Below are 72,089 nucleotides of genomic sequence, written 5' to 3' on the forward strand. Positions count from 1 at the left end.
GTGGCTTTCCAGTTTTCCCAGCACCATTTATTGAAGAGGCTTTCTTTTCTCCATTGTGTGTTGTTGGCCCCTTTATCAAAAATTATTTGACTATATATATGTGGTTTTATTTCTGGACTTTCTATTCTGTTCCATTGGTCTGAGTGTCTATTTTTCTGCCAATACCATGCTGTTTTGATTGTCGTGGCCCTATAATAGAGTTTGAAGTCAGGTATTGTTATGCCCCCAGCTTCATTCTTTTTCTTTAGGATTGCTTTGGCTATTCGGGTTTTTTTATAGTTCCATATAAATCTGATGATTTTTTGCTCTATTTCTTTAAAAAATGTCATTGGAATTTTGATGGGAATTGCATTAAATTTGTATATTGCTTTGTGTAATATAGCCATCTTGATTATATTTATTCTTCCTAGCCAAGAACAAGGTATATTCTTCCATCTCATTATATCTTTTTCGATTTCCCTTAACAATGGTTTATAGTTTTCATTATATAAGTCCTTTACATTCTTTGTTATGTTTATTCCTAAGTATTTTATTTTTGTTGTTGCAATCGTGAAGGGGATTATTCTTTTGAGTTCCTTCTCAGTTGTTTCATTGTTGGCATATAGAAAGGCTATTGACTTCTGTATGTTAATTTTGTATCCTGCGACCTTACTGTATTGGCTTATTGTTTCTAGTAGTCTTTTTGTGGATTCTTTGGGGTTTTCGATGTATAGGATCATATCATCTGCAAAAAGTGATACCTTTACTTCTTCTTTTCCGATATGGATGCCTTTTATTTCTTTGTCTTGTCTGATTGCTCTGGCTAGAACCTCTAGTACCACATTAAATAAGAGTGGAGAGAGTGTTCACTATATTTTAATATATATATTTGGTTTCTTTTTTAGTCTAATATATTTTATTTAAGGCATTTAGAAACAGTTTTCTTCCCTGGCTGGTTAGCTCAGTTGGTTGAGCACAATTCCAATACACCAAGGTTGTGGGTTCAATCCTCAGTCAGGGCACATACAATAATCAACCAATGAATGCATAAATAAGTGGAACAACAAAGTTCAGCAGCACAACAAGGTTATAAGTCCCTGCTATAAAAAGAGCCCAGTCTTTTCTAGGATTCCTCAAATTAGCTTAAAGCAGAATAGATGAATTGATGAAGGAGGGGCAAAAAAAATGGGAAGAAGGTAAAAGGGGAAAGGAAAGTAGGAAAGTGGGAAGCAGGGTAAAAAAATAACAAGTATTATTATGTGAGGTGGGTGGAGAAGTAGAAGAGAAAAGTTTAAAAGATAGAGTGGAAGTATAAAAGACAAGAAAGTAGGAGATGGAAGGAAAGAGAATTTTTAAAAGTGTTTGTTTCATTGCAAATGAGACCCCCTTTAGTGTTCTTAAAATTTTTTTTAGTATGGAGAGATGATGCCAGAGTAATGGCGGGGTAGGAAGCGATACCGATAAATCTCCCCCAAAACTCAACAAGATCTTCAACCAGAAACAGAAAAACCTATCCTTGGAGCCTCCAGATGTTTCGCAATACACCCGAAGGTATGATCGAGCAAAAAATTGGCTAAATATATAACCAAACCCCGAAGGAAATAGGGAGTAAGAAATGCTCCGCCTTCCTCACTAACCTAAACAGGGCGGTTTTCTCTGGGAACTGTGAATATAGAAACTGAGGCGGGCAAAGGGGGTGAATAGATCCAGGCCGCGGCACAAACGGCCGAACCAGGCTGTGGCACGGAGATCCAAGCCGAGGAAAAACTGTTCCTGTGGCAACCAGGGCAATACAAGCTAACACTCGCGCCAAACCCAGACAAAGAAAGACAAGCGGGCAGCCATTTTACCCGATCTCCTGGTCGGTGCGCGCAGATAGTGGGTGAGAGATTTCTTCCAAAGCCCCAGGAGTGGGTGCCTGTGTTACCCCACAGAGAGGCAGAGTCAGAGGCCTTTGTGTGGGCCGAAAGCGGAATCTCTGGGCAGCCCCAGCATCCTGGGAAAGCCGCGCAGGGGAGGAAGCGAGAACTAATTCCAACGGTGGAACTTTTCCGTGCTGGTGGGGGTATCACTCAGCGGCCGGGAAACGCAGCCGGCCTGATATCCTGGTCTGCGCACGCAGATAGCGAGAGATTCCTCTGAGTGCCTTGGCAGTGCACGCCCATGTTATCGCACAGAGGGGCAGAGTCAGGGGCCTTTGTGTGGGCCAAAGCGGAATCTCGGGCCACCACAGCGCCTTGCAAAAGCCGCACACGGGGATGGAGCGAGAGCCAATTCCAACACTGGAACTTTTCCATGCGGTTGGGGGTTTCACTCAGAGTGTGAGACTGCCGGCCAGATATCCTGGTCTGCGCACGCAGATAGTGAGCGAGAGTTTCCTCCAAGCGCCCCAGGAGTGGGAGCCCGCCTGTGTTACCGGACAGAGTGGCAGAGCCAGAGGCCTTTGAGTGGGCGGAAACCCCGCCTGATTATGCTAGCAGCTCTGACTGACTGAGCCTTACCCAGAACCCTGTGCTGAGTAGAAATAGAGTGGGGAGTTGCCAGCTCTTTGAGCCTCTTACTATCCAGGCAGAGGCAGCAGCAACCCCATAGCTGGATTATCAGGCTACTAATTGAGGAAGGAAAGACTAGGAGAAAGGCTCCAGGAACACGGACTCTCTCACTGACGGAGCCTATAAATGCTAATGAGCCTCGACTGCCAACGAGACTAAAGCACAATACATGACATCACCATAGAGACTTATCCACTGCAAACCTCTACCTGAGCATGCCAAAGGGGCAGAACCTGGGGTACAGAGTTACCGACCAGGAAGAGGGAGAAAAAAGAAAAAGCAAGAAGATAACCTCTCAAAATCAAGAATAATCTGCAGACTTTATAACCTATCCCATTTTATTATATTTGTTCGTTTGTTTCTCTTATCTTCATTCTTGATATTTTTTTCCTCCTCCAATTTGGCCCACTAACTCTCTGCCCGTCTTACTCTCTCCTCTCCTTGAACTACACTACCCATAAGTGTTACATCTCCCTTTATCTTTTCTTTCCTCTTCCTTTCTCTCTATGAGGGTTGCACTCCAAAACCCTTAACTCTCTCTCTCTCCTCTTTTTTCTTTTTTCTTCTTTTAGTGGTTCCCTCTTTTTTTCTCTCTCTCTTTATTTTCTCCCTCTATATTAATTTCTTCCTTTCTCCTTTACATCTCCTCTCATTCAAACCTCAATAACAAACAAATTATCTTATCTGGGACTCAAACTTATGTTTGTGGCATTTTGGGGGGTTTTTACTTCACCTTTTTAACTCACTAGCAGTGCTCCCATTCCTGGCTCTCCATTTTATCTAGTTCTTGTTTGACTAAATACAATAGTAATTTTTTAATTTGTCCCCCCATTTTTCTGTTTCCCTCTTATTCCTCTCATCATAACTCTTAGTCAACCAACATCTAAAAGCAAATCATTTTATTCTTGACTCAAATTTTTTCTTTATTTGCTTTTTGTGGGTCCATACCCCCTTCTTTTTTCTTTTTTTTTTTTTGACCCTTTATTACTTTTCCCCAATTCAGGCCCTCCATTACAGGCATTGTTTGTTATAATTCACAGTTCAGCATAAGATTTTCTCAAGAAAGAGGGGAGAAGATAGGAGAGGAAAAAAGGAGGGAGGAATAATTTCCTTTTTTTAAAATTTTTATTTTACTTTTCTTTATTTCATTATTATTTTTCTTTTAAGAAAACAACTCTTTTCAATTTTTAATTTTTTTAACTTTTTATTCTTTATTAAATCTCATTAATACTATCAACAAAACCACCCTCAGATGCCATTAAGGAAGAGAAAATCGAATATCATGGATACAAAAGAAAGAGAGGTAACACAGCTAGATGAGGAAAAATCTATGGAGAAAAAATTAAATTATTGGAAACCTTGGAGCTAAATGACAGAGAATTCAAGATAGAAATCATAAAAATCCTCCGAGATATACAAGAAAACACAAAAAAGCAATTTAGGGAGCTCAAAAAACAACTCAATGAACACAAAGAATATATGTCCAAGGAAATTGAAACTATAAAAACAAATCAAACAGAGATGAAAAACTCAATTCACGAGCTGAAAAATGAAGTAAGAAGCTTAGCTAATAGAACAGGTCAGATAGAGGAGAGGATTAGTGAAATAGAAGACAAGCAACTTGAGGCACAACAGAGAGAAGAAGAAAGAGACTCAAAAATTAAAAAAAAATGAGATAGCCCTACAAGAATTATCAGACTCCATCAAAAAGAATACCATAAGAATAATAGGTATATCTGAGGGAGAAGAGAGAGAAAATGGAATGGAGAACATACTCAAACAAATAATAGATGAGAACTTCCCAAGCCTGTGGAAAGAACTAAAGCCTCAAGTTCAAGAAGCAAACAGAACTCCGAGTTTTCTTAACCCCAACAAACTTACTCCAAGGCATATCAAAATGAAATTGGCACAAACCAAAAGCAAAGAAAAAATTCTCAAGGCAGCCAGGGAAAAGAAGAATACAACATATAAAGGAAGGCCCATTAGATTATCATCAGATTTCTCAGCAGAAACTCTACAAGCTAGAAGAGAGTGGACCCCAATATTTAAAGTCCTGAAAGAGAGGAACTTTCAGCCATGAATACTATACCCATCAAAGCTATCCTTCAAATATGAAGGAGAAATAAAAACATTCACAGATACAGAAAAGATGAGAGAATTTATCATCAGAAAACCCCCACTCTTGGAATTACTAAAGGGGGTTCTCCAATCAGATACAAAGAACAAAAAAAAAAAAAACCAGAGCCACAAGTAAAAGCTCCAAGAAGAACACAATAAAACCAAATTTAAACTGTGACAACAACAAAAAGAAAGAGGGGGAGAAGATGGAGATTAACAGTAGCAAAGGACGATGGAGTGCAAAAGTACTCAAAAAATAGTTCGCTACAATGAACAGGGTAGGAACCCATTTCATTACTTAAAGGTAACCACCATTGAAAAAACCACCACAGAAGCACATGAGATAGAAAAGATAGCAACAGAGGAAAGATGTATGGAATACAATCAAATAAAAACAAAAGATAGAAAAACGAAAGAGAAGGATCAAACAAGACACAAAACTAACAGAAAGCAATCTATAAAATGGCAATAGGGAACTCACAAGTGTCAATAATTACACTAAATGTAAACGGATTAAACTCACCAATAAAAAGGCACAGAGTAGCAGAATGGATTAAAAAAGAAAATCCAACTGTATGCTGACTACAGGAAACTCATCTAAGTAACAAGGATAAAAACAAATTCAAAGTGAAAGGCTGGAAAACAATACTCCAAGCAAATAACATCCAAAAAAAAGCAGGCGTAGCAATACTCATATCTGATAATGCTGACTACAAGACAACAAAAGTACCTAGAGACAAAAATGGCCATTTCATAATGATTAAGGGGACACTGAATCAAGAAGACATAACAATTCTTAATATATAAGCACCAAACCAAGGAGCACCAAAATATATAAGACAGCTCCTTATTGACCTTAAAACAAAAACTGAAAAAAAATACAATCATACTTAGAGACCTCAATACACCGCTGACAGCTCTAGATCGGTCATCCAAACAGAGAATCAACAAAGACATAGTGGCCTTAAACAAAACACTAGAGCACCTGGATATGATAGACATCTACAGGACATTTTATCCCAAAGTGACTGAGTATACATTTTTCTCCAGTATACATGGATCATTCTCAAGAATTGACCATATGTTGGGCCACAAAAACAACATTAGCAAATTCAGAAAAATCGAAGTTGTACCAAGCATATTTTCTGATCATAAAGCCTTGAAACTAGAATTCAACTGCAAAAAAGAGGAAAAATATCCCACAAAAATGTGGAAACTAAACAACATACTTTTAAAAAATGAATGGGTCAAAGAAGAAATAAGTGCAGAGATCAAAAGATATATACAGACTAATGAAAATGACAATACGACATATCAGAATCTATGGGATGCAGCAAAAGCAGTGATAAGAGGGAAGTTCATATCACTCCAGGCATATATGAACAAACAAGAGAGAGGCCAAGTGAACCACTTAACTTCACACCTTAAGGAATTAGAAAAAGAAGAACAAAGACAACCCAAAACCAGCCGAAAAAAGGAGATAATGAAAATCAGAGCAGAAAGAAATGAATTAGAGAACAGAAAAGCTATAGAAAAAATTAATAGAACAAGGAGCTGGTTCTTTGAAAAGATCAACAAAATTGACAAACCCTTGGCAAGACTTACCAAGGAAAAGAGAGAAATAACTCATATAAACAAAATCCAAAATGAAAGAGGAGAAATCACTACAGGCACTGTAGATATACAAAGAATTATTGTAGAATACTATGAAAAACTTTATGCCACTAAATTCAACAACCTGGAAGAAATGGATAAATTCCTAGAACAATACAACCTTCCTAGACTGAGTCAAGAAGAAGCAGAAAGCCTAAACAGACCTATCAGTAGAGAAGAAATAGAAAAAATCATTAAAAACCTCCCCAAAAATAAAAGTCCAGGCCCTGACGGCTATACCAGCGAATTTTATCAAACATTCAAAGAAGACTTGGTTCCTATTCTACTCAAAGTCTTCCAAAAAATTGAAGAAGAAGCAATACTTCCAAACACATTTTATGAGGCCAACATAACCCTCATACCAAAACCAGGCAAGGATGGCACAAAAAAAGAAAACTACAGACCAATATCTCTAATGAATACAGATGCTAAAATACTAAACAAAATACTAGCAAATCGAATACAACAACATATTAAAAAAATAGTATATCATGATCAAGTGGAATCATCCCAGAATCTCAAGGATGGTTCAACATATGTAAAACGGTTAACGTAATACACCATATCAACAAAACAAAAAACAAAAACCACATGATCTTATCAATAGACGCAGAAAAGGCTTTTGAGAAAATACAAGACAATTTTATGTTTAAGACTCTCAACAAAATGGGTATAGAAGGAAAATATCTCAACATGATAAAGGCCATATATGATAAACCATCAGCTAACATCATATTAAATGGCACTAAACTGAAGGTTTTCCCCCTTAAATCAGGAACAAGACAGGGTTGTCCACTCCCTCCACTCTTATTTATTGTGGTACTAGGGGTTCTAGCCAGAGCAATCAGACAAGACAAAGAAATAAAAGGCAACCATATTGGAAAAGAAGAAGTAAAGGTATCACTTTTTGCAGATGATATGATCCTATACATCGAAAACCCCAAAGAATCCACAAAAGACTACTAGAAACAATAAGCCAAATACAGTAAGGTCGCAGGATACAAAATTAACATACAAAAGTCAATAGCTTATATATATGCCAACAGTGACACAATTGAGAACGAACTCAAAAGTATAATCCCCTTCATGATTGTAACAAAAAAAATAAAATATTTAGGAATAAACATAACAAAGAATGTAAAGGACTTATATAATGAAAACTATAAACCATTGTTAAGGGAAATCGAAAAAGATATAATGAGATGGAAGAATATACCTTATTCTTGGTTAGGAAGAATAAATATAATCAAGATTGCTATATTACCCAAAGCAATATACAAATTTAATGCAATTCCCATCAAACTTCCAATGACATTTTTTAAAGAAATAGAGCAAAAATCATCAGATTTATATGAAACTATAAAAAACCCCAAATAGCCAAAGCTAAAGAAAAAGAATGAAGCTGGGGGCATTACAATACCTGACTTCAAACTCTATTATAGGGCCACGACAATTAAAACAGCATGGTATTGGCAGAAAAATAGACACTCAGACCAATGGAACAGAATAGAAAGTCCAGAAATAAAACCACATATATATAGTCAAATAATTTTTGATAAAGGGGCCAACAACACACAATGGAGAAAAGAAAGCCTCTTCAATAAATGGTGCTGGGAAAACTGGAAAGCCACATGCAAAAAAATGAAACTGGACTACAGTCTCTCCCCCTGTACAAAAATTAACTCAAAATGGATCAAAGATCTAAACATAAGACCTGAAACAATTAAGTACATAGAAGAAGACATAGGTACTCAACTCATGGACCTGGGTTTTAAAGAGCATTTTATGAATTTGACTCCAATGGCAAGAGAAGTGAAGGCAAAAATTAATGAATGGGACTACATCAGACTAAGAAGTTTTTGCTCAGCAAGAGAAACTGATAACAAAATAAACAGAAAGCCAACTAAATGGGAAATGATATTTTCAAACAACAGCTCAGATAAGGGCCTAATATCCAAAATATACAAAGAACTCATAAAACTCAACAACAAACAAACAAACAATCCAATAAAAAAATGGGAAGAGGACATGAACAGACACTTCTCCCAGGAAGAAATACAAATGGCCAACAGATATATGAAAAGATGCTCAGTTTCATTAGTTATTAGAGAAATGCAAATCAAAACTACAATGAGATACCACCTCACACCCGTTCGATTAGCTATTATTAGCAAGACAGGTAATAGCAAATGTTGGAGAGGCTGTGGAGAAAAAGGAACCCTCATCCACTGTTGGTGGGAATGTAAAGTAGTACAACCATTATGGAAGAAAGTATGGTGGTTCCTCAAAAAACTGAAAATAGAACTACCTTATGACCCAGTAATCCCTCTACTGGGTATATATCCCCAAAACTCAGAAACATTGATACGTAAAGACACATGCAGCCCCATGTTTATTGCAGCATTGTTCACAGTGGCCAGGACATGGAAACAACCAAAAAGCCCGTCAATAGATGACTGGATAAAGAAGATGTGGCACATATACACTATGGAATACTACTCAGCCATAAGAAATGATGACATCGGATCAATTACAGCAAAATGGTGGGATCTTGATAACATGATACGAAGCAAAATAAGTAAATCAGAAAAAAACAGGAACTGCTTTATTCCATACGTAGGTGGGACATAAAAGTGAAACTAAGAGACATTGATAAGAGTGTGGTGGCTACCGGGGGGCAGGAGGGGGGAAAAGGAGAGGGAAAGGGGGAGGGGGAGGGACACAAAGAAAACTAAATAGAAGTTGACAGAGGACAATCTGACTCTGGGTGATGGGTATGCAACATAATTGAATGACAAGATAACCTGGACGTGTTATCTTTGAATATATGTATCCTGATTTATTGATGTCGCCCCATTAAAAAAATAAAATTATTTAAAAAAAATTTTTTTCAGTATATAAAAATTTAAAAATTAATTAACAATTAATTTAGCTTCTGAATTGCTCTTCTTTAAATATGATTCTATTCAGAACTGTGCTAACAGGGCACTGGAATTTATTTGCATTGCACCTTCAGTTGATTGCCAGTGAAATTTTCAGGGGAAAAAAATCAAATTAATTATCCTGGCATAACAAGCCCCCAAACTATGTCAGCCTTTCAAATTTACATCCCTTCAGTCCCAACATCAGTCCTCTATTTGAGCCAAGCCATATTTTTTACTTTTCCTTCACCATTCTCAGGTATATCTTATAAATATGTCTCTGCTTTTTCTATGTAGATTTTCTGTCTGGAATGTCTTCTTTCCACCCTTACAACATTCTTCCTAATATCCCAGGCCCAGATAGCCCTTCTTCTACCCCTATAAAACCTTCTGCAATAACTACAGTAGTCAGCAACATAATCTGGAAAGATCCAAATAATAAATATTTTAGGCTTTGTGCACTTAAACAAGTTTCTGTTGCAATTACCCAACTCTACCCTTCTAGCATGTACGCGCGTACACGTGCACACACACACACACACATATCTATAGAAAATATGTAAATGGATGAATATCTACAAAAATCAGTCATGGGCCAGATTTAGACAATAGGTGATAGTTGGCTGACCTCAGTTTCAGATCACTGCAATCTCCTCTTTTCTCTGAACTCTACTAACAGCTATTTTCATAACCATCCATTTACTTCTAATTTATAGCCTTACACTATTAGTTATATTTTCTACTATAAGATTCTTCAGGGATGTATTTGAAAGTGCGGACCCTGCTGTTGATGAAATGAGTGAAGTATTAGATGTCCATGAGATAGAATGTTTTCGACCTACACTTGTTTGTATAAAGATCTCTAGTTCCCTATGTCTGTCAATATTGCAGCTTCAGTCAACAGCACTTGCCAATTTAGACAAAGCAGTTCACAAACTGTCAAAAAACAGAGCTTTTCAAAAGCAAATTTTTGACTTGCACTTCAAAGAAGAATTAATAACTTTTTTCCTAAGATAAAATTTTGCCACTTCTTTATATCTGATTTCAAAAACTCATTAAAGTTAAATTATCTGTTTTACTAATAGGTTTTAATGAATTTTACTGGATGGCTTATTATATTTGTCATTCCCCAGAAGGATGGAGTTTGGAATGAAAAAGCACAGGTGTGAGAACCAGCTCCATTAATTAACTCTGTGACACGGGGTAAGCCATTTAATATTTAGGATCTATATTTTACTTTTCTGTAATGACAAGATAATACATGTAGTACTATATTAAAATGAACAATGAATGTGAATGTGCTTTATAATGGGTGAAATAATATAAATGTCTTTTATTTTAGTTGAGGATGCTCTCATTAGATCCTTTCTTGCAGTGTATTTTTTTTAAATAACTGTTTCTAGAATAAAGAGGCATGAGAGTCACATTGATTTGGCATTCTGGCAGCACTTGGTCCCATGCTTCCAGTGGTCCAAGTGAAAGGAAATTATTGGAGGTACATAAAAAATCAAGAAAAAATCAGAACTCTCTCTTTTCTCTTAAAAATTTAAAGAGATTCAAGAAAGGGTAAGAAAACCCAACCCAAGGTTTACGATCATATTTAAGTGGGTCCAGATTGGATCAACTAGGAGGGAAACATATCAATAGAAATACAGAAAGGATATATATACTTAGAGTGTTAGGTAGAGAAATTAAATTGGTTCAAAAGATCATTCTGAGAGCAATCAGAAAGATTGAAACAGGGTTGTACTCTCGTAGGAATAAAAAGGGTGGGGCAAGCCACAGCTGGAAAAAATGAACCATGGAACTGGGCTTCTCTGGAACATCACATTTTCAGAGGCAGAGGACCCTCTGCTATGGGCGGGACCTGGTTAGGAGAAGCCACTTGCTGTCAGAGCTGAGAGGTTTAAAGGTGCTTCACTCCTCATGCTTTCATATTTTGATAGAGCTGGCGTGATTCAAGGAAAGAGTACACCTCTAAATCAGGCAATTTGTTTGAATCTCAGATTTGTCCCTGTACTAATTATGTGACATCAATTTTCCCTAAACTTCATGATCTTTGTGGGATATTGTGAGAACAGTACCTAATGGAAGGCCTAGTAGGTAAACGGTATTGAATAAGTATTAGTTCTCCTCAAGACAATCTGTATCTGGATTTAAGACAGTAAAATATTATTTCCAATGAACTTTTTGGTTTTGTGAAAGTTCCTCAGATTTTCTTAGACCTACATGTTATGTTTGTGTGGAATTCAAGTGGCCAGCTAAATATTGTAGGTACTGGAAGAATTAAATAATAAAGGCATTTAGATTTTAAAAAGCTTTTATTTTTTTATTCTTTATTTTTAATTATAGTTTGAACAAGGCTGAATTCCTGTTTTTAGATAACTACACCTATTGTAAAATGTGTTAATGTATTCATATCAACTGCAATACATCAAATTTCCTTCCCATGCTTCATATAATAGGCTTTGCTGTGGCAACCATTTTCTGGATTTAGTGTAAATCGAATATTTGAAAGCTTAGTGTGTGTATTCTTGCTACACAACAATTTTCCATCTGTTAATTTAGAATTACATACATACATTTTCTTTCTATATTTCCATTCTGTCTCCTACACATTAATTATAAATAGACTTATTAAGATTAGCTTCTAACTTCATTTCCTGCAGTTTTTGAAGTTTATTTCCTTCTATGTGGCATTTTTTTTTACATCCTATGAACTTAATTATTGATTTAAAAATTACACTGGGAAAAAATTTCTTTTTTCATTTTCTGTTGCATGAGGTTTTAGAACTGTTTCTATATATTTCTGCATTGCTGATTCCAAATCTGAAATTCGTTTTTTGGTGCATGCTCTAGTTTTTATGCAATTTTAATTTATTTTTGTTGTAGGAAATGGCATGTATTGGTTTTTAAATTGGAGTTAAAGGTCATTGACTCTTGGATTGAACATAACCACAAGGCAATTAATAATTTACAAACATCACTTTTATATAATTGTAGTTGTTTTTAAATGTAAAAAATTATTATCTGATAAAAATACCCTCTTATTTTGTTTTAAGATTGAATCATGGCTTCTTTGAGTAGGTGTAAATGAAAGAATAGTCCTGGCACCTTCTGTTATATATGTGGCTGTTACACTTCAATGTCAAGGTGCAATATTTCATCATTTGTGACACGTGCATATATTGCCTATTTTCAAGTTTCCCTTGGCTATCAAGACAAGAATTGGGCTCCTCATATTGTGTGTCATAATTGTGAGGAAATGTTTCATGACTGCACAAAAGGAAAATGCAAAGGAATGCCTTTTGGTATTCCCATGGTTTGGCGTGAACCTAAGGACCACAGCAGTGACTGTTATTTCTGTCTGATCCATACGAAGGGCATCAGCAAGAAAAAATGGCATATGATCGTATATCCTAATATTCCTTCAGCAATATGACCTATCCCACACTCTGAAACACTCCCAGTTCCAGTTTTCAATGGTTTTATTTCTTGTAAGGACGAAGAAAGTGAACTGGTGATCAAGTATATTTTGATAAGATGCATGAGGAAATGGTTGTAGAATCTGAAGGGTCTTCTTCTGATGCCAAGCAGTCATTAACCCCTCAGCAGTTTAGTCAACTTGAGTTGAATGACTTAGTAAGAATGACATAAAAATTGTCCTCAACTTTCTGAAGTATGAGGAGCATAACTAGAACATTTGTGTGGATCTTAAAATGGTAAATTTCCTGCTAGGACAACAGAGAGGTTTCATGAAGTATCCTTGCTTTCTGTGTTTGTGGGACAGCCAAGCTCAAGAGAAACACTGGAAACAGAAGGAGTGGCCAAAATGCAAAGTTCTGGAAATAGGGATGCAAAATATTATGAATGAACCTGTAGTTAATCGAGACAGGATCATTTTTCTCCCACTTCACATCAAACTTGGCTTAATGAAGCAGTTTGTTCAGGCTTTGAATAGAGAAAGTGAATGCTTTCAACATATTATTTCTGCTTTTCCTGCCTTGTCTTTTGAGAAGACAAAAGCAGGTGTATTTGATGGACCTCAAATTCGAACCCTTATACGTGACAAAGAATTTTCCAGGAAGATGAATAAGGAGGAGAAAGCAACATGGCAGTCTTTTGTGGCAGTTACAAAGAACTTCTTTGGCAACAAAAAAGCAGAAAACTATGAACTTCTGGTTCTAAGGATGCTGTTAGCTTTTCGTGACATTGGATGTAACATGAGCATTAAGATTCATTTCCTGAACAGTCACCTTGATATGTTTCCTGAAAAACTTGGAGCTGTTAGTGATGAGCAGACTACGGCTGGAGCATCAATCGAGATTGTCCGCAACAAGTACACAAACGCAAAAGCTACAAATGCAAATTTTTGCCTAAATAGAATTTAAATGAGTTTTGCACAAATTTTATGATTAAAATAAGTGTTTTAATATGTTCTATTTATAAATTGTAGAACAAATTCTGATGCAATCATATCTTTTAGTGTACATATTAGTGTATTTACTGTGTTATATAAATTATTATATTTTCACAAAGGTGATGCCCAAGAAGACATTCTACTTTATTATGTTAAACTAAATGTTGAAAATTTTATAATAAGATGTAAACCTAAAATCTTGAATTTCAAAAAATCTGTAGCTTACAGAGAAAAACTAATGTCAGGTTTGAGATTAGCACACTCGAATTAGGTAAGAACAAGTGTTTTTGTGGATGCAACAAAAATTTTGTTCCCCAATGATTAGTTCATTCTCTTAAAAGCATCTCTGTGCTATTTTAACACTATGAAGTAGATATGCCATTGAATGTGTGACAACATATAAGTAGAAATGTTATATCAACATGTTAATATAAAATATTAACTGTCATTGTATTAATCAGACTCTGAATTGTTTTAGTTGAAGACAGTAACTCTCGCTACTTTAAACAAATGGGAGTTACTAGAGAATGTTATACCGCTCAGAGAATCATTAAGAGATCTGGAGAAATAGGCCTTAAGCTTTCACGAACAACAATAGGATGTCACTTCTAATTGCCAAATAGTGATTGCTGCTCTGAATACCAGGTTCAAATGGGTGCCAGCACACCATGCCCTTTCTGTAGCTTATTTCCGAATCAAAGTCTCAGCAGGAACACCTGATTAATAGAATATAAGGCATACATTTGCACTTCAACTGTAAAAGATCTTGAAAATAATTTTTTCTTAAAATGTTAACTTAAAAGAGTAGGATTCAAAATATAGGAACTTGTCAAAATGGGGAGATCTATACACAGTTTTGGAGGAGCCGTGAATGACATCAGTGTGCTGCACTCTACTTGGTCTTCTCAATAATAATGAAGAACATTGTTTAAAAGCTTATTGGAAGGCTATAAAAACTCTTATTAATAGATTTAATTTTAGGGTTCATATACAGTGTGTCCGTAAAGTCATGGTATACTTTTGACCGGTCACAGGAAAGCAACAAAAGATGATAGAAATGTGAAATCTGCACCAAATAAAAGGAAAACCTTCCCAGTTTCTGTAGGATGATATGGCAGCATGTGCGCATGTGCAGATGATGATGTAACACCCTGTATACAGCAGTGCAGCCCACGACCATGCCAGTCGAGATGTGGACGGTACAGAGGAAAGTTTAGTGTGTTCTGTGGCTCGCTAAATTTGAATCTGTGACCAAAGTGCAATGTGAATATTGGCACATTTATAACGAAGTGCCACCACATAAGAATAACATTACTTGGTGGGATAAGCAGTTGAAGGAAACTGGCAGTTTGGTGAAGAAACTCCATTCTGGTAGGCCATCAGTCAGTGACGAGTCTGTAGAGGCTATGAGGGATAGCTACCTAAGGAGCCCTAAAAAATCTGTGCATGAGCCCACATCGAACTGCACTGAATAGGTATGAAAGTGGGAGAGTTTTTCTTTTATTTGGTGCAGATTTCACATTTCTATTGTCTTTTGTTGCTTTCCTGTGACTGGTCAAAAGTGCACCATGACTTTACAAACACACTGTATTTAAAGGCTTTGTAAACCCTCCCCACACTCTTATAAACCTTTCCCACACTGTTACTAATCTTTCCCACACTTATTTTGCTTATTTTAACACAAAAATAATTAAAATAATAAATATATAAAAATACCTATATACCGCAAAATCCCGCAATATAGCAAAAAATCCGTGATACAAAATTAGATATATACAATTAAAAAATTCGGGACACAGTGAGACTGCAAAAAGTGAACAGTGATATGATGAGGCTGTGTTTTTAATATAAACATCTATCTTTAAGGGAGTGATTAGGAAAATAACATTTATTCTGGCAGCACATAGCCTTCATTCTTGAATGAGCCTCCATTGCTACTTAAACTAGAGTTACCTACTTTGGAAATTTTAATCTATTTTTCATTTACATATTAAGTATCTGTTATGTACTAGAAAGGCAATATGTCCAAAGCTAAGGATGCGAAGATGATTTTGAAATCTCAAGTTCCTCACAATATAGTAGGAACAACAACTCTAACAACCCTTTGCGGGATTATATAAAAATAATAATTCATTTCTAATGGTGCGTAAGTACTTGGTAATAGAGTGATTAATTTTGCTGGAAGAATAAAGGCCAGGCAATGCTCAGCTTGAAGGATAGTTATAAACTGGGGAAAATGTTTAAAAAAAGACATTTTAGACAGAAATAAAAGAAAGTGTAAAAGTATAAATGCTCAAGTGAGTGAAGATGGTTGTGTCTTCTAGTGAATAACAGAAAATTAAAAAAACAAAAAACAAAAACCAGATATTCCTTAGGCTAGATAAGGAAGAATGGCTTTACACCATTCTGTATTGAAGTACTATCCTAAAGAGACTCTTCTTTACCCACTGATAATTGTGCTTTGGGTCACTATTTCCATTAGTGTTAATGTAAGGTCGGTGGATAGGGGGATGGTCACGTGGGGAACTCAGATCCACGAACTTTGGCTAGGACCGCCCACAATCAAGTGCGCCAAAAGGAGGCTTCACAGGAACCGTTTGGAAAAAAGCGATTGTCTGCCAGCCAATGGGATTTCACCACGTCATGTTAGCTACACTTCCCTAGAGGGACCCTTTAAATATCTCCCGCAGTTTAATCTGGGCAACTTCTCTGGCCTCCATCTTTCTTCGGGGCCAGGGAACCTTGCCGGGCGGGATGTGTGCTCTGTACTCAATAAAGCCGTTTGCTATTCCACACTTTGTGGCTCTGGCCTCTTCCTTCCTTCTTGGTGGGGAAAAATATTTTACAGTTAGTAGTTTTGTTCTTCCCTGTTTATTCTTGCTAAGACCACTCCCTCTGTGACAGTCTACAAAAATTGTAATATGGTTGACCCAGGAAAAGATGCCAACTGTAGTCATTAAACACAAGTTGTCCCCTTTTAAAGCAATACCATTCCCCTGCTCCCTTCAGAAGGATACATTGGGAGTTTCATTTCTATCAAGGACGGACCAATATGGATGCAGGTTTTAATCCTGTCTCCTTTTCTTCTCAAGCTGATCACTAGCCTTTGTCCTTAGGAGAGACAATGCATGTTTAATCAGATTGACTCAAGTAGAAATTCTGGTTTAGCTACTACAACTTTAGGAATGTTGCTTATCCTCTTTTCAATGATTTCCTCCACCAGAAAATGGAAATGTGAGCATTTTCATACAGAGGTGGCATCATGGTCATAAGAAACAGCATAAACAATGTGCACACAGCTGCCATTGATTTAGGTTCCTTATATTCAGATTTCTCCTTAAGGTTATAGTAACTTCTCTGTAATCTAAGGTATTCATATGGTAAACTACCATATCCAAAAACTATTGCTAGCACCCATTAGATAAAGACAATCTTTTTTTTTCTTAAGAGACAGACTACCACATGTGCCCCAACTGGAATTCACCTGGCAAGCCCCTATGGGGCAATGCTCTGCCCATTAGGGGCCATTGCTCCATTGCTTGGCAATCGAGCTATTTTACTGCCTGAGGTGAGGCCATGGAGCCATCCTCAGTGTCCAGGGCCAACTTGCTCTAACCAAGCCATGGCTGCAGAAGGGAAAGAGAGAGAGAAAAAGGGCAGGGAAGGGATGATAATCAGATGGTCACTTCTTCTGTGTGCCCTGACCATGAATCAAATCCAGGACATCCACACACCTGGCTGATGCTCTACCACTGAGCCAATTGGCCAAGGCCATTAAAAACAATCTTAATGGTCCTTTATTAATTAACATTACCTAAGTATTTTTTAGGTTATCCTGACTCCTGAAATCCAGGATGCTGTGGAGAAGGTCCCACAACAACAGCCTTCAGTCTGAGAAAACCCTGATTTCCTAAGTAGTAATATGAACTCTAAGTATAGAAATGGAGTCAGTTTTGTACTTCTCCACTGGGACACAATTATGTGTTTTATGTGAAATAGATGCTCAGTTTTTGTCATTCAATGACATTTATATGCACACTTTTCTTCTTACCCCTTCTCTAACCCTAAGCAAATACCTTATGCTGTATCTGTAAATTGCTATAATGCATCTATGCATCAATCCTCTGCAGTACAACTGAAATATTAAAAAAAAAAATGTGTCCTCATAGCCTCATCACTAAAGATAAGCAAGTTAATTCCACTTTTTTTCTTCTTTGCACTCTTACTCTCTCCCAGCCTCTCCTTTTGCATTTGTGAGGAATAAAAGCAAGTTCCTGCCTGTTTCTTTTTGAGGTTATTGTTCTGACTGCTAAGCACCTGCTTCCTGTGTTTTATTTTGTATAGAAAACATTCAACCTTTCTTCCATTTGCTTTAAGATGCTTTAAGAGTCATGTCAGTAGGATATAATTAAAAAGAACAGCAGGGAGAATGCCAGACAATTACTAGGAGACACAGTAAAGACAAGGTTGAGACAAACTAGTTTACGTCAAAAGGAATTCTGATTACCACCATAATTATTATTGGTATTTAACATTTACTTAGCACCAACATGGAGTTACACAGTGTACAGGACATAGAATTAGACCCCTTTCTAGCCAAGATATAGATAATATTTAAAGAGCTGCAAGATTCTTCCAAAGCTGCTAGTCTCAGATGATACTCTTCTGTGAGAAGTGTTGGCAGCTTCTGATTGTAGGTAGCGCGTGGCATTTTTATAGCGAAAATCAATGAGATAATGAACTCAAAAATAAGAATTGCTTATAATGAGCACTCAATAGAAATTAGTTACACAGAGGGGGAAGTTATGCGTAGTAATTCATAACAGCATTAGGTACACACGAAGCTGCTGCCTACCTTGTTTTCCCACAGATGAAGCTGAATTCTTCAGATTTTGCTTTACTTTCATGAAGTCCCTGCAAAATACTGTGTTAATTTTTCTTGAGGAAATGTTGAGGCTTTTTCAAAAGCACTCAAACATTATTATCAAATACAAATATTTAATTCCTGGTAGTTCAGATAATATCAGAAGTCCCTTGACTTGTCAAAAGTTGTCTTTTTTTGGCCCTGGCTGGACTGCTCAATGGATAGAGCATTGGCCTGGCATATAGACATCCCGGGTTTGATACCTGGTCAGGGCACAGAAAAGAAGTGACCATCTGCTTCTCTTCTCCTCTCTCTCCCAATTCTCTCTCTCTTCTCCTCTCACAGCCAGTGGCTCAAGCATCAGCCCTGGGTGCTGAGAATAGCTCAGTTGATTTGAGCATCGGCCCCAGACAGAGGGTTGCTGGGATTCCAGTCAGAGCACATGCAGGAGTCTGTGTATCTCCCCTCCTCTCACATAAACAACAAAAAAAGTTTATCTCTTTTTCTTTATCTCTGTAGATCTCATACCTAGGTAAGTGCTTGGTAAGTAATAGGTGGGTAATAGAGTGAGTTAAAGAACAAATGGGTAAAAACAATAAAAAAACATTTCAAAATCAAACTAACAAAAATCTTGGGTTCTTGGTTTTCCATACAGAAAGTTATTTAGGAATTGAAGCCTTTTAGTCATCCACATGAAGCTGTGACCGGGCCATAAAATATAACCACTACACGCTTGTGGCAGTGACGCGACATATGAGAGCCAAGAAATCGTATTTCTGTTAGGCTTGCTATTAGTCCAACCTCTGTTGAAGCCTAGTTAGTTTACACTTATTTGGTTACTTTCAAGCATGCACTGATTTATATAATATAAGAGCATTTTTAGACAAAATATGCTCATTAGTGCTGAAACTATTTTGGATGGACATCTTTCTAAAATATGTATGCATCTCTTGTCTCCCTGAAGCTGAGCATATTCTGTTCAGTTTTCATTTGCACATTCTTGGAGTAATGTTGGAAAATCTGAGCAGGTTTAGAAAATAACTTTCCACAAGCTTCACAGCCCAGGACACAAATCCTGAGCCTGTTGCCTTCACAGCATGCGACTCTGAGACTTGCAAGAATTCAAAATTCCAATCTTGTTTCCTCAGGGTGGGAGGGTGGTGTTGAAGAGCATTTGCCTCTGTTGGCAGATAGAATACATATCTGGTAAACTAAGGTTCTCTCCATGAGCTATCGTCAAGATAACGGAGAAAAGGGGAGTATAATTATCCTTCCATTAACTTCAAGTAACCTCTTTTCACATTTTCTAATGAATCAGAAGTGACTGAAAATGACTGGAGATTAATCTAGCATATAACATTTTTTCCTTGGACATATTTGAACTTATCTGGAACTCTTGAATCCTACCATTTTCTGATTCTGAGAATTATGACTACATAACCTTTGGACAACAATCATTAGGAAAGGCAAGCCTTGGGGGAAAATTTTGCAGAATGAAATCCATATTACTGTAAACCATAAAGATTTTCCTTGGACTATTTGCCAGTCTCCCCTCACCCTGCCCCCCTTTTTTTTTGGAAGACAAACTTGGATATCTATGCTTGCTCTTCACAAGAAAAACAGGATGAAGTGACTAGTTTCTTTTTCTGCTGAGGTATAAAAATGAAAAGGCAGCTCTGATGTTCACAGCTAATTAAGGAGTGAGACTGAGTGCCTATACTGGCATTTATGACATGATTTACCCTGGGCTTCAAAAGCCTCCTCCATTTTCTTCCCGTACTTCCCTGGAGGACTGACTAGGAGTCAGATGTAAACCTAGACTACACTAAGCAGTATATTGCTTCCATTTGATGACTTGCTTTCATGATCTATTCTCTTACTATATCATTCAACTATGATCTACTCAGACCAAGCAATCCACCATTCCAATCAGAAGTTCTTCCCAAAATGATTTTCACCCCAGTGGATGCCTGATTCTCAAGTTTTTTTCTGAAGCTGGGTCATAGCCTGAAGCTCTTTTTTTTTTTTTTTTTTTTTAAATTGGAAACTTTGAAAACCAAGTACTGTTCCAATTTACTTCCTTTACTTTTCAACACCTTCTTGGATTATTATTCCCCAATGACATAACAAGAAAAAATAGAAAACATACTGCTCCGAATACTGTTTGGTGGAGATTAAACAGTTTCTTCTGAACTGTAAACACTTGGAAAGGGAACTGGAAGAACAGTCTTCACATAAAATGAAAATGTGTGAAAATTATTTTTATTACATTAGTTTCCACTGCTGCAGTGTTTTGAATATTTGCTAAACCTGTGTATAATTAGTCTGGTTTAAAAGCCAAATATGTTTATTTGGTTATATGTAAGAAATATGTATATTTATTGTGCATGGCTTATTGTGTCTTACATTCTTACATAAAGTAATCATCGCCCAACAGAATAAAATATTGCTGTGATTTATCGTAAGGCGGTCCCACACACATAAGATCATAGATGATGCTAAGCTTTTTGATCCATAACTAATTAAGAGTTGTGACAAGCTTACATTAGCTACCTTAAAGCAGAGAAGTCTAGCTGGTAAACCTGAAAAAGTCAATTTAATAAACAAACTCTGCATTGGGTTTGAGTAGAACAGGAGTAGATATTTTGTTCCCCCTGCTTTGACAAATACGGAGATAATGTTGATTCCAAATCCACAGCCCTAATTATTTCCAAGATTGTTTAGAAGTTCTAAAGGCTGCTGTTGACGCTCTCATTATTACACTGTGTTCACTTATGAACTGTTTAAATAGTCTTTCCCCCCCTTTTTTTTTACAGAGACAGAGAGAGAGTCAGAGAGAGGGATAGACAGGGACAGACAGACAGGAACAAAGAGATGAGAAGCATCGATCATTAGTTTTTGGTTGCACATTGCAACACCTTAATTGTTCATTGATTGCCTTCTCATACGTGCCTTGACCGCGGACCTTCAGCAGACCGAGTAACCCCTTGCTTGAGCCAGTGACCTTGGGCTCAAGCTGGTGAGTTTTTGCTCAAACCAGATGAGCCCTCGCTCAAGCTGGTGACCTCGGGGTCTTGAACATGGGTCTTCTGCATTCCAGTCCGACGCTCTATCCACTGCGCCACTGTCTGGTCAGGCTGTTTAGTCTTCCTTTGAGTTGAACTACTCATGCAGGGCAGCTGTAAAGCATACTTACTTGCCCACAGTTTGGTTCTCCTTTACGCATGCTGAAGAGAGTAAAATAAACCCCCAGTGCTCCTGTGGAACTTAGGTGCTTGATCTGAGTTTTTACAACTTTGCTTTGCTTGGCCAGAGGTTTCCAATTAGCCATGAAAATGAGCTTTGAGGTGAGGAATTCTATTTCAGGTCAGCCGTAGAATGGTAATCAAGAGATTTCAAAAGGCAAGAATGACCTCACATTTTTATTTTCTCCAGATAATTCTGTGGTTGAAAATAAATTTTAGGAAAACATAAAGCAAATGTGGTATAAGAATGGAACTTGAAAGATGAAAATGATGATTGCATTCTCATCAGCATTAACGTGCTCTGATATAGAGATGGATGTGGAATGTAAGGATCAGTACTGTCTATTAGATATGACATAGTGTTAGAATCAGAACCCTGGCTCTGCTAACTGCTAGCTGACTGAAGGTGGGCAAGTAACTTAACACCTCTGTACCTTAGTGTATGCACAGTAAAATATACATAATAACACCAACCAGGCAGATTTATTGTCAGGATTAAATGAAATGAAGTTCAGCGCTAAGAGGAGACTAGATACACAGCCAGCAGAAGCAATTTTTTCTACTAATATTAACAGTAGACATATAGTGATGAAAATAAGACCCCACCAAAATTTAAATAAATCTGTTCTCCCTAAATCTGAGAAGGGTGTTTGAATTAATGGTGAGCAAAGAATATCTATTCTATTTCTGATGGGAACATATTTCAAAACTTAGACCATTACAGGTAGTCTCATGGGAGGGGAATGCACTCTGGAACTTAGTTTAACCAAAAAGTCATCTCTGAGGATATTTTTATCTTTTATGTTGTTAATCATCTCTATAGACCAGAAGCTTGTTGAAAATTTATTATCTTAATAGATTTATTTTCTTATTCTGGCAATCTGAGGCAGTTTCAGTGAACAATGAATTTTTAGAAATCATGAAAATAATATAGATAGGTTGGGTAACCTTTAAAAATGATCTGAACAATGGCCTGTAAACTACCTTTGAAATCCTGTCAGCGATCAAGGGACATCTTATCCGTCTCTTATTTCCTTTGTGACCTGGCTGAAAGCATTGTCTATGGCTCTCCTTGAGTAAGTGAATCACATGACCTTTACAAGCCACGAATTTGATGGTATCTTTCATATTCACTTTTGTATACTCTAGTGTTTAGGTATCTTCAATGTCTCTCCTCCTTCAGAGTGTTTTCTATCTATAAATAGCCTATACCTTTTCTTCATGCTTCTAGCTTGATCAACTTTTCTCCTCTATTATCTGTGAAAGCTCATATCACTGTGTTATCAGCAAACCCTTGAAGTTGAGGTTTGAGATTGATGATTTCATCGTAATATCACATTTCATTCAGGAATAATCTATTGCATTGAAATATAAAGGGATAGGCCCTGGCTGATTAGCTCAGTTGGTTAAGAGCATCCTCCCCAAATGACAAGATTAAAGGTTCGACCCCTGGTCAGTGCACATACAGATGCTGCTCAATGTTCCAGTTACTCTCTTTCTCCTTTCCTCTCTCTCTCTCAAGAAAAAGAAAAAGAAAAAGAAAGAAAGAAAAAGAAATATAGAAGGAAAAATATTAGTAAATATTTGTATCCTAACCCTCCACAGTATTCTTTATCCTTTGTATCTCAATGTCTTATAAATGCACAGAGAGGACTGGATGATGTTATGATGTTGCCAATACCATATCAAGGAGTTGAAGATTGAAAGGATGGCATAGAAAAATGAAAATACTACTTTAGTAAGTCACAAAAAATCTGCCTGACATTTATTTTCATGCAACATGTTGATAAATATATATCCAAGAAAAGGCAACAGTAAGGGATAGATTATTTTCTGGTCTTGATGAATATTTGTTTTCTTTTTAATTTTGGTTGATAGAAGTATTAGCACAAGAAGCACACACTTTCTAAATTAATTCCTTGTGATCACACAGAACAAGGCAGACGACATTATTAGAAAGAGAACTAAAGACTCTTGATGTTTAGTTTCTTGCACTAATTATTAAGCACATATCCTCTTTATTAGCTGTAAAAAAGGCATATCTGGTGTAGCTAAGTAAATCATATGTTTATCAGGCAGAAAATGTGCAGCAAATCTCTTTCCTTTCATTGACAGTGAATGCAGTGCTTAAGAGTACAGTTTTGGCACAAAAAAGATTCAGAATGCCATGAGGCTTTTGCAGTTACACCAGGCTCAGAGCCCTGGAGGTTGAAGAGAAAAAAATGCTGTAGTTAAATGAGCTTCTATCCTGAGAAAACTGATAATTCATCCCTGGCCTAAGGCTCATCCTATGGAAATAGGATCTATCTGGACATGTTAATAATTTAAAAAATATGTACGTTATTATGATGGATTTTATCATGCTATCTTCTAGCTCCAATTCAACTCATCCTTCTTATTTAAAATAAAATATTATGCAGCAATGAGTCTGTAAGAAGGAGTAATTATAGGGTATATTAACAATAATGCCTTCATTAGAGTCTGGTGGTTTGTTAGAAGAGGGAACACCCTCAGCTTTGCTTTAAGCTATTAATTAACCAACCGGTCATTAACTGCTGCTAACAATTGATTTAGAAGGAATTATTGCTTAAATAGCAGGAGGTGTTTAAGAGGAAAATAAATTAAAACAAAGGACTGCTGGATCCTGAGAAAAAAATAGAAGTTCTTGAAATATAGAGAATAGCTCCAAGGACTCTAATTATCAAGTGATAAACAATCATTGGGAAGCACATTCTTTTACTTTATTTTTCCAGAAATAGTGACAATATCTTATAATCAAGGACCCCACTGTGTTTACTAATTGAATGATCCTAAACAAATGATGTTATTAAAAGCATAACTGAAGGAGTAAATTGTCATTTTAGCAGGTTACCAAAACATTTACATTGATCACAAATATACTGTCTCGGCAATGCGTTCTGAAAGTTTAGTTTACAAAAAAAAATTTTAAACTAAGATTAGTGTATCTATTGCCCATGAAATGAATTGCATACTGCATTTAATGCATTATTTTAGGTATATCATTTTCACTATCTGTTCTTCAGCTAGTTTTCTTTAAAGGCAATAAATAGCCTTTCCTGATGATTCTCCTTTTCCTGTTATTTTGAGAATAGGGTTTGCAGGAGTTTCTGGTCCTGGGGTAAAGCAACAATGAGAAAACTAATAGGGCCCTGGCTGGTTGGCTCAGCGGTAGAGCGTTGGCCTGGCGTGCAGGAGTCCCGGGTTCGATTCCTGGCCAGGGCACACAGGGGAAGTGCCCATCTGCTTCTCCACCCCTCCCCCTCTCCTTCCTCTCTGTCTCTCTCTTCCCCTCCTGCAGCTGAGGCTCCATTGGAGCAAAGATGGCCCGGGTGCTGGGGATGGCTCTGTGGCCACTGCCTCAGGCGCTAGAATGGCTCTGGATGCAACAGAGCGGCGTCCCAGAGGGGCAGGACATCGCCCCCTGGTGGGCATGCCGGGTGGATCCCGGTCGGGCGCATGCAGGAGTCTGTCTGACTGCCTCCCTGTTTCCAGCTTCGGAAAAATGAAGAAAAAAAGAAAAAAAATGAAAAAAAACCTAATAGTAACCAAAAAAACTAAAGAAAACCTATTTTTTTTTTTTAGTGAATTATTTTCCATTTTTTCTAGTCAGCTTTAGGAATTACTATGACAAATAATCTGGTAATATTTTAAAACCAAAACCAAAGTTACCTGTCCTAGATTTCAATCAAGTTTTTTTTTTTAGCATCTACCATATATAAGCAACCGGGGAAGTATTTCCCTTTGAATTAACAATTGACTAAGAGTATGTGTGTGTGTGTGTGTGTGTGTGTGTGTGTGTATACATATACATACAGTAAAGTTGTCTTTTTTGGGTTTGGAGGGTATATAGCAGTATAAGTTTTAGCTCATGTATAGATTCTATGTGACTACCACTACAATCAGGGCATAGAACTTTGCGTGCCCTTACTCCACAAACCTCCCTCAGACTGACATCTTGTGGTCACACCTGCCCCCATGGCAAACCCTTGAGAATGAGTGATCTGTTCTCCATCAAGGTCCGTATACTTTTTGTCTTTTTTAAAAAGTCTTATATAAATTAAACCACACAGTGTGTAGGTAGTGTTTTGATACAGGCTGCTTTTACTCAGAATAATACTTTTGAGATTCAACTAAGTTGTTGCATGTATTAATAGTCTGTTTCTTTTTATTGCTGAGTAGTATTTCATCGTTTGCCTGAGATCTTTTATATACAGGCAATGCAGTTATGTATTTATATGTACTATTTTAAAATAAGAGACATGTTTTCTGTGGTACCTTTTTTTTTAACTATGTAAAGCATGTTATAAGAAGTGAATTATTTTGACTTTGGGGTTATCAGTAAGGTTCATCTTATTTGTGAAAAATATCATACTTCTGCCTTTTCTCCTTTGGACAGGACATAATTTATCTTAGAATATGTAGTTATAGGCATGAATTTCTTTTTCATTAATGTTCTATCAGTCAGCTTGAGCTGAATTATGTTGCAACAGCAACATAACAAAATTATTTCTTACTTATGTTACATGACCATCGTGGGTAAGCTTGATGTCCTATTTTATCTCCATTCTGAGAGCTAGAATGAGAGAGCAGCATTGATTTGGGATATGCTGGTCTTGCAATGGAGAGAAAAGAGCAACAGTGGACCAAATGATGCCTCAAAAACTGTATTGGAAGGTGTTTCATGTTAGTTCCACTCACATTTCATTGACCAAAACAATCATAATCAAGCCTAAAGTATAATCCCCCTATTACGAAAGGTCAGTAAATACTCTTGAATAATCATACAATTTATTATACACAGCTTGTATTAAAATTTTTTTATCACTTTATTTTAATAGTAAATATATATGAAACATCTCATAAGAACATATTGAATGATTACATGTGCTAGGCACTGTTTCAAGTATTTCATATCTTTTCTTTTCTTTAACTTAACCATTAGAATAACCATAAAAAGGCTAATATCTACAGTGATTAAGATTTTGCAATAAAATTAGCTTAATCTTAATAAATTTTATATAATCCTAGACAATAGACTTTCAGTAAACTGTCCAAGTAGCTATTTTTCATGTTTCACTTTTTAATTGTAAGCTTATAAAAGTATCCAGGCAATTTATTAAATACTCTGCAAAAAGAAATCATGCCGTATGCATTTAGGTACTTCATAAAATTTTTTTCTTTTTAATTTCTCTTCAGAGATAGGAATGTTTAGAAGAGAGAAACCCTCTTTTTATCTCTGCTATAGCTAATGATATCATCTTTTTGTCCATATGTTCTCTGCATGCCCACATCAACACTTCCAGTATGGTTGACTATTGGCCTTTGGCTTTCTCTCTGCTAAGTACTACCCTAAGTGCTTTGCATATATTAACTCATTTAATATCACAACAAAACCAGGAACTCAGTATTATTATTTATCATCCAGTTGGTTGATTCAGAAACCCCTAAAAGAAACAACCAAAACAAAATTATTATTTTTTAGATGACATATTTGAATATTTAGAAACCCAAAGGAGTCCATTTTTAAAACAGTCTAATTAATAAATTAATTTAGCAATGAAGTCAGAAAAATATTTTAGTAGGCAAGAGTATCAGATTTATTACCTCCCCTTCTAATTGGCCTTTTAAAAAATCTGTCCAACCAGAACTCTTACCCAATGACTATGAAAACTGGTCCAGAGAAGCACACAGTCTAATGTCAGATATAGAAGTCTATTTTAAGAATTTAAGTCAAGAGACACAGAAGCTGTTATGTCAATTTGTGGCTGGAATGAGAACCATGTCAAGCCAAAGCTGGAACCATGTCAAACTAAATCCTACCCCAAGCTGGACATTCCCAGGATCAGTAGGAACTATGGGGAAGCAGAGGGAGCCAGCTAGTAGAGAGGAGGGAGAACTGAACTGAGCAAACAGTTGGTCTGAGACCTAACTACAAGGACTTATCCATATCAAGAACATGGTGCAAAACATTCTGGAAGCAATGACAGCAAATGTAGAGGACCCTTGGCTGAACTTGGTAGGTATGAGGCACAAAATAAAGGGCAGAGGGTAGGAATGGCATGAGCTCAAGAGAGGCGGCTCCAGATGATGGCAGAGAGGTGGCAGCCAAGCTGAGTGGGGGCTGGAGGGCCGTGGTGAGAGGCTTGGATTCCTTTATTGTGAAGCCCAACTCCACTCTGATCTGCCTCCCTTTGAAGCGGTTCCTGTTGGCTTTGTTGAATAAAATCTCACCTTCTTTAGAACTTTCACAGACATACACCTCTAGCAATTGGCATGTAAAGCCCTGAATTACAGATTATTTTTTTTTACATGTTTTTATCTTTCTAAGAATGTTAGCTCTTAGAACTCAGGAGCCAGGAATCTTTCAATCTTCTACAGAGATTAGTGAGCTATTAAGAACACGATGGGTTTACAGTAAATATATGTTGGCCCAATAAAGGGAAAAATAATGAAATATTCCCCATCAGCAGTCATAGTTTCTTCCTATGCTCTCCTTATAGAGCTACTAAACCCACATTATTTGGCACAAATTAACTGAAGCCTCCCCTTGTACTATTGGCTTCTCTGAGAAACCAATGGTTTATATGTTTGAATACCGAGAAATGGGGAGTCCCATTTTATAAATCCAGGGAAAATCATACAGACACATAAGTGATATTTACTGAGTTCCTTCCATGGGGCAGAGTTGTGTTAAATATTTTACAAGCATTTATTTTGTATTTTTATGAATTGAGAAGTGGGGAGGCAGAAAGACAGACTCCCGCATGCACCCGACAGGTATCCACCCTCCACTTGGCATGCCCACCAGGGGGTGATGCTCTGCCCATCTGGGGCGTTGCTCCATTGCAACAGGAGCCATTCTAGTGTTTGAGGCAGAGGCCATGGAGCCATCCTCAGCACTTGGGCCAGTTTTGTTCCAATGGAGCCTTGGCTGCGGAAAGGGAAGAGAAAGACAGAGAGAAAGGACAGAAGGAAAGGTGGAGAAGCAGATAGGTGCTTCTCCTGTATGCCCTGGTCTGGAAATGAACCCAGACATTCACATGCCAGGCCAATGCTCTACCATTGAGCCAACTAGCCAGGGCCTACAAGCATTTTTTAAATTTAATCTTCAAACAACCCTGTGCAGGCACAACTAGGATGTGAGAAACCAGTTGTACTGTCATTTGGTTAAATCTGAGCCTATGCTCTTAGCCAGAAAGTCAAAGTTGCTCCAGGTGATCTGAGGGAGAGATGGTAATTTTTCATTTACTTTTGTTCTCAAGCCTACTTATGCAACTAACACCTTCTCTGTGGTGCAGGCTACACTTTACATACGATGGCATTTTTCTCTTTCTTTAACATTTGTAAAGCTAAAGGGTTCAGACTTGTAGAAGCAAATTTATCCAGCATTCTGGCTCTTCCTGTATCACCTTCCTGATCTTTTTCTGACATTAACTAAGATATTTTAATGTACTCAGTTGTGCTTAACACTTAAAAGTGGAGTGCACTCTTTGCAAACTAAACTGCTTAATTATACCTGTATTTATAAGAAAATACATGGAGAATATGTGTACATTTTTGTACTGAAGAAGAAAATTATTTATTAAGAGGTCTTCTGAAACCACTCTCTCTCTCTCTCTCTCTTTCTCTTTAAGTGAGAGGAAGGGAGATAGTGAGACAGACTCCTGTATACAACCCAACTGGGATCTACCTGGCAACACCTGTCTAGGGCCAATATTTGAATCAACTGAGCTATTTTTAGTGCCTGAGGCTAATGTTCAGACCAACTGAGCTATATCCTCAACACCTGGGGCCAACACTTGAACCAATGGAGCTGTGTGAGAAGTGGGAGAGAAGGAGGAGAGGGAGGGGAAGATAAGCAGATGGTCACTTTTCATGTGTGCCCTGACTGGGGATCAAACATGGGATTCCATATGCTGGGCCAACACTCTATCCACAAAGCCAACAAGCCAGGGTCTGAAAATTTTGATAATAGCTATTATTTGGTGTTTGCCTCTACAGTGGTATCTAAGGTATAGACCAGATGTAATATTTGGAAAAAAACTGGATTAATAATGTTAATCAAATAAGTTTTTAAAATGTGATTTTTATGTTTGCTCACTTATAGTTTGCATTGGAGGCTGGGCAGTGCCAGGTATACGTGGTCTGTGAAATTGCAAATTACCTTCCTGCTTGGGAAGGGCTATTATTTCGCTAATGTTTGCTGGAGGAGAAGTTTTTGCACCAGAAAGTTTTTAAAAGAGCAGAGAAGAAGGAGAAGAGGTAGAGAGAGAAGCCATGTTTGCAGAGTGAGAGGGAAGAGAATGCAGAGTGCTGAGAAAGAAGCCATGTTTACAGAGAGGAGCAGAAGGAGCAGAAGTGTGTAGGGTGCTGAGGAAGAAGCCATGTTGGCAGGGAAAGGGTGCTGAGGAAGAAGCCATGTTGGCAGGGAAAGAGAAAGTGTGCAGATGGGGAACCAGAGCTGAAGGGCTTTTGTGAGCTCTGCTGAGACTGGTGAGGGATTTGATTCTAGGAGAAACCAGAGAATATTCTCCTGGTTATGGAACCAGAGAATATGTTAGGGCTTTGTGAGCTCTGAATGAAAGGGAAGTATTTCCCTGTGTGTTCCTTGTTGGCTGGTGTGAGGCTTTAATAAAAAATTGGCCCACCATTCTTTGGCTCGACTGTTTCTTTACTGTCTGACTGAATTCGATGAAAACTTGCCTGTGAATGGCACAACAGTTGCAACTACTGGCCCTACAAATAATAACTAAAATTTTATCCAAAACGATGACATTAGATTGTGTCAACTTACTTTTTTTCATTGAAAACTGTAGGTAAAGCCAGTAGCCGCGACTACCATCACAGCTGCCTTGCCCGTGCAGGTTCTCATTTGATTCGGACAGATGGTAATAAAACAGTGGAGCCAAGAACTGGTGGGCCATTACATTTAACCCTAGCTTGCACCTGGCAGGTAAGAAATACACACAGTGGGAAAACACTTCTCTTTTCGTCCAGGGCTCCCAAAGCCACTGACTTATTCGAGTTCCTAGAATCAAAGCTTTCTACCTCACCAGCCTTATTCACCTCTGTTCCCCATCTCTTTCTCTCTGCACAAACTCTGCACAAGCTGGCTTCTGCTTCAGCACTCCACCATCTTGGCTGCTTCTCCTTTCCTCCACATGGCCTTTCTCTACTCTCCTCCAGCATGGGCTACTCTGTCCCATTTTATAGTATAGAAATCAAACACTTTAATCCAATATACAAACAAGGAAGTCTCTGTTACAAAGTCACTTATCTGAGGCATAAATGGGATTCCTCATAAGAGTGCATCACCCCCTATCATGCAACAGTCAATGGTGTGGGGAAAACCTTAGTCTTCAAACTATGCCTTAGGCTATGATGACCCTGCCTGCATACGGCCTGTCCCCCACACCCAATGCAAACTATAAGTGAGCAAACATATATATCATATTTACAAACTTATTTGATCAACATTTCACCCCTTTTGCTTGCTTTATAATTTAAAGCACAAGTATTCCTGCACATTATACAAATTACAATAACATGACAAATTATACAATTTCAATAATTACAAAGGTACATTTTACCAGAGCACTTTGCCAAAAGTGCAAAATGTCCTCGGACTTAGCCGTATGAAAAGCTTCCCAGGACAGGAGGAGGGCCTCCAGCAAAGCCACCCCCCACCCCCATCAAGGTATTTCACATTGTCCAAAATCTGTAAATCCATCCAACAAAGGAGCCAGTGCCCACTCCAGTCATAGTCCAGGAATCAGTCCATGCACATGGGGCCTCAGCCACCCCCCTCATCTCTGCCATCTTGGCAAGTCTTACACTGTCCCAAAGAGGAGCAGGTGGCAATGGTGGTCAGCATTTCCATCTCTGCTCCAGAGAGCATGATGGCATCTACCCCTATGTTCCAAAATCACAGACCTACCAGGGGCATAGTAGGTGTTCCTTGCTGCTGGGCTCTCACCTTCTGGAGACTTCGGATCACAACTCCAGACTGATTCTCCTCATCCTTCAAAGAGGAACTGAAAACACCAGCTCCTGCTGCTGGGCTTGAGCCCTGAGCCTCCATCACCTGCTCCATGGGCCTTGCAGCCACAGCCTCAGCCTCAGCCCTGGCCACCAGTAGCTGCTGGCTCTCCACAATGTCCAGGGCAATCTGCAGCTCATAAACCTATGATTCCTTCCAGTGCTGCTCCATTTCCAAGTAAATTTTACGAACCTGGTCGGCCTTCTCCAGTGCTTGCTTCAGCTCCAGGGTCGGCATCTGTTTCTCCCATGTTTGCTCCAGCTCCTTCCACTGCTAAGTTTGCAGGTACCAGGCAGCCTCTTCCACACAGCTCTCGGTTTCCTCACTCATGGCTGTAAAAGGCAGCCAGCCTACAACCCCCAAAAGGATAGCCATGGGGAACGATAACAGCAGCCAGTCCTCTACTCCACTAGTCAAAGGTGGTGGTGGCTCCAAACCAATCTGTATTGAATCCTGCCAACTACACCAAATGTAAAGCCAGTAGCCATGACCACTATCACAGCCACCTGGCCCATGCAGGTTCACATTTGATTTGGACAGACGGTAATGAAATAATGGAGCCAAGAACTGGTGGGCCATTACATTTAATCTTAGCTTGCACCCAGCAGGCAAGAAATACACACAGTGGGAAAACTCTTCTCTTTTCATCCAGGGCTCCCAAAGCCACTGACTTATTCGAGTTCCTAGAATCAAAGCTTTCTACCTCACCAGCCTTATTCACCTCTGTTCCCCATCTCTTTCTCTCTGCACAAACTCTGCACAAGCTGGCTTCTCCTTCAGCACTCCACCATCTTGGCTGCTTCTCCTTTCCTCCACATGGCCTTTTTCTGCTCTCCTCCAGCATGGGCTACTCTGCCCCATTTTATAGTATAGAAATCAAAACCTTTAATCCAATATACAAACAAGGACGTCTCTGTTACAAAGTCACTTATCTGAGGCATAAATGGGATTCCTCATAAGAGTGCATCACCCCCTATCATGCAACAGTCAATGGTGTGGGGAAAACCTTAGTCTTAAAATGAAGCCTTAGGCCAGGCATGGCCAACATATATATGGTCCGTGGGCCGGATCCAGCCTGCGAAATGAGTTTATGCGGCCCACGATTAAATTTTTAATATTCTCTGCATGACGCACTGTGGAAATGAAATATTATAAGTGGTACTTTTAAATCATTATACATAAGCTACGATATCCTCAGTAATCTTTTTTTAAATAAATTTTTATTAATGTTAATGGGATGACATTAATAAATCAGGGTACATATATTCAAAGAAAACATGTCCAGGTTATCTTGTCATTAAATTATGTTGCATACCCCTCGCCCAGAGACAGATTGTCCTCCGTCACCCTCTATCTAGTTTTCTCTGTGCCCCTCCCCCTCCCCCTAACTCTCTCCCTCCCCACCTCCTGTGTCCTCCCTTCCCCCACCCCTGGTAACCACCACACTCTTGTCCATGTCTCTTAGTCTCGTTTTTATGTTCCACCAATGTATGGAATCATGTAGTTCCTGTTTTTTTCTGATTTACTTATTTCACTCCGTATAATGTTATCAAGATCCCACCATTTTGCTGTAAATGATCTGATGTCATCATTTCTTATGGCTGAGTAGTATTCCATAGTGTATATGTGCCACATCTTCTTTATCCAGTCTTCTATTGAAGGGCTTTTTGGTTGTTTCCATGTCTTGGCCACTGTGAACAATGCTGCAATGAACATGGGGCTACATGTGTCTTTACGTATCAATGTTTCTGAGGTTTTGGGGTATATACCCAGTAGAGGGATTGCTGGGTCATAAGGTAGTTCTATTTTCAGTTTTTTGAGGAACCACCATACTTTCCTCCATAATGGTTGTACTACTTTACAGTTACACCAACAGTGGATGAGAGTTCCCTTTTCTCCGCAGCCTCTCCAACATTTGCTATTACCCGTCTTGTTGATAATAGCTAATCTAACAGGGGTGAGGTGGTATCTCATTGTAGTTTTGATTTGCATTTCTCTAATAACTAATGAAGCTGAGCATCTTTTCATATATCTGTTGGCCATTTGTATTTCTTCCTGGGAGAAGTGTCTGTTCATGTCCTCTTCCCATTTTTTTATTGGATTGTTTGTTTGTTTGTTGTTGAGTTTTATGAGTTCTTTGTAAATTTTGGATATTAGGCCCTTATCTGAGCTGTTGTTTGAAAATATCATTTCCCATTTAGTTGGCTGTCTGTTTATTTTGATATCAGTTTCTCTTGCTGAGCAAAAACTTTTTATTCTGATGTAGTCCCATTCATTTATCTTTGCCTTCACTTCTCTTGCCATTGGAGTCAGGTTCATAAAATGTTCTTTAAAACCCAGGTCCATGAGTTCAGTACCTATGTCTTCTTCTATGTACTTTATTGTTTCAGGTCTTATATTTAGATCTTTGATCCATTTTGAATTAATTTTAGTACAGGGGGACATGCTGTAGTCGAGTTTCATTCTTTTGCATGTGGCTTTCAAGTTTTCCCAACACCATTTGTTGAAGAGGCTTTCTTTTCTCCATTGTGTGTTGTTGGCCCCTTTATCAAAGATTATTTGACCATATATATGTGGTTTTATTTCTGGGCTTTCTATTCTATTCCATTGGTCTGAGTGTCTATTTTTCTGTCAATACCATGCTGTTTTGATTATGGTGGCCCTATAATATAGTTTAAAGTCAGGTATTGTAATGCCCCCAGCTTCATTTTTTTTCTTTAGGATTGTTTTGGCGATTTGGGATTTTTTATAGTTCCATATAAATCTGATGATTTTTTTGCTCCATTTCTTTAAAAAATGTCATAGGAATTTTGATGGAAATTGCATTAAATTTATATATTGCTTTGGGTAATATGGCCATTTTAATTATATTTATTCTTCCTATCCAAGAACAAGGAATATTTTTCCATCTCATTGTGTCTTTTTCTATTTCTCTTACCAATGCCTTGTAGTTTTCATTATATAGGTCCTTTACATTCTTTGTTATGTTTATTTCTAGGTATTTTATTTTTTTGGTTGCAATCATGAAGGGGATTATTTTTTTGAGTTCGTTTTCTAATATTTCATTGTTGGCATATAGAAAGGCTATGGACTTTTGTATGTTAATTTTGTATCCTGCCACCTTACTGTATTGGTTTATTGTTTCTAGTAATCTTTTTGTGGAGTCCTTCGGGTTTTCGATTTATAGGATCATATCATCAGCAAAAAGTGATACCTTTACTTCTTCTTTTCCGATATGGATGCCTTTTATTTCTTTGTCTTGTCTGATTGCTCTGGCTAGAACCTCTAGTACCACATTAAATAAGAGTGGAGAGAGTGGACAACCCTGTCTTGTTCCTGATTTAAGGTGGAAAGTCCTCAGTTTTATGCCATTTAATATGATGTTGGCTGATGGTTTATCATATATGGCCTTTATCATGTTGAGATATTTTCCTTCTATACCCATTTTGTTGAGAGTCTTAAACATAAAATTGTGTTGTATTTTATCGAAAGCCTTTTCTGCGTCTATTGATAAGATCATGTGGTTTTTGTTTTGTTGATATGGTGTATTACGTTAACCGTTTTACATATGTTGAACCATCCTTGAGATTCTGGGATGAATCCCACTTGATCATGATGTATTATTTTTTTAATATGTTGTTGTATTCGATTTGCCAGTATTTTGTTTAGTATTTTAGCATCTGTATTCATTAGAGATATTGGTCTCTATTTTTCTTTTTTTGTGCCATCCTTGCCAGGTTTTGGGATGAGGGTTAAGTTGGCCTCATAAAATGTGTTTGGAAGTATTGCTTCTTCTTCAATTTTTTGGAAGACTTTGAGTAGAATAGGAACCAAGTCTTCTTTGAATGTTTGGTAGAATTCACTAGTATAACCGTCTGGGCCTGAACTTTTATTTTTTGGGAGGTTTTTAATAGGTTTTTCTATTTCCTCCCTGCTGATTGGTCTGTTTAGGCTTTCTGCTTCTTCATGACTCAGTCTGGGAAGGTTGTATTGTTCTAGGAATTTATCCATTTCTTCTAGATTGTTGTATTTGGTGGCATATAGTTTTTCATAGTATTCTACAATAATTCTTTGTATATCTACGGTGTCCGTGGTGATCTCTCCTCTTTCATTTTGAATTTTATTTATTTGAGTCTTGTGCCTTTTTTCCTTAGTGAGTCTTGCCAAGGGTTTGTCAATTTTGTTGATCTTTTCAAAGAACCAGCTCCTTGTTTTATTGATTTTTTCTATAGTTTTTCTGTTCTCTATTTCATTTATTTCTGCTCTGATTTTTATTATCTCCTTTTTTTGGCTGGTTTTGGGTTGTCTTTGTTCTTCTTTTTCTAGTTCCTTAAGGTGTGAAGTTAAGTGGTGTACTTGGGCTCTCTCTTGTTTGTTCATATAGGCCTGAAGTGATATGAACTTTCCTCTTATTACTGCTTTTGCTGCATCCCAGAGATTCTGCTATGTCGTATTTTCATTTTCATTTGTCTGTATATATCTTTTGATCTCTGCGCTTATTTCTTCTTTGACCCATTCATTTTTTAGAAGTATGTTGTTTAGTTTCCACAATTTTGTGGGTTTTCCCCCTCTTTTTTACAGTTGAATTCTAGTTTCAAGGCTTTATGATCAGAGAATATGCTTGGTACAATTTCAATTTTTCTAAATTTGCTGATATTGTCTTTGTGGCCCAATATATGGTCAATTCTTGTGAATGTTCCATGTACACTAGAGAAAAATGTATACTCTGTCGCTTTGGGATGAAGTGTCCTGTAGATGTCTATCATATCCAGTTGTTCTAGTATTTCATTTAAGGCCACTATATCTTTATTGATTCTCTGTTTGGATGACCGATCTAGAGTCGTCAGCGGTGTATTGAGGTCTCCAAGTATGATTGTATTTTTGTCAGTTTTTGTTTTAAGGTCAATAAGTAGCTGTCTTATGTATTTTGGTGCTCCTTGGTTTGGTGCATATATATTAAGGATTGTTATGTCTTCTTGATTCAGTGTCCCCTTAATCATTATGAAATGACCATTTTTGTCTCTGAGTACTTTTTCTGTCTTATAGTCAGCATTATTAGATATGGGTATTGCTACACCTGCTTTTTTTTGGGTGTTGTTTGCTTGGAGTATTGTTTTCCAGCCTTTCACTTTGAATTTGTTTTTATCCTTGTTGTTTAGATATGTTTCTAGTAGGTTGCATACAGTTGGATTTTCTTTTTTAATCCATTCTGCTACTGTGTGTCTTTTTATTGGTAAGTTTAATCCATTTACATTTAGTGTAATTATTGACACTTGTGGGTTCCCTATTGCCATTTTATAAATTGCTTTCTGTTAGTCTTGTATCTTGTTTGATTCTTCTCTTTTGTTTTTCTATCATTTGTTTTTGTTTGTTTGTATTCCATACTTCTTTCCTCTGTTGCTACCTTTTTTAAGTCAAGTGTTTTTGTGGTGGTTTTTTCAAGGGTGGTTACCATTAAGTAGTGAAAAGGGTACCTACCATATTCATTGTAGTACCCTATCTTATGAGTATTTCTGCGCTTCATCATCCTTTGCTACTGTTAATCTTCATCCTTTCCCCCCCTTTTTTTTTTTTTGTTGTCACAGTTTAAGTTTGGTTTTATTGTTTTCTTGGTGGAGCTGTTACTTGTGGTTTTGTTTTCTTTTGTTCTTTGAATCTGGTTGGAAAACCCCCTTTAGTATTTCCTGGAGTGGGGCTTTCTGATGATAAATTCCCTCATCTTTTCTGTATTTGTGAATGTTTTTATATCTCCTTCATACTTGAAGGATAGCTTTGATGGGTATAGTATTCTTGGCTGAAAGTTCCTCTCTTTCAGGGCTTTAAATATTGGGGTCCACTCTCTTCTAGCTTGTAGAGTTTCTGCTGAGAATTCTGATGATAATCTAATTGGCCTTCCTTTATATGTTGTACTCTTCTTTTCCCTGGCTGCCTTGAGAATTTTTTCTTTGTCATTGGTTTGTGTCATCTTTATTATGATGTGCCTTGGAGTGGGTTTGTTGGGGTTAAGAAAACTTGGTGTTCTGTTTGCTTCTTGAATTTGAGGCTTTAGTTCTTTCCACAGGCTTGGAAAGTTCTCATCTATTATTTGTTTGAGTATATTCTCCATTCTATTTTCTTTCTCTTCTCCCTCTGATATACCTATTATTCTTATGTTATTCTTTCTGATGGAGTCAGACAATTCCTGTAGGGCTTTCTCGTTTTTTATTATTTTTGAGTCTCTTTCTTCTTCTCTCTGTTGTGCCTCAAGTTGCTTGACTTCTATTTCACTAATCCTATCTTCTATCTGGGCTGTTCTGTTAGCTAAGCTTGTTACCTCATTTTTCAGCTCATGAATTGAGTTTTTCATTTCTGTTTGATTTGTTTTTATAGTTTCAATTTCCTTGGTAATATATTCTTTGTGATTGTTGAGTTGTTTTCTGATCTCCCTAAATTGCCATTCTGTGTTTTCTTGTATATCTCTGAGTATTTTTAAGATTTCTATTTTAAATTCTCTGTCATTTGGCTTCAACGCTTCCAATATGTTAAATCTTTTGTCCATAGATTTTTCCACATCTATTTGTGTTACCTCTCTTTCTTTTGTATCCATAATATTCTATTTCCTTTTTCTTATTGGCATCTGAGGGTGGTCTTGTTGATAGTAGTAATTAGAATTAATAAAGAATAAAAAGGAAAAAAAAGGAAAACACCCCACAAAAAAACAGTAATAATTTATTATTTCCCCCTTTTTTCTTTTTTCTCTTCCCCTCCTTTCCCCTCCTTAGGGAAATATCGTGATGACCTGTGAATTATATTATGCTAAATGGAACAAAAACTGCCTATAATGGAGGGCCTGATTTGGGGTGAAGAGTTCAAGGGGCAAAAAAGGGAGTAGGGAAAGAACAAAAAAATAAAAATAATTAGTAAAAATCTGTTTATTAAGTGGAGCGAAGACTAACTACAATGGAGACCTTGGGTTGGGAGGAATGCTGGTGAGTTAAAAAGCAATGTAAAAAGTACCCAAAATGCCACAAAAACAAACAAAGGAAAACCAAAAACAAAAGAAAAAAAACATTGAGTAAACAACAACAACGAAGAATTAGTGGAACAAGTTATAAAGTCTGTGGATTTTTCTTGATTTTGAGAGGTTAACTTCTTCCTTTTTCTTTTCTTTCCCTCTTCCTGGTCGGTGACTCTGTACCTCAGGCTCTGCCCCTGTGTCACGCTTAGGTAGGGATTTGCAGTTGATGGGATTCTATGGCAATGTCATATAATTGGCTTTAGTCTTGCTGGTAGTCAAGGCTTGTTGGCGTTTGCAGGGTCCAATGAGAGAGTTTGCTTTCCTGGAGTCTCTCTCCTAGTCTCTCCTTGCTGAATTAGCAGCTTGGTGATCCAGTTATGAGACTGCCACTGCTTTTGTCTGGGGAGTAAGAGGCTCAAAGAGCTGGGAAATCCCCACTCTATCCCCACTCAGCGCAAGGCTCTGGGTAAGGCTCTGGCAGTCAGAGCCTCCAGCGTAATCAGGTGGGGCTGGGAGTCAATTGTTTTCAAGGTGACTGTTCAGCGCCTAGCATTCAGTTGGACCACTCAACCCAGGCTTTCACTTTGTAACCTATTTTGGCTGGGAAGAAGAGGCACTAGTTGCTGCTTGCTATATAGATCTTAATATCTGCCAAGTCCCTCTTGTTAGCGTATATTCCTGAATATGGAGGCTCTGTCAATCAGAAGTTGCCCCTGCCCCTTTAGCGAGAGGTGCTGAAAAATATCACGCCTCTTGTCTTGGATCGCTGAACTGAGAGAGATCCTATCAATTAGAGCCCTGTGGGTGCGCAGATTTCGTGGGTTCAGTGATTGGATCCGCAGCTGTGCTCCAGAAAGTATTTCAGGCTGCCTGTGCACCCCTCCCCCAACGCTTGATTGTTAGCTTGAATGGCTGGGTGAGGTGCCCCGCCCACGGAGAGAATCTCCAGAATGGGGAAGACAGCCTTGGAGCCCCTCCCGGACCAGGGCACAGGGTACGCGCGCGGTCTCTTTGGGCACGCTGGTGGCTGGGGACTCTCCGGACCGCAGCACGGGGCGCGCACACGGTTTCTCAGGGCACGCCGGCGCCCAGGCTGCCGCTCCCCGAGTGTGGGCGGGCAGTTGCATGCGTGGGTTGACTCACCACAGGTGTACTCCCTCCTCGGCTTGAATGAACGTCTGTGCGGTAGTTAGCTTCCTTCACACCGTCAGTTCTGATCCGTCTCTCAGATTCAAGTGATAACAGTCCTTTCGCTTTCAGTGTGTGTGGAACTCCGGAATGCTCCGAGGATAAATTTTTCTGTTTCTAGTTGATAAATTTGTTGAGCTTTTGGGGAGATCTGTTGGACGCGTTGCTCACGGCGCCATTTCCGTGACGTCACTATCCTCAGTAATCTTCAGCTCAACTTATATTTGGGAACAAACCTTTTCTTCAATGAATCTAAATAAAAGTACAACTAGATCAAGATTGAATGATTTATATTTGGAGGCTGTGTTAAGAATAGCTACTACAAGTATAGAGCCAGATATTAAAAAAATAATAGGCGACGCATAGCACCTCAACAGGTCACATTAGTTTTTTTGTTAATTTGTTGTACTAAATTACTTACATTTATTCATAAACAAATTACATAATAAAATTTTGTTTACTTAAATAAATTGTTTTTGTATTTAACATTTTTTAATTTTAATATTTTGTCCAATTCATGAAAAAAGGTTTTTTTCTAATCTGGCCTGGGGGCAAAAACTGTTGGCCATGCCTGCTTTAGGCTATAACGACCCTGCCTGCTTACAGCCTGTCCCCCACACCCAATGCAAACTATAAGTGAGCAAACATATATATCATATTTACAAACTTATTTGACCAACACTGTATATAGTAACAAAAATTTGAAAGAATATTGGAGGTATAAATTAACAATCTACAAACGATATAACAGTAAAAACAACAAGTAACCTAAGAATTTTATTTAGAAGATTTTCCAAGTCAGAAACAATATTGCCAAATTGCAATTAATCTTAGCTAGATTCTAATGTGTGATTTCAAATTCAAGTTGTGGTTTGATGGCCTTTCCTTCAGCTCAAGGTTCCCTTCAGAGTGTTATATTACTGGACTAGGACTCAGCCAGGTGGAGGCACTTGGCTATGGATGGTCCTTGGGAAAGTTTTAAATCTATCCTCTGAGCATGGTCACCTACCCTGTTATATGAAACTACATGCTATAAACGTCAGTGTCATCCAACTGAAGGAAGGTAAGTTGAGGTAAATAATTAGGTTAAAACAAATATTCACATGTGATGAAACAGAAAGTAAAAATGGTTCCTGTTTTAAATACATAAAATAGGATTTCAAGGAGTTGTGAATTTGGAATGCTTAGATTTAGGTTTCAATTCTCTCTGCCCTTTGAGGAGTAATTGAGTTTATTGTTTAAGACCCAGACTTCACTAGACTTCTGTGCTTTGAATTCTGGTTTTGCTATTTTCTGACTGTGTGGCCTTGGACAAATTATTTCACTTCTCTGGGTCTCACTTCCTTCCTCTGTAGAATAGAGATAAATACTATCAATAGTACCTGCTTTGTAGATTTGTTATAAGTATTACATGAGTTATTTGTAAAGTGCTTAGAATTGTCTTTGACACATAGTAAGTGCTCTTTTGTTTGTTAAATAAATGAATCTAAGTTGGGCTACAGTGTTAAGTTTGAGAAAATTTAGTTTCTATCCACATGAGGAGCACTGGTCTGAAAACAACTGGGCGATATGCCTGAGACCTCATTTCTGCTGCCCTGTTCACTCTCCTTTCTCTTCCTCATGTGGGGAACTTACCTGTGACTTTATTTATACTTTATCCCTCCCCAAACCCTTGAGCCCATCTTTTGATTTCAAATCTTTTGTTCTTTCAGTTGTCTAATATATTCTAAAGGATATAAATGTGTCTCAGAGCATTGCTTCTCAAATTTTTATGTGAATATATTGTACATCACTTGAGGATGTTGCTTAAAATATATATAGATGGTTCCAATATTTTGGCTAGGGCTTCAGATTCTGCCTTTCTGACACAGTCTCAGGTGATGCTTTGCTGCTGGCTCCAAAATCACACTTTGTGTATCAATATCCTAGTAAAAATACCATCTAAAAAATTATCTAGCACCAATTTAAACATGTGCTTCTACTTTGCACCCCAGGCTCATATAACATTATTGCACAACACTGTGGCTGAGAAAACATTCTCTTCTGCTTTTAATATCTCACAGTTTTGAGTAAACTGGCCAGAATACAATAGTGACATCTTAAATGCCCACACACATGCTCCTTTTTTAGTACACTGTGCTAGGAGAGAATTTGGAAATTCCCCAACCACGTTGATTTTCTCCATGAAAATTTGACAATGGATTATTCAGAGAATATGTGTCCCATAGTTTAAGCAGAGAACCTTTCCTGGACCCAGTGGCATATGGCAGGACCGTGAGTGGTACCCTAGGCGGGTGAAGAAAATACAATTCTCTGACAGCCACACACAAGCTTTACCAACTTGAGGCAGAAGCAGCAGGGATGGGAAATGGAGCAGGAACCCCCTTCCATGTGTAGAGCCAGCATTTCCCAGCTCTGCCCAGGGTTGAGTTAGTAACATGATTTGAGGGGAAATGTTCACAGAGACTTTCCCAGTGGAAGGTTCCCAGGAACACTCTTTCCACCCTCTCTACCCATTCCCAGAATTCTGTGAGAACATATCAGCAATGCTATAACATTAATGAACCCATAAAATAATCATTAGATTTTCAACTTCTAAAATCACATGTAATAATTGTCTCTTCTGATATTTGTCAAGGGACTGGCTACCAGAAACTACTTTCCAGGAAATATTTTCTTACAGCAAATAATGAAAATCTCACCTTCAAAATAATATTTTACTTCAAATACTTAAACACATTTGAGGATCATAAGAAAATCTTTTTAGAAAAAATGGAGATACAGAAAATAAATATAGAATTATAAAACATACTTCAGGAGATTAAGAACCTCTATCTATACTCTGGGAAAACTGTACTGAACCTAGTGGAATATTATTTTTCTTGATTTGGGGACTTCCTGAGCTTGTCAAGAGTACCTAAATCTAGGGACTAATAAGGTACACTGCTAGGCTGCTTCTTACGAGTAGGTGTCCCAAGCAAATGGGCATCTATGTCCAGCAAGTGCCATCTGCTGCTCCTGGCAGTGACCAACACCACACGTTCAAGTCCTTCTCCAGGCCCTGGGCTTCCAGGGCTCCCCTAGCAGGGTGTTGGGCCAGCTGACTCCATCACACCTTGCTTTCTTACACCCTATACTCAGAATGCATCCTGGAAAAATTAGATTCATACTTCATCATTTTGGACAACTTGTTCTGCTTATTATTACAGCTTTGAAATTATCCAGAATTTCATCTGAAGTGCAAGAGGCCATTTCCAAAAAAGACCAGAGAACTTACAAACCAAAGCCTTTCTGTCACTTTTTAATACCAACATAAGGGTCAGCACTTTCTCAGTCTTGAAGCATTTTCTTGGGACCACATTTTCTCTTCTTTATTTCTTTTCACTCTACTTCCTTTGCTTTCTCTCATTTGCCCTTCTCCACCCATGACTCACCTCACCAATAAATCATTCACCGCTGAATAGCTTCTCATTAAATTTCTCAAGGCTTCAGGTGGTGATGTTAATAACTATGCTGCAAAATGATGTCAGTGGATTTTTAACAATGATTAAACATTCAAAAACTATTTTTTTTCTTATTTGATTAAGAAACAGTAAACAGAAACTTTAAGGATACTAAGAATTCTGGACATGTCTAAGATAAGTTGGAGTCTCTAAAAATGCTATAGCTATGTCAACCTTTCATTGATGACAGATATTCTGGAATAATTATATTTTCTTTGATTTGCTCCTTTCTTACCTTCCTAATTTTCTTCCTGGCTTTTCTTGTTTATTTTTCTCTTCTCTCTTCTCCCTCCTTTTCCCTATATTTCCTAACTATCATTTTCCCCAACTTCTTGCTTCTCTTTCTTCTTAGAGTAAACATGGGATGATTTTGCTTTGGTTGAAGCAAGATTTCTCAGTTATTGAATGAGTTAAGGATAGGTTGAGATTGTCTACAACAGTTGTAGTTTTTGCCTTCACTGTGGTAGCCCATAGTGAAGTTTATCAAGTACTTCTGGTTCTCTGCATTCTGCGGGTATATAGTAGGATTGTACTTTTTAGGTTACTTGTGCTTGGGTGGGGCTACATGACTAGTTCTGGCCAATGAGTTGTGAGCAGATGAACTGTATGTCACTTCCTGGTTGGTGCATCTAGTTGCTGATCTAATACCTTCCAGAACAGGATCCATTGGTATAGCAACTGAAATGTCTGAGATGATACTAGCTCTACCAGCCTGGGCTCATGCATAATTATAAGAATCAGAGTTCCTAAAAGGTAGATGGTGGACATACATTATGAATGAGAAATATACCTTAGTTACTTTATAAGACTGAGATTTTTGAGATTTATTTTACCATAGTATAAGTTAGATTATCCTGACTGATGCCTCCACAAAACTATAAACTTCTCTATGGGAGAGTAGAAAAGAAAGACGAGAAACTGCTTTAATTTAGAGGTTATTGTGAGTCTCTACTAGATGTTTGTATAACAAAACATTCAATCATTATTAATTATTGGTCCAGAAAATTCCAGCTATAGCTACTTCAGTATTTAAAAAAAATTTACTTGTGGTATTATACATTCACTAACATCATTTTTAAAAGAGATTTTATTTACTGCTTTACAGAGAGAGAGGAAGGGAGTGATAAGTACTGTATTTCCCCATGTATAGGATGCTCCCATGTATAAGATGCACTTTAATTCTGGGGCCTGAAATTTGAAAAAAAGTATTACATAAAATTATTGAACTCAAGTTTTATTCATCATAAAATTCAAACAACTCCTCATCTGTGCAAAAAAGTGGGAAATACAAGTTAAAAAAATCTACAACCACTGTGTAAGATGCACCCCCTTCTGAGACCCCAAATTTTTCCCCAAAAGGTCTTTCTTATACATGAGGAAATATGGTAGTTGCTTCACTCTAGCTGTTCATCGGTTGCTTGTTGTATATGCCTTGACAGGCAAGCCCGGCGTTTTGAATTGGCCACCTCAGTGCATCTTTTAACATAATGGTCTTTAACAATCTAAGATCATGAACAACTTCTAAATGAAAGATCTAGACTGGTAAACAGAAATGATTATCACTTATTCATTCAAATATTTATCCATTGTTCAACTATTTATTGAGCACCTATTTTTTCAGGCAATATGTTAGGTGCTAAAACAACAGGAACTACTCTGGATAAAGCCTTTACTGTATTCAGAGTAGTTTTCCATATACTCTCACATTTCATCTTATAAGAGCAAAATGTTAATTGCATTTTAAAGATGAGAGAACCAAGAAACAAAGAATCAAGTAACTCTCTCAGGTAAGCAGTAATAGAAAATAAGGATTTAACCCTTACTTTTCACTCAAAGTCCATGTTAAATATTTAACAGTGATTAGAAAATACTTTTGGGGAAATGTTTGAAACAGAAGTTTGATTTTAAAATGTATAATTATTTGCATGCTAAAAAAAAGAAAGTGTATTTTTCTGAAGTGAGAAGTGGGGAGGCAGAGAGACAGATTCCCTCATGAGCCTGACCTGGATTCACCTGGCAAGACCACCAGGGCGATGCTCTGACCATCAGGGGCCTTTGCTCCATTGCAACTGGAGCTATTTTAGTGCCTGAAGGGAGACCATGGTGCTGTCCTCAGTGCCCGAGCCAACTTGCTCCAGTGGAATTCTGGCTATAGGAGGGGAAGAGAGAGATAGAGGGAAGGCATAGGAAGAAGGTGGAGAAGAAGATGGGTTCCTCTCCTGTATGCCCTGACCAGGAATCAAACCTGGGACATCCATCTGAGCTGATGCTCTACCACTGAGCCAACCAGCCAGGGTGAAAAAAGAAAGTTTTAACCTGAGTACATGGATGCCTTGGTTGACTCTTAAAATTGTTGACAACCCTTAGAAGATTCTGGGAGTAGTCAATGACTTAAAAACATTAAGAATATATTGCTCTACAATTATATACTTATTAGACTAGTAAAGTGACAATATAGCTCCATTTTCAACAGTTTGTTTCCCATGAACTCCAGTATTAGTAAGGAAATAGTAAATACATATTTGTATTTATAAAAGATAGACAAAAATACAAAAGACAATTCAAAAATTATTTGACCTTTTTTGGGGAATTTTATTAATAACAGAACTGAAGGAGAAGATCTTGATTCAAGTTTCTCTTTCATGGAATTATTGAATAGGGGAGATGGAAGAGAACATAAGAAGTCATCTGAGCCATCCCTTTGTACAGAGAACTGTAGACTGGCACCCAGAGAAGGAAGTTACTTAGTGATGGGGCTGTGGATAGAACTCATTCCCTCAGACTCCTTCCAGTTACTCTTAAATCCATTTAAAAAATAAAAGTATTTCCTCTCCTCCTTTTAACTCTGATCTAAATGGTATATCACTAAATGTCAAAACATTTTTTAGACATAACAGTAAATTTAAAATATAATAATTTAGGTATTTGAGTCATTTAAAAATCTGTTATACTCCCAGCAGAAAAATTAGAATGCTGAAAGTAACATTAGCACAACAAAAGTTTCTACAGCAGAAACGAAACCCTTTGCTCTGTGTTATGAATGGCCATCTATCTTATTTAATACATATGTAAAAGTCCTCAGTACTTGTCAATAAATACAAGATTAATTTACAGATAAATTTGCATTGCAATATGATTTACATACTTTAGCTCACTCTCCTTTTTACAAGCCAGTAGATATTTGTTCAGTGGAAAAAACTGAGAGGCAGATCACTTGTCAAGAGACCTGAGGTATATTCGATTCAACTTGTTTAATTGCTGGTCATGAGAACCTCAGCTCTTCACTTTACTTCTTAGAACCTTGGTTCTATTGTTCTTGTTTGTTTGTTGTTGTTGTTGTTTTTGCACTTGTGAGCATTTAATGGGCTTCTCTCCATGTGGCCTCAAGCAACCAGCACACAGGCCACACTAACCCCCCTAGTCTTCTCAGCTCTTCTGCTGAAGAACTTGGCCTTCACAATGCCAGGCTGCTTTGAGAGCTTCCCCTCCCCCAGAACTCTTAGTAGCCCAATTGATCGCATCACATCAGTGACAAGAAGCAGCTCCAGTCTTGTTTTCAGCAGCACTTACCCGTGTCTGCTCATTGACCAAGGTTCACAGTTTATCAAGGTTGGCAGTTGGGCAGAAGTTCTCTTTCCTTTTTAAGTGGAAACACCTCATACCAGCTTTCAAAAAGTAACCAGGATGATATTTATTGAAGTTGATCCTGTGATGATACAAGACACCAGCATTACCTCAACCTCCAGGTGCTCCCAGTGCCTGCCAATGTGGCCCAAAGTTTCAGGGTCTTCCTCGTCTGGATAGCATGTTGGTGGCTGAGATGCAAGAGGGAAGCTTCAGTTCCGTTGTTTTCCTTTTTTTTTTTTTTTTCTGAAGTGAGAACTGGGGAGGCAGAGAGACAGACTCCCCACATGGGCCCAACCAGGATCCACCCGGCATGTCCACCAGGGGCAATGCTCTGCCCATCTGGGGCATTGCTCTATTGCAACCAGAATCATTCTGTCACCTGAGGTGGAGGCCATGGAGCCATCCTCAGCGCCTGGGCCAAGTTTGCTCCAATGGAGCCTTGGCTATGGGAGGGAAAGAGAGGGATAGAGAGAAAGAAGAGAGGCAAGGGTGGAGAAGCAGATGGGCACTTCTCCTGTGTGCCCTGGCCAGGAATTGAACCCAGGACTTTCATACGCCGGGCTGATGCTCTACCACTGAACCAACTGGCCAGTGCTCATTGTTTTTAAAATAAAAATAATGGACTGCATTCCCCAGGGTGCCTTCAAGCCCTAGCACTCTCTGGTAGCTTATTTGTCAGGCTGTCGCAGGTCACAGAATTTGCCCGGATACTTCAAATACAGAGACAACAATGAGAGGACTACTTCCAGAGTTTGAGCAAATGAATGAGGATCAGGTACACAAGCACTGGCAATAGTGGAAAGTTTTTACCAACCCTAGGCTTAAAGTGAGGAGGTGAATAAATAGCAGAACCCAAGGAATGCTGGGCCTCTGGGTTCAGGGCCATGAGATAAAGGCTATAGTTGATGTGTATGAAAAATGCAACTAGTTTTGTGACACAGCCTCAAAACAAGAAAGTCAGGAAACAAATATTCTGACCTCTATCCTTCACAATGGCTAAACCCAATGGAAGCAAGAAGCCTAGCGATGTAGTCCCGGGAAGTCAGACTCCCAGGGCAAGACCAGGGCAGAGAGGGATGGAGAAAAGTACCTGTAGTAGGGGAAGGGGTCAAACTAAACTGCACAAACTCTGATCTTAAACAATTTTTATTATCTATTTCTTCTTTTTACTTAAAATAAATTTCAATGAAACGTTTCATTGGATCATCTTTTGTTGTTGACTATTGCATCCTTGAAAAACACATCAGTAAGAACACAATAATAAGCACTCATGAAAAACACTATAATAAGTACTCATGAAGTGATAATTTTGCTATATTTCTTTTTACTTCTTTGCTATCATTACTACATTTAGTTCCTTTTGTTATAGTGTTCACTAGTGAAGTCCTTTTCTCTTCTAATCTAGTTCACAAAGTCATATTTTTTCCATACCTTTTAAATTTCACTCTGCTCATGATCCAGGTACCATTTTTAAAAACTTCTACATAACCAACACATATTAAAAAAACCATATCCCTTCTACAGGCAAAGAAATAGAAACAAAGACCAAAGTGATGGTTGACAAAGGAGAGTGTTATAGGACGATGGTTCAAAAACAGTAGAGGGGAACATGTTGTAATAAGTTTGCACTGTGCCAGATGATTACTAGAATAGTGGAGTGATCCCAAAGTAAAGAATAAAATGTTGATTCAGTATATTGTACACTTAAGACTAATCTAACCAAAATAATGTGTACCAACGATACCTAAATTTTTCAAAAAGAGATTTAAGTAGTTGTACAAACAGCAAAAGTGGGTTTTTGTTTATTCTGACCAGATTATGAGTTTGTCATGTTTCACAGGTATTTTGGTTTTTTTAAAATTTTTTTATTTTTATTTTATTATTAAATTTAATGCAGTGACATTGATGAATCAGGGTACATATGTTGAGAGAAAACATCTCCAGATTATTTTGACATTTGATTGTGCTGTATACCCCTCCCCCAAAGTCAAATTGTCTTCGGTCACCTTCTATATAGTTTTCTTTGTGCCCCTTCCCTCCCCCACCCCCTGTACTTCCTCGCCCCTCCCCCTCCCCCTCCCCCCACCCCCACCCCCGTTGCCATCACATTCTTGTTTATGACTCTGAGTCTCATTTATATGTCCCATCTATGTATGGATTCATATAGTTCTTAGTTTTTTCTGATTTACTTATTTCACTCCGTATAATGTTATCAAGGTCTATCCATGTTATTGTAAATGATCCGATGTCATCATTTCTTAGGACTGAGTAGTATTCCATAGTATATATGTACCAAAGCTTTTTAATCCACTCGTCCTCTGACAGACACTTGGGCTGTTTCCAGATCTTCGCTATTGTGAACAATGCTGCCACAAACATGGGGGTGCATTTCTCCTTTTGGAGCTGTTCTATGGTGTTCTTGGGGTATATTCCTAAAAGTAGGATAGCTGGGTCAAACGGCAGTTCAATTTTCAGTTTTTTGAGGAATCCCCATACTGTTATCCACAGTGGCTGCACCAGTCTGCATTCCCATCAGCAGTGCAGGAGGGTTTCCTTTTCTCCACATCCTCGCCAGCACTTATTCTGTGTTGTTTTATTGATGAACGCCATTCTGACTGGTGTGAGGTGATATCTCATTGTGGTTTTAATTTGCATTTTTCTAATGATTAGTGACGTTGAGCATTTTTTCATATGCCTATTGGCCATCTGTGTGTCCTATTTGGAGAAGTGTCTATTCATTTCTTTTGCCCATTTTTTGATTGCATTATTTGTCTTCCTGGTGTTGAGTTTTACAAGTTCTTTATAAATTTTGGTTATTAACCCCTTATCAGACGTACTGTCAAATATGTTATCCCATTGTGTAGTTTGTCTTTTTATTCTATTCTTATTGTCTTTAGCTGTGCAAAAGATTTTTAGTTTGATATAGTCCCATTTGTTTATCCTGTCTTTTATTTCACTTGCCCATGGAGATAAATCAGCAAATATATTGCTCCAAGAGATATCGGAGACCTTACTGCCTATGTTTTCTTCTAAGATGCTTATGGTTTCACAGCCTACATTTAAGTCTTTTATCCATTTTGAGTTTATTTTTGTGAGTGGTGTAAGCTGGTGATCTAGTTTCATTTTTTTGCAGGTAGCTGTCCAATTTTCCCAACACCATTTATTAGAGAGGCTGTCTTTACTCCATTGTATTTCCTTGCCTCCTTTGTCAAATATCAGTTGTCCATAGAACTGTGGGTTTATTTCTGGGTTCTCTGTTCTGTTCCATTGATCTATATGCCTGTTCTTATGCCAGTACCAGGGTGTTTTGAGTACAACAGCCTTGTAGTATAACTTGATATCAGGAAGTGTGATACCTTCCACTTTATTCTTCTTTTTTAAGATTGCTGAGGCTATTTGTGTTCTCTTTTAGTTCCATATAAATATTTGGAATATGTGATCTATATCTTTGCAGTATATCATTGGTATTTTAATTGGTATTGCATTGAATTTATAGATTGCTTTGGGTAATATAGACATTTTAATGATGATTATTCTTCCTAACCATGAGCACGGTATATGTTTCCACTTGTTTGTATCTTCCTTGATTTCTCTTATCAATGCTTTGTAATTTTCCGAGTACAAGTCTTTAGTTTCCTTGGTTAAGTTTACTCCTAGGTACTTTATTTTTTTGGTTGTAATTGTGAAGGGGATTGTTTTCTTAATTTCTCTTTCTGACAGTTCATTATTAGTGTATAAAAATGCCTCTGATTTCTGAGTATTGATTTTATATCCTGGCACTTTGCTGAATTCATTAATCAGGTCCAGTAGTTTTTTTACTGAGACTTTAGAGTTTTCTATATACAATATCAAATCATCGGCAAATAATTATAGTTTTACTTCTTCTTTTCCAACTTGAATGCCTTTTATTTCTTCTTCTTGTCTGATTGCTGTGGCTAGGACTTCCAGGACTATGTCAAATAAGAGTGGTGAAAGGGCCACCCCTGCCTTGTTCCTGATCTTAAGGGTATTGTTTTAATTTCTGCCCATTGAGTATGATGTTGGCTGTGGGTTTTTTATAGATGGCTTTTATCATGTTGAGGTATGTTCCCTGTATTCCCAATTTGCTGAGATTTTGATCATGAATGGGTGCTGGATTTTATCAAATGCTTTTTCTGCATCTATTAAAATTATCATATGGTTTTTCTCCTTCTTTTTGTTTATGTGATGAATCACATTGATTGATTTATGAATGTTGTACCAGCCTTGCCTCCCCAGAATAAATCCCACTTGATCATGGTGTATGATTTTTTCCATATATTGTTGGATCTGGTTTGCTAATATTTTGTTGAGGATTTTAGCATCTATATTTATTAGAGATATTGACCTATAATTTTCTTTCTTTGTGTTGTCTTTGTCTGATTTTGGATCAGAATTATGCTCGCCTTATAAAAGGAGCTTGGAAGTCTTCATTCTTGAATTTTTTGAAATAGTTTGAGAAGGATAGGAGTTAGTTCTTCTTTGAATATTTAGTAGAATTCAGTTGTGAAGCCATCAGGCCCCGAAATTTTCTTTGTTGGGAGTTTTTTGATAACTGTTTTGTTCTCATTTGGTGTAATCGGTCTGTTTAGGTTTTCTGATTCTTCCAGATTGATTTTTAGAAGACTGTATGTTTCAAGAAATTTGTCCATTTCATCTAGGTTGTCTAGTTTTTTGGCATACAGTTCTTCATAGTCTTTTCTTACAATATTTTGTATTTCTGTTGTGTCAGTTATTTTTTCTTCACTCTCATTTCTAATTTTATTTATTTGAGTCCTCTCTCTCTTTTTCTTGGTGATTCTAGTTAAAGGTTCATCAATCTTGTTTACCTTTTCAAAGAACCAGCTCCTAGTTTCATTGATCCTCTGTATTGTCTCTTTAGCCTCTATGTCATTTATTTCTGCTCTGATCTTTGTTATTTCTTTCTTTCTACTACATTTGGGCTTTACTTGCTATTCTTTTTCTAGTTCTTTTAGATGCAGGGTTAAGTTGTTTATTTGAGCTTTTTCTAGCTTCTGAAAGTGTGCCTGTAGTACTATGAACTTCCTTCTCAGTACTGCTTTCACTGTGTCCCATAAATTTTGAGTTGTTGTATGCTCATTGTCATTTGTTTCTAGGAATTTTTTTATTTCTTCTTTGATCTCATTCTTAATCCATTCTTTATTTAACAACCTGCTATTTAGTTTCCATGTGTTTGAGAATTTTTGAGCTTTTCTGTTGTTCATTTCCAGTTTTATGCCGTTGTGATTGGAGAAAGTGCTTGATATGATTTCAATTTCTTAAATTTGTTGAGACCACATTTGTGCCCTAACATGTGGTCTATCCTAGAGAATGTACCATGAGCACTTGAAAAGAATGTATATTCTGCTGCTTTAGGGTGAAAGGTTCTGAAGATATCTATTAAATCGAGTTGATTTAGTGTGACCAATAAGTCTGCTGTTTCTTTGTTAATTTTCTTTCTTGAGGATCTATCTAGTGATTTTAATGGGGTATTGAAATCCCCTACTCTTATAATATTGCTGTTGATCTTGCCTTTGAAATCCATCAAAGTCTGCTTTATATATTTAGGTGCTCCTATATTAGGAGCATAGATATTTATAATAGTTATATCTTCCTGTTGGATTACTCCCTTTATCATTATATAGTGGCCTTCTTTATCTCTTACTATATCCTTTGTTTTAAAGTCCAATTTGTCTAATATAAGTATTGCTATCCCAGCTTTTTTTCATTTCCATTTGCATGAAATGTTTTTTTCCATCCTTTTACCTTCAATCTATATGTATCTTTTATTCTAAGGTGTGTCTCTTGTAGACAGCATATGTACAAGTCCTGTTTTCTTATCCATGCAGCTATCCTATGTCATTTGATTGGATCATTTAATCCATTTACATTTAAGGTTATTATTGATATGTAGTTGTTTATTGCTATTTTATTCTTTAAAGCTGTATTCCTTTTTTGCTATATTTTTTCCCCACTTTGATCTGTTTAAAACAGGCCCCTTAACATTTCCTGCAGCATTGGTTTGGTTGTAATGAATTTCTTGAGTTGTTTTTGTCTGGGAAGCTTTTTATTTCTCCTTCAATTTTAAATGATAGCCTTGCTGGATAAAGTAGTCTTGGTTGTAGGTTCTTGTTCTGCATTACTTTGAATATTTCTTGCCATTCCCTTCTGGCCTCAAGTGTTTCTGTTGAGAAGTCGGATGTCAACCTAATGAGGGCTCCTTTTTAGGTGATAGCTTTTATTTCTCTTGCAGCTTTTAATATTTTCTCTTTATCACTTTGCTTCGATATTTTAATTATGATGTGTCTTGGTGTAGGTTTCTTTGGGTTTCTCTTTAATTGAGTCCTCTGTGCTTCCTGAACTTGTGAGAGTTTCTCCTGCATTAATTTAGGGAAGTTTTCAGCTATGATATGATTGAATAAAGTCTCTATCCCTTGTTCTTTTTCTTCTTCTTCAGGAAACCCTATGATGCAGATGCTATTTCTCTTCATGTTGTCACAGAGCTCTCTATGAGTTTCCTCAGAGTTTTTGAGTCTCTTTTCTTTTTTCTTCTCTACTTTCATGCCTTCATTCCAGTTGTCCTCCAACTTGCTGATTCCATCCTCAGCTCTATCTATCCTGTTTTTAATTCCTTCCAATGTGATCTTTATTTCTGATATTGTATTTGTCATCTCCGACTGATTCTTTTTTATACTTGCTAGTTCTTTATTTAGGTGTTCATAATGACCATTCATTGTTGTTCTAAGATCCCTAGGCATCCTTACAATCATTATTTTGAATTCCGCATCTGGAAGTTGGATTATTTCCATATCTCTCAGTTCATCTCCTGAAGGTTTCTCTTGTGGTTTCATTTGGATTGCACTTTTTTGTCTTCTCATTGTCTGTGTTTGGGTGTTTTGTTTGTAGAGTTGGTTGAGTCTAGGTTTGGTGTGGTCTGCCTCCAGTTTTCAGTTGTGTTATTTCTAGTTCTTCTTGGGTTGGTATCAGCTATTATTTGTAATCCATTTTCGGATTTGGGCAGCTTTGAAGTGTTGATTTGTTTGTTTTCTTTAACAGGTGATAGTCTTGTTTACTGATCTCAGCAGGGGGCTTCTTTGAAACTGTATCCAGGAATGCAATGGGTGTAACTTGAGACTCTGAAGGCCTCTTCCACCAACTAATCTCTCTGGGGGCAGGGTGTTTTCTCAGCTTCAGTAGGGGGAGGTGTACCTCAGATCTCCATGGAGACCTGAGTTACTGCCCCTCCTCCCCACTTCTTGTTTTCAGCTGTGTCTTGTTGCACTAATTGGAGCTGGAGAGATGTCTGGAGATCTCTGATCCAGAAGCAATTCAGCTCTGTTTTGTGGGGAAGGATCAGTCCCTCCCCCAGCTATGGCCGCCTTCAGCATGAATGAGTCAGCTTTTTTAGGTCATGTCCTGCATTCCTTAGCCCCTCACAGTCTGTCCCTCTCTCTTTCCTTTCCACTTAGGAGATAAGCTGGTCTTTTCAACATGCCTTGCTCCCTGGTTGCCAGGCAAGTGGCTGTGAGCAGTATTTTCTGCTCTTTTCCCTGGAGTGAGATTCCCTTTAAGCTCTCAGCCTCATCCTCCCCCCCCCCATTCCTGTAAGCTGGAAAGATTCAGGTGCTCCTTACCAGGTTTGTTGTGGCTTCTTCTTTGCTCCTTCGTTTTTGAGAGCTGTTCTTGTAGTCCAGAGTTGGTTTTTCATGCTGATTTTTTCTAAATTGATTTGTATTCCAGTTTGGTGGTGAGATTTGGGCATCTGTGCATCCGCCTACTCCACTGCCATCTTCAGGTCTCTCACTGGTATTTTGGAACTAGGATTACATGGAGACAAATCTCAGATTATGCTCTGTGCGTGCAGGTGGTGTCATGCATTTACCAGGACTACAGCAACTGTGTAAAATCCCTACTGCTGATAGCCCCTGCAGGGAGCAACCCTGGCTCCAACAGAGGCAGATTTTTCAAAGAATTGCATTTATCTCTTACTTTGATTCAACTTCCTGCAAAGGTTTTTCCAGAGCACAGTGTCACTCTTACTAGGTCAGACAAGATTTCCCTGCCAGGCAATGGGCTACAAAGAAAATTTCACTTTGAGTATGAGCCCAACTAATCAAAGTGGAAATATAAATGTTATAGGATGAAAGAGCAAATGCCAGGAGTCCTCATAGTTATTATTAGTATCAATGTCTCACAAGCAGTTGTCTTATTTAAGCTCATACAAGACAAAGAAGTCCTTGTCAGTATTCTGAAGACTGATACAGAGCAAATGTCACCTTGTCCTTGGATCAGCTCCAACAAAGTATGTGCAGTGAGAATAACTTCTTTGCTGCACATTTTTGTAAGGGAAGGAGGTACTATTAACTGAGGTGTGGAGGCAGAAATTCAATTTATACTCTCAGAGGGCAAAGGATGAGTGAGGCTCTACTTTTAATGGGCTCATTGAGGTTTGCTTTGAAACTATGCAAGTGGATCTGTCTCTGGTTTCCCCAGGGATGAAAGGCATCTAGATAGTTTACTTACTGCACTTGAATCTCATGATTTGACCTGTGCTCTGTGGAGTACAATGTAGCACAGGCTTGGGGCTTCTAACTCTCAGAGGTAGTGGTGTTTGTGGCTTGCACAGTTAGTATGCAAGACATACTTTTCCGTGTCTCATACAGAATGACTATTTACTCATTTGAGTAAAGTGAGAATGGTTTCTTTGTGCTTGTATTTATAAAACAGCATCTTTATCTTGAAAATTCTGTTTTGAAATGAAGACTAAATTATTTAGATTTCTTTTTCTTCTCCAGCTTTTTCTCTGAGCAATGGCTAATGGCAGACTTCTGGAGGAGGGCCATTCAATCAAATAACAATTAGAAAAAATGTAAATCTATTGTTTTAAATAAGGATACTGTAATTCCAAGTATAACATAGATAACAGGCAATCACGAGTGCAGTATTCTTCTATCTGAAGGGTGCAACCTTATATTCTAGAATGTTCTCTCTGTTTTTGTTGGTTTAATCTCCTCCTCCCATCTCCCTCTCCCTGCCCAACATGTTTTCTTCACATACTCTTCCTTAGATGTTGATTATTCTGTGTTTTTGCCTGAAATGGCTTTTTCCAGTCTCCCACTCATCTAGATCTTGCTCCTTTAAAGACTCAATTCAAGCCACATCAACATCATTAAAACTTTCCTGACTAGTATAAAGCATTGAATCTCTGTATTCTATTTGGACTTATAGTTGGTACTGAAATATTTTCTAAAAATTTTAGGTATTATTACATTATTTTTCTTAGTAGACAGCAAGCTGCAAGACATCCAGGTATTTGAAATGTTATTTTTGTGTCAACTATGGCAGATAGCCCAGTAGGCACATAGTAAGTTATGTTAACTACTTACTTTTATTTTCTTTCCAAAATTCCCATATGGTTCCAGATTATCTCTTGATAGCATCACCTTATTGTCTACCTAAGTCTTCCTCTGATAACAAGCACATTTACCTGACTACTTTCTTTGCTAGAGCAAACAGAGAAGTGAATGTCTTTCCTAGCCTATCTATGAATTTGTCAGTGTGTATGTGTCTGTATTTGGTAGGAGTATGGAGACAAAGAAAGAAATTGAGAAGTTGAATGACTGTTGTTAGGGATATTGTGAGGGTAAGGTAATAGTCATAAATGAAAGAGTAAAATATTTGAGAATCTTCCATAGTAGATAAACAATCAATGGAATAAAAGTGCTTTATTTTTCAGTAAAAGAACAAAAATCAAGTTTAGATAACAAAACAGGGGCATTTTTACTAAGTATGCTACTTATGAGTTTTGGAACAGAATCTAGTAAATGAAGCAATGGAGAAAAATGAGAAAATGGAAAATGAAACTGTAAATATTTGACAGCCCTGACTTGTTCACAGTTTATAATGACAGAAGTGTATAAACACCTCAAAGACACAGAAGGATAGCTTGGATATTTTTAGAAACAGATTATTTATATCTATTTATTAAAACTTCATTGTGAAATTTGGATTTATAAAATACAAAGCACTTGCCTGACCTGTGGTGGTGCAGCTTATAAAGCATAAACCTGGAACTCTGAGGTCGCCAGTTTGAAACCTCGGGCTTGCCTGGTCAAGGCAATGGGAAGCACTACAAGTTGATGCTTCCCACTTCTCTCTCCTCTCCTCTCCTCTCCTCTGTTTTCTCTCTAAAATGAACAAATAAAATATTTTTTAAAAATACAAAGCTCTATTCATAAATATATAGTAAGAGTTAGATTAATTTAGAAATTTAAAGGGATAATTGTGTTTGGGTCATAAAAGTCAAAGGTTAGATCCTAGTGGTATTACCAACAAGGTATTTAAGGAAATTACAGAATCCACAAAAGCTATCTTTTCTCTGACCTTGAGAGTATTCCTATTTATAAGATGGGAGTATAATGACAAAATGTCTTATAATAGAACATGGCTATTAGGATCGGTTGCCTGTTCTATAAATCAGTGGTCCCCAACCCCCGGGTCACGGACTGGTATCGGTCCCTGGGCCATTTGGTACCGGTCCTCAGATAAAAAATAAATAACTTATATTATTTCCGTTTTATTTATATTTAAGTCTGAATGATGTTTTATTTTTTAAAAATGACCAGATTCCCTCTGTTACATCCATCTAAGACTCACTCTTGATGCTTGTCTAGGTTATGTGATAATTTATCCGTCCCACCCTAAAGGCCAGTTTGTGAAAATATTTCATGACATTAAACCGGTCTGTGGCCCAAAAAAGGTTGAGGACCACTGCTATAAATGATTCATATGTTTTCATGCATCTGAACCCACTTTCTGATGAAGTATTTTTTCATCAAAGTGTGTGTGTGTGTGTAGTTACACAAGTTTTTTTCTTTTTCTCAAATTTATTTTTGAATTCATTGGAGTGACATTGTTTAATAAAATTATATAGGATTCAAGTGTACAGTTCTATAATATATCATCTGTATATAGTATTGTGTGTTCACCACCCGCAGTTAAGTCTCCTGTTACCATTGATCCCTCTTTACCTCGTCTACTCCCCCCCATTTGCCGTTTTCTCTGGTAATCACTACACTGTTGCTGTATCTATAAGTTGTTTTGGGGGGGGCTTAATTATTTCACCTCTTCCACTTCACTCCCGAACCTCCTCCCCTCTGAACAGCTGTCAGCCTGATCTCTGTATCTATGCATCTATTTTTCTTTTGTTTATTAGTTTATTTGTTGGTTAGGTTCCACATATAAGTGAAATCATATGGTACTTGTTTTCCTCTAATTGGCTTATTTCACTTATTATAATATTCTCCAGGTACATCCATTCTGGGTAAGAATTCCTTCTGTGTGTGTGTGTGTGTGTGTGTGTGTGTGTGTGTGTGTAACAGAGACAGAGAGAGAGAGACAGAGAGAGGAACAGACAGAGACAGATGGACAGAAAGGGAGAGAGATGAGAAGCATCAATTTTTCACTGGGGCTCCTTAGTTTTTCATTGATTGCTTTCTCATATGTGCCTTGACTGGGGGGTACAGCAGAGTTAGTGACCCCTTGCTCAAGCCAGCGACCCCACATTCAAGCTCATGAGCCATGCTCAAGGTGGATGTGCCCTTGCTCAAGCTAGCAAACTCGAGGTTTCGAACCAGGATCTTCTGCATCCCAGTCCAATGCTCTATCCTCTGTATCACCACCTGGTCAGGTAGAATTCCTTCTTTATTTTGCTAAGTAGTATTCCATTTTGTAAGTATGTCACATTTTTTTTATCCAGTTACCTATTGATAGGCACTTGGGCTATTTCCAAATCTCGGCTATTATAAATAATGTTGCAATGAATATAGGGCTGAATATATTATTTTGAATTAGTATTTTAGGTTTCTTCAAATGTATTTTTAGAAGTCAAATTGTTGTGTCATGAAGCAGTCCCATTTTTAATTTTTTGAGGTAACTTCATATTGCTTTCTTCAGTGACTGCTCCCATTTGTATTCCTAGAAACTGCACAAGAGTTTCCTTCTTTCCATATCCTCCCCAACATGTGTTGTTTGTTAATTTAGTGATGATAGCCAATCTTACAAGTACCAGGTAATATCTCCTTGTGGCTTTGATTTGCATTTTTCTGATGATTAGTGACATTGAGCAACTTTTCATATGTCTATTGGCTGTTTGTATGCCTTCTTTGGAGAAGTATCTATTCAGGTCTGTCCTTTACCCATTTTTTAATTGGGTTGTTTGGTGATGAGTTTTATAAGATTTTTATAAATTGTGGATATTAACCCCTTTATCAGATGTATCATTGGCGAGTATGTTTTCCTCTTCAGTGGGTTGTTTTTTTATTTTGTTGGTGGTTTCCTTTGCTATGCAAACAATTTATAGTTTAATGTAGTCTCATTTGTTTACTTTTCTTTAGTTTCCCTTGTCAGGAGAAAACTAGTCATTTTATCTGTTTACTTTTTAGAATTGGAAGATATATAAAATAAGAGTTCCAGCATGTTCTAGTAAAGTCATTAGGATCCTAAATAAGTTAACTGAATTTTAAGGGAGAGAAATAAATCCCTAGGAAAAGTTGTGGGAAGGATAAAATAATGTGTTTATGAATTAGAGTAATGTTTATTTATGCAAACTATTTAAAAAAATACATATACAGGGTGGGGCAATAGAAAGTTTACATTTGTGAGTATGTGAAACAGTTTATTCTTGTATTATTATTTATTAATTATTGTATTATTTTTCATATGAATAACTGAAAACCTACCTTTGCCCCACTTTGTATAACTCAGAATATAGATATATTCTAGAAATATTTCTAGAATGCATGCACATATTTCTATAATATACATTTCTAGGAAAAAATATATGTGTATGGTGGTATGAGATTTTGTCTTGAATGGAAAGCAAATATGATCACTACATGCTTTGAGGTCTTTCCTCAGGCTAGCGATTCACAGTGTGATTCTCCCTCCCATGGCTGGGCCATGACAGTGAGCTGAAACTCCCAGTGAGCCATGGGATTATGAGGGTAAACAATCGACACTGTTGCCAGTGCTTTTTTGGCTATTGTGTTCTGAGAACCTTTAAGGTATATTAGGCTAAGGTCTAATGCTTAGTAAGTTAAGTGTATTAAATATATTTTTGGCATAATATTTTTTATTTATGACGGGTTCATTATAAGTTGTGGAGAATCTATACTTTACCAAAAATTAAAAACCATTCATAGTTCCCAAGGATATACAATGACTCCTCTGATATTAGGATTTTAGGGGTATCTGGAAATTCAAACCTATTTTTTATATCAACTTTTCATTGAATGTTTAAAATAAATATATATATTCATATGGTACAAAATTCAAAAAGTACAAAATACAGTTTTTCATCCTATCCCTGTTTACCCAGTATTATTCTGTGGATATAACTAATGTTACCAGTTTTGTAGTATATTTCAAAGATATTTTATATACACAAATATTCTCTGGTTGTATATGTGTGCATTTCATATACTATTATGCACATTTCTTTTTCACTTAACAATATAAATTAGACATTATTTTATATTAATACTGAAGATCTCTGTTTTAAACATGCCCCTTTCGCCATAGTGCCCTCCCCCCTTCCCTTCAGGTTTATCCCATCCTATCATCCTCCTTCTGTCTGTCCTCTTTTCCACTGGTCCCTTTGCTATTTTAATTATATTTTATTTCTTATTGATTTTAATTTATTGTATTTACATAGATTCTAGCGTTGTGCCGAATGCATCCCACTGCCCCTGTATTCCCCTCAACATCTCCCTTGCCTCCCTAGCATCCTCCCCCTTCCCTTCAGCTTTAAACTATCCTATCATCCCCTTTCCATCTGTTCTCTTTTCCTCTGGTCCCTTTGATCTCTCCTCTGTCTGAATTCCATTCCTCAGTTCACATTGTTCATTGGGTGAGGTCATATGATATTTTTCTTTTTCTGCCTGGCTTATTTCACTTAACATAATAGTTTCCACGTCAATCTATGTTGTCGCAAAAGGTAAGATTTCCTTCTTTTTCATGGCCCCATAGTATTCTATTGTATAATATATATGTACCACTGCTTTTTCATCCACTGACAGACACTTGGGCTGTTTTCAGATCTTCACTATTGTGAACAATGCTGCCATAAACATGGGGGTGCATTTCTCCTTTTGAAATAGTGCTATAGTGTTCTTGGGGTATATTCCTAAAAGTGGGATAGCTGGGTCAAAAGGCAGTTCAATTTTTAATTCTTTGAGGAATCTCCATACTGTTTTCACAGTGGCTGCACCAGTCTGCATTCCCACCAGCAGTGCAGGAGGGTTCCTTTTCTCCACATCCTCGGCAGCACTTATTCTGTGTTTTGTTGATGAGCACCACTCTGACTGGTGTGAGGTGATATCTCATTGTGATTTTTTTGCATTTCTCTAATGATTAGTGACGTTGAACATTTTTTCATATGTCTATTGGCCATCAGTATATCATTTTGAAGAAGTGTCTATTCATTTTTTTACCCTTTTTTTGATTGGATTGTTTATCTTCCTGATGTTGAGATTTACAAGTTTTTTTAATATAAATTTTGGTTATTAACCCCTTATCAGACATAGTTTGTCTTTTTATTCTGTTCTTATTGTCTTTAGCTGTTGAAAAGCTTTTTAGTTTGATATAGTCCCATTTGTTTATCCTGTCTTTTATTTCACTTGACCGTGGAGATAAATCAGCAAATATATTGCTGTGAGAGATGTCAAAGAGCTTACTGCCTATATTTTCTTCTAAGATGTTTACAGTTTTATGTTCTTTTTTGGATCCATATAAGTTTTTGGAATATTTGTTCTATATCTTTGAAGTATGTCATTGGTATTTTAATTGGTATTGTATTAAAGTTATATATTGCTTTGGCTAATATAGACATTTTGATGATGATTATTCTTCCTAACCATGAGCACAGTATATGCTTCCACTTGTTTGTATCTTCCTTGATTTCTTTTATCAATGTTTTATAATTTTCTGAATACAAGTATTTAATCTCTTGGTTAAATTTACACCTAGGTATTTTATTTTTTTGGTTGCAATAGTGAAGAGAATTGTTTCCTTAATTTCTCTTTCTGACAGCTTATTGTTGGTATATAAAAATGCCTCTGATTTGTGAGTATTAATTTTATATCCTGCCATCTTGCTGAATTCATTTATCAGGTTCAGTAGTTTTTTGCCTGAGACTTTAGGGTTTTCTATATACTATATTATATCATCTGCAAATAATGATAGTTTTACTTCTTCTTTTCCAATTTGGATGCCTTTTATTTTTTCTTGTCTGATTGCTGCGGCTAGCACTTCCAAAACTATGTTGAATAAGAGTTGTGTAAGGGAGCACTCCTGCCTTGTTCCTGATCTTAAAGAAATTGCTTTTAATTTTTGTCCATTGAATATGATGTTGGCTGTGGGTTTGTCATAGCCTTTATCATGTTGAGATATGTTTGCTGTATTCCCACTTTGCTGAGAGTTTGATCATGGATTTGTGCTGTATTTTATCAAATGCTTTTTCTGCATCTATTGAAATTATCATGTGGTTTTTCTCCTTCCTTTTGTTTATGTGATAAATCACATTAATTGATTTGTGAATATTGTATCAGCCTTGCCTCCCCAGAATAAATCCCACTTGATCATGGTGTATGATTTTTTTCATATATTGCTTGATCTGGTTTGCTAATATTTTGTTGAGGATTTTGGTGTCTAAATTCATCAGGGATATTGGCCTATAATTATCTTTCTTTGTGTTATCTTTGCCTGGTTTTGGAATCAGAATTATACTCGCCTCATAAATGAAGCTGGAAGTCTTCCTTCCTCTTGAATTTTTTGAAATAGCTTGAAAAGGATAGAAGTTAGTTCTTTTTTGAATATTTGGTAGAATTCACTTGTGAAGCCATCAGGCCCAGGACTTTTGTTTGTTGGCAGTTTTTTGATAACTGTTTTTTTTATCATTATTTTTTTATTCTTTTTTTTAATATTTTATTTTTATTGATTTTTTAGAGAGAGAGAGAAGTGAGAGAGAGAGATAGAGAGAGAGAGAGAAGGGGGAGGAGCAGGAAGCATCAACTCCCATGACCAGGCAAGCCCAAGATTTCAAACCGGCGACCTCAGTGTTCCAGGTCAACACTTTATCCCACTGTGCCACCACAGATCAGGCCTGATAACTGTTTTGATCTCATTTGTTGTAATAGGTCTGTTTAGGTTTTCTGATTCTTCCAGATTGATTTTTAGAAGATTATATTTTTTAAGGAATTTGTCCATTTTATCTAGTTTGTCTAATTTTTTTGGCATACAGTTCTTCATAGTCTTTTCTTATAATCTTTTGTATTTCTGTTGTGTCAGTTGTTTTTTTCTCCACTCTGATTTTTAATTTTATTTATTTGAGTCCTCTCTTTTTTTCTTGGTGAGTCTGGTTAAAGGTTCATCGACCTTGTTTACCTTTTCAAAGAAGCAGCTCTTGGTTTCATTGATTCTCTGTATTGTTTTTTTAGCCTCTATGTCTTTTATTTCCACTCTGATCTTTATTATTTCCTTCCTTCTACTACCTCTGGGCTTTACTTGCTGTTCTTTTTCTACTTCTTTTAGATGCAGTGTCAAGTTGTTTATTTGAGCTTTTTCTAGCTTCTTAAAGAATGCATGTAATGCTATGAACTTCCTTCTCAGTACTGCTTTTGCTGTGTCCCATAAATTTTGAGCTATTGTATGGTCATTATCATTCGTTTCAAGGAATTATTTTATTTCTTGTTTGATCTCATTGTTAACCCATTCATTATTTAATAATATGCTAGTTAGTTTCCAAGTGTTTTTCAGGTTTTCTGTTGTGGTTGATTTCCAGTTTCATGCCATTGTGATCAGAGAAAATGCTTGATATGATTTCAATCTTCTTAAATTTGTTGAGACCGCTTTTGTGCCCTAACATCTGGTCTATCCTAGAGAATGTACCATGAGCACTTTAAAAGTATGTATATTCTGCTGCTTTAGGATGAAAGATTCTGAAGATATCTATTAAATCCAGTTGACCTAGCATATTCTTTAAGTCTACTGTTTCTTTGTTAATTTTCTTTCTTGAGGATCTATCTAGTGATGTTAGTGGGGTATTGAAATACCCTATTATTATAGTATTGCTGTTGATCTCACCTTTTATATCCATCAAGGTCTGCTTTATATAATATATTTAGGTGCTCCTATATTAGGTGTCTAGATATTTATAATGACTATATCTTTCTATTGGATTGCTCCCTTTATCATTATGTAGTGACCTTCTTTATCTCTTACTATAGCCTTTGTTCTAAAGTCCATTTTGTCTGATATAAGTCTTGCTACCCCAACTTTTTTTTTCATTTCAATTTGCATGAAATACTTTTTTCTATTCTTTTACCTTCAGTCTATGTGCATTTTTTGTTTTAAGGTTTGTCTTTTGTAGATAGCATATGTATGGGTCCTGTTTTCTTTCTTTCTTTCTTTTTTTTTCTGAAGCTGGAAACCGGGAGGCAGTCAGACAGACTCCCGCATGTGACCAACCGGGATCCACCCAGCACGCCCACCAGGGGGCGATGCTTTGCCCATCTGGGGTGTTGCTCTGTCGCGACCAGAGCCACTCTAGTGCCTGGGGCAGAGGCCAAGGAGCCATCCCTAGCACCCGGGCCATCTTTTGCTCCAATGGAGCCTCGGCTGCCGGAGGGGAAGAGAGAGACAGAGAGGAAGGAGAGGGGGAGCAGTGGAGAAGCAGATGGGCGCCTCTCCTGTGTGCCCTGGCCGGGAATCAAACCTGGGACTTTCGCACGCCAGGCCGACGCTCTACCACTGAGCCAACCGGCCAGGGCCGGGTCCTGTTTCTTATCCATGCAGCTACCCTATATCTTTTGATTAGATCACTAAATCCATTTACATTTAAGGTTATTATTGATATGTAGTTGTTTATTGCCATTTTATTCTTTAAAGCTGTATTCTTCTTTTGCTATATTTTTTTCCCCTTTGATCTGTTTACAACAGGCCCCTCAACATTTCTTGCAGCATTGGTTTGGTTGTAATGAATTCCTTGAGTTGTTTTTTTTTGGTCTGGGAAGCTTTTTATTTCTCCCTCAATTTTAAAGAATGGCCTTGTTGGGTAAAGAAGTCTTGGTTGTAGATTCTTGTTCTGCATTACTTTAAATATTTCTTGCCATTCCTTTCTGGCCTTAAGTGTTTCTGTTGAGAAGTTGAATGTCATCTTTATGGGAGCTCCTTTTTAGGTGATAGCCTTTATTTCTCTAGCAACTTTTAATATTTTCTCTTTATCTATTAGCTTTGTTATTTTAATTATGATGTGTCTTGGTTTAGATTTCTTTGGGTTTCTCTTTAATGGAATTCTCTGTGCTTGAACTTGTGTGACTTTTTCCTGCATCAATTTAGGGAAGTTTTCAGCTATGATTTGATTGAACAAAGCCTCTATTTCTTGTTTTTTCTCTTCTTCTTCATAACCCCATGATGCGGATATTATTTCTCTTCACGTTGTCCCTGAGCTGTCTTAGAGTTTCCTCGAATTTTGAGTCTCTTTTGTTTTTGCTGCTCTGTTTTCGTGCTTTCATTTATATTGTTCTCTAAATCACTGATTCAATCCTCAGCTTCATCCATCCTGCTTTTAATTTCTTTCATTGTAGTCTTCATTTCTGATATTGTATTTGTCATTTCTAACTGATTCTTTTTTATTATTTCAATGTCATTTTTATAGTTGCTATCTCTTTATTTAGGTGTTCATTATGTCCATCTATTGTTATTCTAAGATCTTTGAGCATCCTCACTATCATTATTTTAAACTCTGAATCTGCTAATTTGGTTATATCTGACTCATTCAAGTCCTTCTTTGGTGATTTCTCTTGATTCATTTAAGTTGCATTTCTCTGCCTGCACATTTTGTCTGTGTATAAGAAGGGTGTGGCCTCTGGAATCCAATGGGTGTGGGCTCTGTGATCCCTTGGTGTGGTGTGTATGCAGGCCCGCCATCCCCTCTGCCAATGCCTCAGGTATTTGGATATGGGTGTTGCTTGGGCTGGCCCGCTGTGGCTTTTGCTGTGGTTTCTGCCTCTCCTCCATGGGAAGGACTGTGTTCACCTGCCCATGTCTATATGCATTGGCTGGCCTTGGCCTTTGCCCTGCCCTCATGGGTGAGACTGTGCATTGCACCCGGGGCTGCAAGCCTTGGCACTGCAGGCGGGGCTGTGCACCTATGCTTATCCGTGGGTCTCTACCTTTTCCCAGGCCTTCACCACGCCCCCCATGGGTGGAGTTGCACTTCAGGCCGTAATCCCTGGCTTCACAGGCTGGACTGCTTGCCCACACTCAGCCAGGGGTCTTTGCAGTTCCCAGGCTTTTGCCTTTGCCCTACAGGTGGGATTGCAGGTGGAACCACTCTCACTTACCTGGCCCTGTAGCCTGGCTGGACCCCTTTTGTGTATCTCCTCCACGTCTGCTGGGCAAGACTGATTTCATGCCAGACCTCATTCATGGCCAGCCCAGCTTTAACCCCCACTGATGGAACCATGCTTCCATGTCTCCCCTCTGGTGACCCCTCAGCAGTGTGGGTGGGGGTGCTGCAGCTCATACCTAAGCACTCAATACTGTATTCCTGAAGGCTCCCTTTTTCTAAGCAACTCTGCTCTGAGTGCTGTGGGAGATTTTGTTTGTGTGGTGTCCTTCTTCCCTTTGCAGTTATTGCTGGTTCCAAGGGAAATATTCACTTTAGATTTGGGGGGTGACTAAGTCTAGGGGTTAGGGTGGCTGTTCCTCAAAATGTTTTTCCCTGTGCCTCCTAGATTACACTCTCTTTCTGCTACTTTGTTCCTCTCCTCTCTCCCCATCCCCCAGAGCCCCGGGTGAGTGGTTGTGAAAGAGGTTTTCTACACAGTCCCTTTAAGAAGAATCCTGAGTCTGAGAAATCTGTCTCTTTCTTACAACCAGTATCCTGACTTGTTTTGCAGCTAAATACTATCCATATGCTTCTTCTTGGTTCTGGGCTACAGGCTGGGGCTTTGTTCCTGGGGCCAAGGACCCACCACTCTCTGCTAAACTAACTTCCCACCACGTGAATCTCTCTGGGCTGCCTTTCGCTCCGGGTAGCTGGGCAGCCCTCTCTGCCTTTCTGCTTTTCCTACCAGTCTCAGTGTGGCTTCTTCAGTGTCCCTTGGTTAAAGAGTCCTCTTAGTTTAGTCCAAAGTTGGTTTTTCCAGATGATAGTTCTTAAAATTAAGTTGTAATCCACTTTGGTTCTGGGGAATGGAAGTTGGTATGTCTGCATACTCCATCACCATCTTACCACCCAAGAAACACTCTAAATACTTCTTTAAGTGAAAAGGCCATTTAGATGGGGGTGTTTCTAGTCCTCCAAGTTTTTCTATTCTTTGTTTTTGGAGAATAATCACTCAATACTGAAATCTACAATAAATGTTAATTTCATTCTTAAGTCTAAGAATTCTATATCTTCAATTCTTAAATTAAAAATCATGGTTTAAAAATAAATGCATTGTGCTCCAACAGTAAAGTCATATTATAAAGAATCTGAGCCAAGAAAAATGGATTATTTAGTTATTATTTATATTCATTAATAAAGAAATCTGAAAACTCAAATATTTTTCTGCACTTTACTGTTTTTTTCTGAAAAATTTTAAATTTTGACATAATCTAAATTTAACTGGTAATATATCTTTGATCTCATCTCTATTCATTAACCTAAACATGTAGTTTAGTTTCATCTGAGGAGCATTAAACTATAACAAGAGGGGAGATTTAAATATTATAAACAGTGATGTGAAGGAAAAAAGCAAGATATATTATTTGTAAAGGCATAGGTACCTTTTACCAAAGCCGTTTTCTAGTTTGTAATTAAGTGCATCAGAATATCTAATAAACTGTTTCTAAAAGGACATAGAACTAGCAATATTGATTAAGAAATTATTACTCAAAGAAGGAACTTGCTGGCAATAACCCCCCTCCCCTTGTTCTCACAACTTCAAGAGAAATAAACCTTGTTTTTACCCTAAAGACAAGTAGCAAACATATTCTGTTAGTCATGTTGGAAATGTGTAAAAGGAGACCTTTTAACCCAAACAGAATTGCTCATAATACTTCAAATAGCAGTATATCTTTTCAAATGACATATCATCAGACTTTCTGGGGAGAGAAAGCAGATTTTTCTTGGGATACAAGCAATGAACATGAAAGATGGTTACAAAAAGAACCCAGAACTAGTTTGAAGCCTACTGATTCAAAATATGAAAACAAGTGTTTGGTGTAAATACATGTTTAATAAAGAAATTCCAATATTTATTTTTAGAGATGCTGGAATATTTAAAAATAACTATTTTTTTATAATCTAGTAAACTTTAATAAAGGAACAGTTCTCCTATTGATTGATTGAGTTATCGATGTAAATTTAATTGAGCATGATGCAGCTTTCTTTACTACAGAGAGGATTTCTCAAACATGAACAGAAGCAATGTCAAGACTTGAACTTCAGTGAGTCTAACCAGCTCTTAAAGTCTAAGAAATGATAAACCAATAGAATTTCCAAGAGTCAAAAAGTAGGTGTTAGATAGAAATTTTGTTACATAATCAATAGGTGAGCTCAAGAGGATGATTAGAATTAGAGGTGATGGATCAAGAATGGCAACAAGTCGAGTTCCAGAGAACTAATATACACCAGAGATATGTAGCAATTTTAGAGGGAAGTAGTCTCAGAAACTGAGGTGGGAAGGCAAAATTATCAATCAGAACAAGGGATGACATCATTTGAAATGGAATGACTGATTAAGGCAAAGGTTTTTAGAGATTGCAGCTTGTCTGTCAAATATGGACCAAAGGCAAATTCAGCATTTCTAATCCTTTACAAGTCATTTATTTTTGTTGTTTGTTGTCCCTCCTACTAGCCACTCTTCTTCCTCACCTCTTTCTTTTAATTTAATTTAATTTAATTTAATTTAATTTAATTTAATTTTTTTTACAGAGACAGAACGAGAGTCAGAGAGAGGTATAGATAGGGACAGACAGACAGGAACTCAGAGAGATGAGAAGCATCAATCGTCAGTTTTTTGTTGTGGCACTTTAGTTGTTCATTGATTGCTTTCTCATATGTGCCTTGACTTTGGGGCTACAGCAGACTGAGTAACCCCTTGCTCAAGCCAGCAACCTTTGGTCCAAACTGGTGAGCTTTGCTCAAACCAGATGAGCCTGCACTCAAGCTGGTGACCTTGTGGTCTTGAACCTGGGTCCTCTGCATCCCAGTTCGACGCTCTATCCACTGTGCCACCACCTGGTCAGGCTCACCTCTTTCTGTTTTGTTCTGTCCACTCACAATAGAAACAGGGTCATGGTGTCTGACTTGGCTTGGCCACAGTTGTCTTTTTCTTGATTCTGTCCAATCCTGATCCATTCAGACTCAGTGGTGATTTCTTGGGTACTGAAAACTGAATTCTGGAATTGATCCTGGACTATATTCTTTTGATTTACTCTTGTCCATTGGTTTTTGGCTTAGACAGCTCCAGGTCTTTCATTTTGGGGGCTCTACTCAATTTCTCTCTTGGTCTCATTCTCTGAACTATACCCATCCACCCTTTAAAACTAGATAGCATCTTTCTCTGTACATACTCAAACACCAATACTGACAGTCATTCAGATTCTGAAGAAATAGGACAAATACCCAATTATTGTGTAATCCAGCATTTGTAGATATTAATGATGATGATGATGATGATGAAGACAGTGGTTCAGAAACTAGGTACCATACTATGTGCTTTTTCCAGATTTTCAAATTATTTCTTGCAAACTCCCAGTGAGTTAAATATAATGTTATTCTGCTTTTACAAAGAAGGAAAATGATGTAACCTGCCCAAAATCTCATAGGTAGCAATTCAGAATGCAAACCAGGCAGTTTGTTTCCAGGGCTTACTGTTTTAAACTGATGCACAGGATCAGAACAATAGTAAGAGGACACTTAACCTCTTGCTGACAACTTACTTAGTGACCTAGATTTTGAAAATTAACTTGAGAAGAAACAGGATTGGTCTCAGAACTCTGGGTACACTGAATTTTTCAGCAACAGCTAGATAGAATTAACTTAAACCGAACCCAAATGAGCCTCCAGAATTTCGTTGATTAGAAACAATGAGAGGGTTGCTTATCATTTTAAAAGAAGCATTTACTTCATGTTCCTGTGATGTGAAAAACCCTTACTGTTCTCAGACGATAGTGTGGTAGAGGCTTGTTATATACTCATCAGTCCTACTTGCTCTTATTGAATACACAAAATGGTTGAATTTCATAGCCTCTATTGTAGTTAGATTGGGACTATATGACTGGGTTCTGGTCAATAAAATTAGAATGAAAGCGATGTATAATACCTTCAAGTGTGACCTATCAAACAACTCACATAATCTCTACTCATGTGTTCTCTCTCTCCTTCTCCTTATCCTCATCCTTTTATCTGAATGGAAGAGAAGCAGACAAAGGTGACCAAAAGGCACCAAAAAACAGCAGAAGAAGGCTGGTTTTCTAAGTCATTCTCTGAGGACTTAATGAAACTGTGTAAAGAACAAGAAATAACATTTTTTTTTCTTTTGCATGTGCTAAACCACTGAGATTCACATTATTCCCTACAAAAGCTAATGTCAAGTTTCCCTAAATAATACAGATAGCATGTCATGTATGTCCTTGATGCAAAGGAGAAGCATAACTCCTTGGAGAAATTAGTCCCCGTCTGGCCATTCTCTGCCTGGGTTTTGGGTACACTGGTGCATAATGTTTGAGAGACACTGAGAAGACAGGACAACCACCGCATTGCAACTTAAACAGTTAACCAGAGAACCCACTTTCTTATCAGATCCATTTCTCAAAAACTGGGTCCTGTTCCTATTATGCCCTCCCGGATTTATGAATAGATTTATAAAAATGACCAAGTTCAGCATATTATTTGACTCAATACCTCCTTTGAGTGCATACAAAGCAATGGCATGACCAAATCTTGGATTCCAACCTCTTTTCCTCTCTGTATCGTGATTATATATCTCTTTGATCTTATTGACCAGGTTACCCAGTTGACCTAGGATATCCAATAGCAGAAGAGCTGAGTAAGGGCACTTGTGGACAAGTACTTGGCACCTTGAGGCATTATGTGCATTAATAGTAAAACTCCCAGTGACCAGTAGCTAGGTCATAGTGTTCCATGGATGGAGATATAAACCAGAGTCTGAGACCAGGGGACACCAATAACTTCATCTCTTACATTCATGGAACTACCCTGGCAAATAATATGCTGCTAGGAATTCACCAGTTAGATGGAATGAACATAGAATTGTTATGGACAAAAAGAGGAACACTATTTATACAGCCTGATAAAACAAATCTTTCCTCAGGTTCTAGTAAGTATTGCAAGTGTCATGCTTAGATTTTCCTCACATCTGAAGGTGTCAAGAGTTTAGCTAAACTTGCTGCTTCGGCATCTACTTTGTTTGGCCAAGTGTCCTGCAGGACCATACACTAGACCTTCCTGTAAGTGAATGTCCTAGATAATAGTACATAGAGCCACAAGCAACTGTAAGTTTCTGATTCAATATCCCAGCAGCCCGAGTGATCAAGTCTCCCCTACCTTCCAGGGCCTATATGCCTTATAGACTCTTTAGATATGACACCCCTTCCCTCAACCGGGGACTACGAAAACCCTGCTCATTTGATTTAAGTTAAGAAATCTTTGCCAGGGAACTGGAAATCTCTTTGCCCAGGGACCCAACATAGGTTTGAGTCCAGGTCTTACCTCTCTCTTTGTCTGTACCCTGCCTTGATCTCCCTGTGTGGCATACAGTGTACTTATTTCTGGACCTATGATGAACAAATTTCTAAAATTCAGTTATTTCAATTTCTCTTGTGGTCTGTTGAAGAACCCTGGCTCACCATCGGGCGCTCTGTGCTCTATG

The sequence above is a fragment of the Saccopteryx bilineata genome, chromosome 5 (assembly GCF_036850765.1).
Source record: "Saccopteryx bilineata isolate mSacBil1 chromosome 5, mSacBil1_pri_phased_curated, whole genome shotgun sequence".
Taxonomy (NCBI): domain Eukaryota; kingdom Metazoa; phylum Chordata; class Mammalia; order Chiroptera; family Emballonuridae; genus Saccopteryx; species Saccopteryx bilineata.